This window comes from Gossypium hirsutum, chromosome A03 (genome assembly GCF_007990345.1).
Source record: "Gossypium hirsutum isolate 1008001.06 chromosome A03, Gossypium_hirsutum_v2.1, whole genome shotgun sequence".
In the NCBI taxonomy this organism is placed as follows: domain Eukaryota; kingdom Viridiplantae; phylum Streptophyta; class Magnoliopsida; order Malvales; family Malvaceae; genus Gossypium; species Gossypium hirsutum.
This window is the reverse complement of record NC_053426.1, coordinates 4,714,171-4,786,259: the sequence shown is the minus strand read 5'-3', so window position 1 is coordinate 4,786,259 and position 72,089 is coordinate 4,714,171. Positions and strand designations below refer to the sequence as shown.

The 72,089-nt window shown below is 33.3% G+C and overlaps 4 protein-coding genes across 5 annotated transcripts; 1 reads left to right on the top strand and 3 right to left on the bottom strand.

Annotated features, from left to right (window-relative positions):
• Positions 1 to 17,574: 17,574 nt before the first annotated feature.
• LOC107935075 (protein TIC110, chloroplastic) lies at positions 17,575 to 24,200 on the top strand. The gene is made up of 15 exons (XM_016867624.2): positions 17,575 to 18,346; positions 18,463 to 18,522; positions 18,613 to 18,736; positions 18,819 to 18,887; positions 18,992 to 19,090; positions 19,282 to 19,348; positions 19,496 to 19,560; positions 19,647 to 19,741; positions 19,939 to 20,066; positions 20,313 to 20,413; positions 21,483 to 21,699; positions 21,828 to 21,982; positions 22,374 to 22,499; positions 22,608 to 23,579; positions 23,690 to 24,200. The coding sequence occupies exons 1-15, from the start codon at positions 17,850 to 17,852 to the stop codon at positions 23,930 to 23,932; spliced, it is 3,018 nt and encodes a 1,005-aa protein (XP_016723113.1). The 5' UTR covers positions 17,575 to 17,849; the 3' UTR covers positions 23,933 to 24,200.
• A 470-nt stretch (positions 24,201 to 24,670) lies between these two features.
• On the bottom strand, positions 24,671 to 26,568 carry LOC107935052 (biogenesis of lysosome-related organelles complex 1 subunit 1). 2 transcript variants are annotated; one of them, XM_016867595.2, is made up of 4 exons: positions 26,327 to 26,568; positions 26,047 to 26,252; positions 25,862 to 25,964; positions 24,671 to 24,948 (listed from the first exon to the last, which is right to left on the bottom strand). In XM_016867595.2, exons 1-3 carry the CDS (start codon positions 26,481 to 26,483, stop codon positions 25,875 to 25,877), a joined length of 453 nt encoding a protein of 150 aa, XP_016723084.1. In that variant the 5' UTR covers positions 26,484 to 26,568; the 3' UTR covers positions 24,671 to 24,948; positions 25,862 to 25,874. The 2 variants fall into 2 exon arrangements, with proteins under 2 accessions (XP_016723084.1, XP_016723085.1); XM_016867596.2 differs by having other exon boundaries at positions 24,671 to 24,944; positions 26,327 to 26,559.
• Positions 26,569 to 28,383: 1,815 nt separating this feature from the next.
• Positions 28,384 to 30,429, bottom strand: LOC107935061 (peroxidase 4). Its single transcript, XM_016867607.2, has 4 exons — positions 30,116 to 30,429; positions 29,438 to 29,629; positions 29,180 to 29,348; positions 28,384 to 29,070 (listed from the first exon to the last, which is right to left on the bottom strand). Exons 1-4 carry the CDS (start codon positions 30,323 to 30,325, stop codon positions 28,868 to 28,870), a joined length of 774 nt encoding a protein of 257 aa, XP_016723096.1. The 5' UTR covers positions 30,326 to 30,429; the 3' UTR covers positions 28,384 to 28,867.
• Positions 30,430 to 36,755: 6,326 nt separating this feature from the next.
• On the bottom strand, positions 36,756 to 39,538 carry LOC107935094 (peroxidase 4). The gene is made up of 4 exons (XM_016867654.2): positions 39,013 to 39,538; positions 37,839 to 38,030; positions 37,517 to 37,685; positions 36,756 to 37,422 (listed from the first exon to the last, which is right to left on the bottom strand). The coding sequence occupies exons 1-4, from the start codon at positions 39,328 to 39,330 to the stop codon at positions 37,031 to 37,033; spliced, it is 1,071 nt and encodes a 356-aa protein (XP_016723143.2). The 5' UTR covers positions 39,331 to 39,538; the 3' UTR covers positions 36,756 to 37,030.
• Between the last annotated feature and the right edge of the window lie 32,551 nt (positions 39,539 to 72,089).

Below are 72,089 nucleotides of genomic sequence, written 5' to 3'. Positions count from 1 at the left end.
GTGCCCTGCCAAGCTCGGTTCAAATCGAGTTCAGACAAAGACTCATTGTCTTTGGATTGTCTTGACTTAAAGCTTAGGCGAGAGTTTTTTTCCCTCGAGTTAGCACAAGTTTAAATTTAATTATAAATAATATATGAATATTAATATAAAATTAATTGTTTGGACCACTTGACTCAAGTTGAGTTTGGATTTTTTTCTAAAAAAATATATTGCAGCGTAGCTCACTTCTTAGACATCTCTGTTGAGTTATGTTTCATATTTTTTTGTTTTTCTTCATCCAGTTAAGCTCTATTTTTTAGTTTCCCACTAAAATTCTGATTAGTATAGGTTATTTTAATATTATTTGACTTACAAGTTTAGCCTATAAATAGGTCCTTTTTTCACCTTAGAAAAATAACCTAATACACATTTAGGTATTAGCTTTTATAAGCTTTCAGAAAATTTTGTGTGTTTACATTTTGAGTGTTCTTATTTCAGGTTTCGAGGTTTAGTTTTATCTCCATCTTTGTACTTTTCGTTTTTGCCGTTTTAGTGAAATTATCTTTGCCCGTGATTTTTTATCCTCTTTGGAGGGATTTTTCTACGTAAAATATTTGTGTTTGATCTTTTTAATTTTTTCTTTATTTTACTTGTTCATTGCTTAATCGTGTTTATCCCCAACAAACTGGTATCAGAGCTAGTTCGATTTCTACATTCAACTCGTTTAAAGATGACTGCAACAAGGTTTGATATTAATAAGTTCAATGCCATCACAAATTTCAATTTGTGGCAAGTTTGAATGACGACAATTTTGATTTAGGGCGATCTTGAAAATGTCATTATAGAGAAGAATCTTGCAAACATGGGTAAATTAGAATGAGATATGTTAGATAAAAAGGCTCTATCCACGATTCAATTATGTCTAACCAATAATGTGTTTTAGAAGGTTTTGATGGACAAAGCGACATTCACCTTATGGAAAATGTTAGAAACTCTTTATGCGACAAAGTCTCTAACTAACCGATTAGTGTTGAAATAGCAGTTGTACACATTCCATATGAACGAAGGTGAGCACCTTAGAGATCATATCAATTAATTTATTACTCTTTTAAATGATTTAAACAATGTTGAGGTTCATATTAACGATGAATTTCAGACTATACTATTACTGTGCTCTTTACCCCCTTCATACAAGTATTTTAGGGAAAACTTATTTATAACAGAGAAAATCTCTCATTCAAGAATGTAAAGGATCAATCTGTTGAGTAAAGAAAAACTCAACAATAAGTTTGATTCGGATAGCAAGTTAGATAAGCAAGTCTCAGTTTTGGTAGCATCAAGGAAGAGAGACAAGAGACGTTGCTATTGTAAGAAGTTATGTCACATCAAGACAGATTGCTACAAACTACGAAATAAAAAAGCTGCTGAGAGCAATAAGGAAAATTTTGCCGGTGCTAATTTGGCCAATGATAAGGATGATGATTTCTTATTTGTGTCAACAAATGAAAACTTCGAGCTTATGTCCAAGTAGATCTTGGATTCAGAGTGTTCTTTCCACATGTGTCCCAGTAAGGACTCGTTCCCCACATATAGTTCAGTTGAAGGTGGAGCTGTGCGCATGGGAAATGGTTCATCTAGTAAGGTAACTGGTAGTGGTACTCTTCAAATTAGGATGCATGATGAGACAATTAGGATACTATCAAATGTCAGGCACTCAAAGAAAAATCTAATCTCCTTGGAAATTTTGGACTCGATGGGTTGTAGAATTAACATCGAGTCAAACAACATTAATATATCCCGCGCGGCTTTCATTTTGATGAAAGGTAAAAAGATTGGCAGTTTTTATGTTTTGGAAGGATCAACAGCGACCGGTGAAACAAGACGTCTATCGTTTTGATGAGAGGTTCTCTTTTGAATGCAAGTTTTGAAAAGATAGGGCATTGCGTTAGTGGAAATTAGACCCGGGTCTGTTTTGATTTGGTAGTGCACAAGTCGAAGACTAGAAGACTTCAAGCTTCTAAAAACAACTTCGACTCAATAAATGTCCTGCATAGTTCGAGATAAGCCAGTGGTGGGTTTTGACAAAGGTGTTGTGAAAATACAAGTTAAGATGGAGATTTGTAGAGTTATGCCTCGTATTTTTCAACTTTTATTCTCCCAATTAAACTCTATTTTCAGTTTCACACTTAAACCCTAATTAGTGCAGATTATTTTAATATTATTTGACCTACAAATTTAGCCTATAAATCATTACACATTTAGGTATTAGTTTTTACAAGCTTTTAGAGAATTTTATGTTTATGTTTTGAGGGTTCTTATTTTGAGTTTTGGGATTTAGTTTTATCCCCATCTTTTGTACTCTTCGTTTTTACCGTTTTAGTGAAATTGTCTTTACCCATGATTTTTATCCTTTTTGGAGGGATTTTTCCATGTAAAATATTTATATTCGATCTTTTTAATTTATTTGTTATTTTACTTGATCGTTGTTTAACCATATTTATCCCCAACAATCACTAATGAAACATATTTAAAATATGTGGATTAATGTAAATACCCTTATATATATTGTATAGATAATTTGGATTCAATGTGTTAAAAATGATAAACAATGTCAACAAAATATAAGAGAGCTATTTCTTTTTATTTTTAATAAATAAGATCCCAACCGATCATGCAGTAAGTAAATATAATTGTACAAATATATTTATAATTTTATCAATAAATTTTAAATATATCCCATTTCAAATTTAAACTAACATTTATTTAGTAGAAAGAAACACTAGTACCTAGGGATTTTCAGAACTGAAAAAAGCTTTGACCAAATCCTCTTGTGAGTTTCATTTAGCTCTACATAAATCTCTGGTAGGGGAGTATAATGATATACTGAGGCAAAAAGAACTTTTCAAGTCCCTTAGATCTAGATTCCAATGGATTATAAATGGCGATTACAACATAAGAATTTTCCATTTTACCACTATGATTCGTAAAAACTCGAATAGAATTATGGGTTTGTTTGATGTTTTCGTGAAGAGATATTGAGAAATTAGTCCAGGATCATTTTATTAAGCTTTTCTCTACTTCTGAGGTTTTCTTAAAGGGTTTTCGAGGGGTTCTAGTTTCCACTGGCACACCTATCGGAGCCAAATATACAAATGCTTGGCATGGAAATTTCTTAGGTTGAGATAGCTAAAGCAATGTGGTTCTTTAAACCAAACAAAGCCACGAGCCCAAATGGACTGTATATTTTCTTTTACCGATGTTATTAGCCTCAGGTTAAACATAAGGTTATTGACTTGATTTTTGAAGTTTTTAAGATCTCATCTATATCAGAAGCTTTAAATAAGACCTTGGCGACCTTCATACCAAAGTCCAAGCCTCTTCCATCTCTCAATTTCTACCTATTACCTTGTGTAATACGGTCTACAAGTTTATTACTAAGATTATGATAATGAGACTTAGACCCCTTCTTCACAAATTAATTTCCCCATTTCAAGGTCGTTTTGTCTCAAGCAAAAAAACTTCAAATAATGCCATTATAGTTCAGCAACTTATGCACTCCCTTAAAGAAGATGAAAGGGAAGAAATGAGTCATGGTTATTAAGTTGGATCTCAAGAAGACTTATGACAATTAGAATAGAGTTTTGTGAGGAAAATGCTTCTTTTTTCCGGTTTCCTATTAATTGGGTTAATCTTTTCTTGAGTTATATTTCTACTACTATAACCATCCTCTTTTATGGCTCTAAACTATAAAGTTTCCATCCCTCTCGAGGCATCAGGCAAAGAGATCCCTTATCCCCTTATAAAACTATAAAGTTTCCACCCCCCTCGAGGCATCAGGCAAAGAGATCCCTTATCCCCATATATTTTTATTCTATGCATGGAATTCCTTAACCTTAAAACCATGCAGAATGTGGACTAAAAAATGTGGCTATATTGATTCGTGCCTTTAAAAACGGCCTTTGATTTCCATATCTCTTGTTTGCAGATTTTTTGGAAAAATCGATCTAAAAACCTATTTGGTTGCACAGCAGAAATTTAATTTAATTTTTCTAAAAATCAAGTTGTTGTGTTATTTATAATAATAAAATTTATCAAATTATTATATATGTTTTCGGGTTAGTGGTTTTGAACTATTCTTGGTTTTCAACCACTACAATCTTCTCTGCTATTCTCAAGCCCTTGACTTACTTAAAGAGTGGGCTCTAATTCACAAACTAATCGCACAATGGAAACTTTTTTAATTTTCCAATAGAAAAAATTAATACTTTCAATGAGAAGTAAATCTAACTCGAGCTCTCATGAAAATTAATTTTATTTGAGAAAACAAAGATCATTATTTTCTGACAAACTAACTACGCTCAATTATGTGTAATTTTTTTTACTTAGCTTATAATCCCTATTTAAAGGGAAAATTCACAGAAATTCTACTTAAACAAGAGGAGATAAAATAATAATAAATTAATAGAAAACATAAAGCCCCATTAGCTGCCCACCTTCTCTGGGTAACCCTGGGTGCTACCCATTCTTTTTAAATAGGCTTAGGGTGAGTTTGGATGGGCGGTGCGTTTAGCTGCGGTTAGTGTAAAAACAGCGATGGCGGTGAGATTAGATATTGTAGCGATACTGTAGCGTGAGACAAAAAGTAAGCTAAACGCACCTCACCGCAGTCAATTGCCCATCCAAACGAAGCCTTAGTGGGCTCATTCATGTATTGTATACAATTATACATGTTATTCAATCTTTAAACCAACTCATATAAATTATCTAAAATAGCAAATTTTTATTCTCAATATATTATTTATTTAATTAATTTAATTTAATTTAATTATTTCTCTCAATTAAATTATTTTTCCAATCCGATTCTAATTCCGTTAAAATCATGATAACGGTATGTATTGGAATCTATGAGTAGATAAATTTAATTTTCTCATTCTATAAAACTGCGATGACTAATTAATTTAATTTTCACTTTGAACTTCAATTATTTAGTTACAAACAATCAAATAATAATCCAAATAAATTAAATTAATTTCCAAGTCATCTCTTGTTCCTTGTGAGGAAATGCATTCCCTGTGAATAGTAATACATGCAATCTATTTCTCTATTCATTGTTTTCATTTATTCAATATATCAATTCTAAAGTAGTTCATAAATGGTTATGTTGAGTTAGCAGAGAGACTGATTAGACATATATATTTAGGGCTCAAAAAAATTATAATTAAGTTCTAACTATTCATTTATTAATTACAACATTATTGACTCTAACCAATCCACTAAAAGTACCATTACTGAATCCTCTCTTATTATATGTCATTATGAGAACAACATATAATTTTTATTATCTAATGACATTATCATTAGTGTGTTACTTTTATAGGATATCATTTATCTCTTTAGGTTAAATTTATTTACCCAATATAATCTTATTTTATCTCATGGTAACCATCACACATTCCTTTATGAAGAAGTCTATTACTAACACATAGTAATAAAATCATTTGTCCTAAATAAATGACTGGTTGCCATGATTTTTTCATCAACCATGTAATGCCAGTGAGGCAATATATTTTATCCTTAATTGGGCTATAAATCCTACTTTTATAAGTAAAGTTATGTCATACAAAAGTCATATACCCATCATACCAGCTTTCGACTCTATTACCAATTGAATTCAGGTTTTTAATATATCAAAGTATACAAGTTACACACATACAGACATTTACTTAGGATTGAGGTAAGTTACACCATGAACGTCACAAGTGAATAAATCCATAAAATGGTCTAGGATAAATTCATGTTAGGTCCTGTCTAATGTATTGTTAGTCTAGACAAATTGTTGAAATATGTATATATTTTAAATTTATTTAGGTAGATAAATCTTATTTGGGTAGATAAGTTTTATTCATATTCTAGAAATATTTTTATTTTATCTTTTAGTAGTTTACTAGAATAAGGGAACTATTTTCTTTTTATGTTTTAGTAGTTTATTAGAATAAGGGAACTATTTTCCCAATTAGGATTAGGACTTTTTTTCTCTATTTAAGTTCAATTCTTTAGTTAATAAGAGTAGTACAATTTTATTCAAAGCTCTCTTGAAATCTTTCATGGCATCTGAGCTAGGTTAAAATCTCTAGTAACATCATGGTTAAAACAACCTTCACTGGAGATAAGAGATCCAGCAATCAAACAGAGGAAGAAAGTTCTACAGTTGAAACAACTACCGAGAGTACAATGACTCAAGGGACAGAGGCGTCTCACCTTTCTTTTCAACTGACATCTCACAAGTTGAATGGAAAGAATTATCTGGAATGGTCGCAGTCCGTAAAATTAGCAATTGATGGGCGCGGCAAGCTAGGTCATTTAAATGGAGAAGTTGAGCAACCACAGGTGGGTGATCCAAAGATGAGCAAGTGGAGGTCAGAAAATTCTATGGTAATTGCGTGGCTTATTAATTCCATGGAAGCTTCCATAGGTAAACCTTTTCTTTTTCTCCCAACTGCTAAAGATGTTTGGGACGCTGTGAAAGACACCTATTCAGATTTAGAAAACGCTTCACAGATTTTTGAGTTAAAAATAAAACTGTGGAAAGCTAGGCAAGGGGAAAAAGAAGTTACTCTTTATTATAATGAGATGATGTCTCTTTGGCAAGAACTGGATCAGTGTTATAATGATGAATGGGAGTGTCCCGGAGATGGTGTAAAAGCTATGAAAAAAGAAGAAAATGAAAAAGCTTATTTGTTTCTGGCTGGTTTAAATAAAGAATTTGATGAAGTGAGATCTCGGATCCTAGGGAAAAAACCACTTCCAAAACTTCGTGAGATTTTTTCTGAGGTTAGAAGAGAGGAGACAAGGAGAAAAGTAATGTTAAAGCCAGGGTTTGAAGCTAATGATGATAATTCTGCTCTTGTAACTATTAAAAATAATGATGATAGTGAAAAAAAGAAAAAACCTTGGTGCGATCACTGCAAAAAATATTGGCACACTCGTGAAACGTGTTGGAAGCTCATGGGAAACCGACAAATGGAAGGAAAAAGAATGGCAATGGTCGTGGTTCACAATCAGGGGATAGCAGAGCTTTCCAAACAACTAATGGAAATTATGAGGGCCAAAGTTCTCTGGAAGGGTCTCCATTCACTAAGGAACAATTAGAGCATCTACACAAGTTTTTTCAATCACCACAATTTCTGATGAATTCTTCTATTCCTAACTCATCCAATAATCCTTTTTCCTCTTTTGCCCAATCAGGTACTGATTTTTCTGTTTTTTTCAGTGTCAAGCCTTGTAAAACAAACACATGGATCGTTGATTCTGGAGCTAGTGATCACATGACTAGCAGTCATTTTCTTTTTTCAACTTACACACCTTGCACAGGAAACAAAAAGATCAAAGTAGCAGATGGGTCCTTCTTGGTAATAGCCGGGAAAGGCACTGTTAAAATTTCATCTTCCTTGGTTTTACATGATATTTTACATGTGCCAAATCTAGCTTGTAATCTCATATCGGTCAGTAAATTATCCAGTCCTCAAATTGTCATGTTATATTTGACTCTTTTATGTGTAAGTTTCAGGACATGATCTCGGGGAGGATGATTGGCAATGCTAAAGAATTTGGTGGAATTTACTTTCTTGAAGACGACCATCTAAGTCAACCAACAACTACTTTATGTTTAAATTCTGTTTCTGATTTTGATAAGGTTATGATTTGGCATTATAGGCTTGGACATCCTAATTTTTATTATTTAAGATATTTGTTACCTAATCTATTTAAAAATAAAAGTCCTTCTTCATATCATTGTGAATTTTGTGAATTGGCTAAACATCATCGGTCATTCTTTCCACCTCAAAAATATAAAGCCTCCAAACCTTTTTCGTTAATTCATAGTGATGTTTGGGGACCTTCAAGAGTCTCGACTTTTTCAGGAAAACGTTGGTTTGTCACATTTATTGATGATCATACTCGACTTTGTTGGGCGTTTTTATTAAAAGATAAGTCCGAAGTTAAAAATGTGTTTCAGTCTTTTTATGCTATGGTGAAAACACAATTTGGTGTAAAAATAGAAGTATTTCGAACTGACAATGGTGGGGAATTTTTTAGCGACCAATTAGGTATTTTCTTAACCAAACATTGAATAGTCCACCAAAGTTCTTGTACAAATACACCACAACAAAATGGGATTGTAGAAAGAAAAAACCGACATCTTTTGGAAGTAACTAGAGCCTTGATGTTCACTAGTCAAGTACCACGTTATCTTTGGGGCGAAGCCTTGTTAACAACTACATATCTTATTAATAGAATGCCCAGTAAAATTCTAAATTATAGAACTCTTTTTAGTCTCTTTAAAGATAACTTTCCTAACACTAAATTGATTACAGATTTATCCCTCCGAGTTTTTGGGTGTAGTGTTTTTGTTCATCTTCACAACCAAGGTAAACTAGATCCTAGAGCAAAAAAATGTGTCTTTGTTGGTTATGCTTCTAATAAAAAGGGTTACAAATGTTATGATCCAATTGATAGGAATATTATAGTTACCATGGATGTCACATTTGTTGAAACACAATCTTATTTTGATTCTAATCTTCAGGGAGGGAATTATACTAAAGAAGATTCTATAATTGATCAAGAAGAGACTAGGAATATACAACATAGGGATTCTAATAATGGGGAAGGCGAATTTATAATTAACACAAAAATTAATGATGTTAATGTTAATGAAAAGGAGGATAAATGTGTAGAGTCTGATCATGAAAATAAAACAAAGGAGTTAATTGTTTACTTAAGAAGAAATCGAAATCAAGAAAGTGGAATCCATCAGATTCATCACCAAGAATCCGACCCGCAAGATCTTGTCAAAAGACCAGGTAAAGCTCATAATCCAGCCAATGAATTTTCTGATTTAGATATTCCAATTGCCAAAAGAAAAGGTGTTAGAAATATTGTCAAATATCCCATGTCTAACTTTGTATCCAATAAAGCCTTATCTTCGACATTCTCAACCTTTGTTTTATGTCTCAATACTGTCCAAATACCAAAAAATGTGAAAGATGCTTTACAGGTTCCTGAGTGGAAGGAGGCTATTTTAGAGGAGATGCGTGCTCTTGAAAAAATAGGTACATGGGAAACAATGAAATTACCTGTAGGGAAAAAAACAGTGGGCTGTAAATGGTGTTCACAACCAAATTCAAACCAGATGGATCTTTAGATAGATACAAAGCCCGGTTGGTAGCAAAAGGGTACACTCAAACATACAGGATAGATTATCTTGAAACATTTGCTCCAGTGGCCAAATTAAATTCCGTCAGAGTTCTTTTATCAATTGCTGTTAATCTTGATTGATCTTTACAGCAGCTAGATGTGAAGAATGCTTTCCTAAATGGAAAACTTGAAAAAGAAGTTTACATGGATATTCCTCCAGGTTTTGAAGAAAAATTTGGAACTCGAGTATGTAAACTCAAGAAATCTTTATACGGTCTGAAGCAGTCTCCTCGAGCTTGGTTTGAACGATTCACTCAAGTTGTTAAAAAATAAGGTTACTCACAAGGGCAAGCTGATCACACAATGTTCTATCGACATTCATAAAAAGGTAGAATAGTTGTTATTATAGTTTATGTCGATGATATCATTCTTACAGGAGATGATGTGGATGAAATAATACGTCTCAAGGAGCATCTAGCATTGGAGTTTGAGATCAAAGACTTGGGTCCTTTGAAATACTTTCTTGGAATGGAAGTTGCTCGATCAAAGAAGGGTATTGTGGTCTCTCAGAAAAAAAATATGTGATTGATTTTTTATGTAATACCCCATACCCGTACCTGAGACCGGGATAGGATACGAGGCATTACCGAAATTTTCAGAATAATTTCAATTAATTTATATTATTTAGTATTCATGTTTCATGTTTCATGTAACATCCTTTTCATATATTCAATTCAAAATATCATATAAAATACGATACAATACTTAAATTGTTATATTTACATGCTCATTCAGGGTATCCGAACCTACCTGACTAAATTGCAGAAATACCAAAATTTAGGGGCATATTGGTAATTTACCATTTTCCCAAATTTCACCCAATCTTAAATTGATAATTTCATTCAATTTATTAATTTAGATAATAAAACAATTTATTCCCTTCAATTTAGTCATTTTTGACATTTTTACAAAATTACCCCCTAAAGTTTTACTTTTATTCAATTTAGTCCATGAGCTTAAAACATGCAAATTAGCCATGCTAACTGAATATTCATATATATTTTTCCTCCTCCTCCTCTCCATTCCACATCCTTAATGTATATAACATTCTTGTCAGTACGATTTCACAATTTACTTATTAATGCTCACATCAAGCTGTTCACACGAGTCGTAGTCACTCAATTATTTATAATTTGAGCTACAGAGCTCAAAATTAAGATCCGTAAATTTTCCCTGAAACTAGACTCACATATCATTCCACCACAAAAGTTTTAGAATTTTTGATTTAGCCAATTAGTACAGTTTATTCATTTAAGTTTCCCCTGTTTCACTATCCACAGTTCTGACCTCTTTTCACTAAAAATTAAGTATATCACAGTACAAAACTCGGATAATGTTCCCATTGATTTCTATTGAAAATAGACTCATTAAGAATTCTAAGAATATAAATTTGAGACTCTAATTAATTTTATCCAATTTTTAGTGATTTTCCAAAGTCAAAACAGGAGAACCCGAATTCATTCTAACCTTTTCTCACAAAATTCATTATATCTCATAATTTACAAATCCATTGCTTACAACGTTTCTTCTATGAAAAACTAGACTCAATAAGCTTTAATTTAATATTTTATTCATCTTCTAATTCGATTTTTACAATTTATGGTGATTTTTCAAAGTTAGTCTACTGCTGCTGTCCAATATTGTTTTAGTTCAAGATGTTTATTACCATTTTTCCTCTAAATTTCACAGGTCATACAATTCAGTCCTTGCTCAATTAGCCCATCTATTAAGCTAATTTTTCTCAATTAACATTTTATTCCATCATTCTAAACTATTAAACAACCTTTGAAAATCATAATTTTAACACTAAACCTTAATTCACAACTTTTTCATAATTAGGTCCTAAAATCAATTTCTATTGAAATTACTTGATAAAATCATCAAACAACAAAATCAAAGCTTCAAATTCATTTTATTTCATCATAAACAGGTAACACTTATCAATGATAGCTTTTAATTTTGTTCATAAAATCAAAAACTAATGAATTAAACACTTGGACCTAATTGTAAAAGTCACAAAAACATAAAAATCTCAAAGAAAAGGGCAAGAATTGAACTCACATATGTCAAAGTATGAAAAACCAGCAGCTTTCAGACCTCCCATGGTGTTTTTGCTGAAGAAAAATGATGATATCTCTAGATTTTTCAAATTTGTCTTGTTTTATATGTTTAATTTGCAAAATTTCCCATTTTGCCCTTGTTTCTCCTTGTCTTTTTTGCTGATTTTCTTGCCCAACCGTCCAGCCCATACAATTTGGGTCCAATTTCCTTTTAAATCCCTCCTTTTTAATCACTTAAACTATTTAATCACAATTTAATAGATTTTGTACTATTTTCAATTTAGTCCTTTTTAATTAATTGACTAACCAAACGTTAAAATTTTCTAACGAAACTTTAATAATAACTTAATAACACTCCATAAATATTTATAAAAATATTTATGGCTCAGTTTATAAATCCGAGGTCTCGATACCTCGTTTTCAATCAAATTTACCTGATTAATTCTTTTAAAATCGCAAAATTCACTAATTAAAAATAATTCTTTTAAGTTCGCGCTTGGCCTATAATTATTATTTGTTAAAATTTCTAAACTTACTCGTCAGCTTTAGTGATCTCGAATCACTGTTTCCGACACCACTGAAAAATTTGGCTGTTACATTTTAAAAGAGGCTGGGATGAGTGGTTGCCGCCCAGCTGACACACCAATTGATCCAAATGTAAAATTTGAAAATAAAGAAGGTCGATTAGTTGATAAAGGGCAGTACCAAAGATTAGTTGGTAAGTTAATTTACTTATCACATACAATGCCAGACATAACTTTTGCAGTAAGCTTAGTGAGTCAATTTATGCACTCCCCAATGGAGGAACATGAAGAATCAGTGTTTCGAATTCTAAGATACTTGAAGAGTTCACCGGGAAAGGTCTTATTCTTCAAGAAATCCGAACAAATAGGAGTTGAAGCTTATACAGATGCAGATTGGGCAGGCTCAATAACAGACAGAAGATCTACATCAGGATACTGTACATTTGTTTGGGGAAACCTTGTGACTTGGCGAAGCAAAAAACAAACTGTTGTAGCAAGAAGTAGTGCAGAGGCTGAGTTTAGATCAATGGCTCAAGGAATTTGTGAAATGGTGTGGTTAAAAGGAATTATGGAAGAGCTGAGGAAACCAATAACTTCACCAATGCAGTTGTACTGTGATAGCAAAGCTGCCATTAGCATTGCTCACAACTGAGTCCAACATGACAGAACTAAACATGTTGAGATTGATAGACACTTTATCAAGGAGAAGATTGAAGAAGGCCAAGTGTGCATGCCGTTTGTTCCTTCAAAACAACAGATTGCTGACATACTCACCAAAGGACTCTCTAAGACAAGCTTTGATTTTCTTGTAAGCAAGTTGGGCATGATTGATATATATGCACCAACTTGAGGGAGGGTGTTGAAATATGTATATATTTTAAATTTATTTAGGTAGATAAATCTTATTTGGGTAGATAAGTTTTATTCATATTCTAGAAATATTTTTATTTTATCTTTTAGTAGTTTACTAGAATAAGGGAACTATTTTCTTTTTATGTTTTAGTAGTTTATTAGAATAAGGGAACTATTTTCCCAATTAGGATTAGGACTTTTTTTCTCTATTTAAGTTCAATTCTTTAGTTAATAAGAGTGGTACAATTTTATTAAAAGCTCTCTTGAAATCTTTCACAATTGTACTTATATCTTTATCTTTTTGGAAGTCATTCGCTCTGATACTTAAGGCAATGTATCTCTCCATTTGGATTTGATAGACAACATAATAGTTCATTCAATCAATTCGCTCAATTTTTATTATTCAAACTATGAACTATTTAAATTATCTACTAATATAAGTTACCTTCTTATATCATTATTCGACCATATGATGCGACTTGATATTAGTTAAACTTTAAATAATCAGTCAACCAATATTTGCTTATACATTTTATTTTTGAAGGAAAAATCGTTGAGGACAAATATACAAAATATAACAATCTAAAGAATGGAATTTTATTAAATAATCAGACCAAAAGGTTATAGGCATTAATGATGAAACAACTACACTAAGGTCATAAGATCCCAACAAGATGATGTAATTCTGTTTGCTAAAACAATTAGGTGTACTATTGAGGCCATTAACAAAGCCCTTCTTTTATTTATGGAAGAGCATAGACAATGCATTAATTTAGGTAAGTCGAGAATTGTTTTCTCCTTTAATTGTGCCTCTAATATTAGAGATCGTATATGTAACCCTCTTACAATAAGGGAAACTCTAGATTAAGGGAAATATTTGGGCTTCCCCATTCATTCTAAAAGAGTGATCTGCAAGGATTATGAATTCAGTATTGATAAAGTTAGAAGCAAATTGAAAGCATGGAAAGCTAAAGTTCTCTCTCCTACATGTCGGCTTTTCCTCATTCAGTTTACGATGGTTGTCATCTTAAGTTATTTTATGCAATGTCAATTACTTTTGTTTAGTGTTTTCAATTAAATTGATCTCATTAATTGAAATTTCCATTGGGGTAGAAGTGAACTGGCTATGAAACTCCACTTGGTTAATTGGGAAACTGTAACTCATCTCAAAGATAAAAATAGATTGGGTATCTGACGTGTTAAGCAGAAAAGTTAAGCCTTCCTAGTAAAATTGAGTTGGAGAATGCTCTAAGAAAAAGAAAGCCTCTAGGATAAAAATCTTATATCTAAATATTTACAAGACCCAAGGAACCCATAAGAAGTTAACACTTCGTGTTATGAAGTTTACTTTGAAAGATCAACCCGATCTTTTCTTCAAAGATCAAATGTGTAGTTCAGGATGGAAGAACAATTAATTTTTGGTATGATAATTGGTTAGGATTGGGATCAGTGAGGGAATTAATCCAAGTTCCACTTCATCTAGAAAAAGAAATTGGATGTTCAATCAAGTCAGAAATGAATGGGATGTATCCAGGCCTTAGTGTATTTCCTTTTATCCTAAAGGAGTTAGTTGACATTTTTCTGAGTATTCTCGTACTTGACCCCTCATTTAAGGGTGATATTGTGTGCCAAAGACCAACAAGTAATTGTAACACTCCTTACCTGTCCCGATTACTGGTATGAATGAGATATGTCATTAGACCACTTTCATGCCAAAATCTCGAATTTATTTAAAAATTGAATAAGAAAACATTTTTATAAAATCATAGAAAATAGATCAAATTAGTTTCAGAGTTTTGGAATCTTATTAAAATGATTTTGAATCAATTTATAAGTGTTCAGAACCAAATTCGATTTTGGAGAGATTGTTTTCGACAAAATAGTGTTGTAGCACCTACAAGGATACCTAGGCCTTAGGTACTAAACCCAAGTCTTTGTCCTATCTAATTTAACATTCTATTGATTGGGCGTGCAGTACCCTTGATAAGGGTACTGAACCTTAAGCACCTATGATGAAATTTTGGCCCCCTTTTTTGGGCTAAGAACCAATACCTATATCATGGGTACTGAACCCAAGGTGTAGGGGACCAAAATTTTGAGTTATAAACACTTAAAAATCAATCTAAAACACCTCACACCAAGAGCACCCATGATACATGCTTCAAAAAACAACCATGTACAAGTAGAATTTACATAAAATTTACTCAATTCAAACCATTATCCAACAAATAATTATGAACAATAATACCAAAACAAGGCTATCATAAAATTATTTAAAGCAAGTTAATTGGCCAAATACTCAGAGCTTAGAACAATTAGGCTATTTGCATGCATGCAAATGAGGTTTTCATGTATTCATGCAAATGGGGTTTTCATGCATTCATGAAGTATAACAAAAATAATTAAGCTTTTAACAACTACATCACAACCAATGCTTCAAGTACCAAATGACATATGAAATAAGCATATTTACACATGCAAACGCCTAGGTACATGCGAAAATAAACAAATATGTGAATTTCATACTCTTGTTGTTTTGATGATAGTGTGATGCTCCAAAAGGAGATGTTGGCTTCACGGATCCGAAAGTGTAATCTATGCACAAAAACAACGTGTAAGTATATAGTGCTTAGTAAGTTCAAATGAAATTCACTATACTTATCTTGTTCGGATTTGAGCATACTAAGTTGTTGGATTTGATGCCCTAAGTATAGTATTTTCGTCTAAGTACACTTGTAATTTTTCGAATAGGTTGGTTACTAAAATTATTCATGAATTACATTAATAATTTGTATATTATCTTCACATGGTTTTTGTACACAAAGAAAAATGGAAGCAAATATTGCTCACTGGTTGTCTAATGTGTAACTAATACTAAGCCATATTACGTAGTCAGATCGTAATACAAAAAGACAGCTTGTATTAGTAGACGAACCTAAACATGTCCTTAGCCTAATTAGAAATGAACAAATCAATTGAAAGACTAATATGTTTTCTATCAAGTCCAATTCAGGAAATGTCTTATCTTAGGCATTAGAGTGGATGACTCCCATAAAATAGAGACATAGATGTGATTGTTTAGATTGATAATACATTGGACAGGACCCAAGTAAAATAGATTTTGAATCTGTTTATGGATTTATTCACTTGTGACGTTCATAGTGTTACGTACCTAAATCCTGAGTGGATGGTAGACTATGTATGCGTAACTCATATACTTTGATGTAAGTAAAAGTTTGAGTTCAAATATATAGGGAACCGAAAGCAGGTGCGTTGGGTGTACGACTTTTGCAGTACGTAGCATCATTCACAATAGTGGAATTCATAGCCCGAGACATGGGTAAATGATATCCTCTCATTGGCATTACATGGTTAATGAAAAGTAAATGTAGCCTCGGGTTGTTCATATTTGTGATGAATGACTTGATCATTATTTAATAGTGAATTACTTTTCATGAAGAAAGAGGTAATGGTTACTATGAGAAAAAGTAGGATCATATTGGGAGATCGGATATTATCCCAAAGAGATCAATGATATCTTATGAGGGTAACACACTTATGACAAGGTCATTGGACAAGCACTAAGTAGATGTTTTCGTAATGGTATGCCGTTAGTTAGAGCTTAGTCATGATACTATAGTGGAATGACTTCATGACTACATGATTTTATAATTAATAGGCGAAAAAATTGAAACTTAATTATAAACCATTTGAGTTCTAATTACATATATCCAATCGGTCCCTCCACTAGCTCGTTGAAACCAAAAATGAATTGCGTGTTTGAATCAAAATGAACAAAATGAATAGAAATAGAGAAATAGAAAAGATTCAGAAATGATTATGGTTTTCTCCAAAATGGAGAAATGGAATCATTTAGAAATAAATGTGGTTTTCTCAAAATGGAAATGGACATGAAAATGAAAATGAGAAATCATTCATTTGCAAATGTACATAGATTACTCAGAAATGATTAGAAGAATAAGTTTATATTTTTGAGCTATTTTAAAGCCCAAAAAGAAAAACAAACTATTCGGGCATAGTAAACATGTTGAGTTGTGAAATATTATACATATTTTCTCGAAATTTTACCAGGTGTAAAATCGTCATAATTTTACAAGGAGCTTTTGGTGTTCCATTCACATTACTTCCTAGATCCCCCAATTTCTGGAATCGAGTGGGAGAATTAGCTCACTGCAATCCTTTCATCGAAAATATGGGCAATCAAACTTAAAATCCCTCGGAGTGTTCTATTTGCTTTCACCTTATGAGAGGTATGGCTTACTCACAATGGTTTAATATTTGGTCATGCCTACCTTAAAGAGCATTTCCTTGATAGGGAGATCTCTGCGGCTGGAGAGTTCTTTTCCCTCTATACTATAATGAGTAGGAGATATCTACCATCCTTTGTTTTAATTACTTGGAAATCACTTCTACTAGACTGGTATAAGCCTAACATCTATGGATCTACTATAGGTAAGCCAAGAATAGTGAGGGTCAGACTCTCATTAGGGATCACATCGGTAGTTGAGCAATTGGAGCTTATCAACATATATCAAAAGCTACTAGCGTTGAGGCAGAGCTCTAAGCCTTGAGAAATAGCTTTTTAATGGCTAGAGATTTGAAAATCACCAATCTTGAAATAGAAATTGATGCTATTATCATTATTCAGTTTATTTTTACCGATAAAGTCTCTAACATTATATTATCTCCTTAGATTGATGAGTGTAAAATGCTCATCTATTGTATGACTTTTAAATCATTCAAGCATGTTTTTCGAGAAAAAAAAGGTAAGCCCGACTTAGAAGTAACTTTCGACTTTCTTCATCACCAAATGATGATATTTGTTTTGTTTATGTAAGAGTCCACCTAGCTATATAAACTGTTTGTTAGTGTGTGATATGCAGGGATGTATTTTATATCAAACAGTACCTTAATCTTGTTTTGATACATTCTAATTCCCTTATTGAAAATTAACCCACTCATTATATCATAGTAAATATACAAAGACTGTTAATAGATGCTACAGAACGGGGCTTGAAATTTTGTCGTCTTTTATATCTTAAAAACTCTTATCTTTCTCGTCTCCCTATCCCATCCTCACTCACTCGGCCTGCTTCATCGTTCTTCTCCTCCATTTTTTCGTTAAACCCTATACCCTAAAGCCGCCGAGTTGCCACACCCCATGAATCCCTCTCTTCTCCTTTCTCCCCCTTCCTCTCACCCTCGCCCTCTTCTCTTATTCCCTTTCACCCCTAATTCCCTTCCCAGGCCCTCTCGACGTCGTTTCCGGGTCTCTTTCCCCCGCAGCTCCCTCTCTACCCATGACCAACCCGCTTCCTCATCGGAAACGGAAGCCTCCAACATTTTCGGAGGCCCCAAGGAGCTGACTGGCATCCAACCCTTGGTTCAGAATTTGTCGCCGCCAGTTAGACTAGCCACTTCTGCTGTCATCCTTGCTGGAGCTTTAGCTGCTGGGTACGGCCTCGGCCTTCGTTTCGGTGGCAATCGGAATGCCGCCTTTGGCGGAGCGGCCGTCCTCGGGGCTGCTGGCGGAGCGGCCATCTATGCGGTGAACGCCGCTGTTCCGGAAGTTGCGGCTGTTACTTTGCATAATTATGTAGCTGCCTGTGATAGCCCCGATGCTATCAAGAGAGAAGATATTGAAAATATTGCCCAAAAGTACATGTTTTAATCTTACCCAATTATTATTGTGATTAAGTTGAAAAGACTCTGGCTTTTGTTTTCACTAATTTCACTGGGAGCTAAAGTCTTTTGCAATGTTTAAAATAATTCAGATACGGAGTGAGCAAGCAGGATGAGGCATTTAACATGGAGCTTTGTGATTTGTACTGTCGGTATGTTTGGTACTAGTTAAATCAGTTCTCTTCTTATTTGGAAAAAAGGATTTAGGTGCAAGGTTTGGCTCTGAATCTTCGATGTTACAGGTTTGTATCTTCTGTCCTTTCCTCTGGAAGTGAAGATCTTAGAGGCGATGAAGTTGAAACCATAATCAGCTTCAAAAATGCATTAGGCATTGATGACCCTGATGCAGCTTCCATGCATATGGAGGTAATCTCGTGATGTTCACTCTATGTAGACGTTTTGTCTTTAATGGAAATTTCAAAATTGTTTATTGGATTCTGCTTGCTAGATTGGTAGGCGAATCTTTAGGCAAAGGCTTGAGACTGGAGATCGTGATGGTGATTTAGAGCAGCGGCGGGTCAGTCACCTGTGATTATGTACACCTGTTATAATGAATCAGGAACTTAGGAGGATGCAATCCGCATGTGGATCTTGACCATTTTTAGTTTCTTTCCAGTGCAGGCATTTCAGAGGCTGATTTATGTTTCAACTCTAGTTTTTGGGGATGCATCAACTTTTCTTTTGCCATGGAAGCGTGTTTTTAAGGTTACTGATGCACAGGTACTTATGACCATTATTTTTATGAACTTCTTTGCTCCGATTTTCTTATACTCTTCCAATCAATTATTTCAATCGCTTTACTTTTGGCATCGTGAATGCAGCCCTGTCAGTTCAACTTTTGTAAATCTGATGATAAGCTCGTACTTTTTTCAACCTGATGATAAGTCAATATATACTATTTATGCCTCCAGGTTGAGATTGCCATCCGTGATAATGCCAAACAATTGTATGCTTCCAAGTTAACTTCAGTTGGAAGAGGTAATGCGTGGATGTTCCTTCTGCAGTGTATTTTAGATTGACCATTTTAGAATTTAAGGTGGTTGTATGATTAATGTTCTTGTGCAATATCTAAAACCTGCCAAATAATGCCTTTAATGTTAATTCAATTTAAGTATTTACTTTCAGATGTTGGTGAGGAACTGCTTGTCTCCCTTAGAAAAGCACAACTGAAATACAAACTTTCTGATGAGGTAATTTCTTCACAATTTTTGGCATTGGTGTTAATGGTATAGTAGTTTTCCGATTGTTCTTAATATAGTAGTTTCCCAATTTGTAGCTTGCCAAGGATCTGTTGATGGAGCACAAAAGAAAGCTAGTTGAGGAAAATATTTCTGTGGCACTCAACATACTGAAGTCTAGGGCGAGAACTGTGTATGATTATGAATGCCTAGACTCTAATGCAGTTTATTTCTTTTCTGTCAGAAAATTTTCCTTAGTGATGATGCTTAAATGTGTTTGTATATTTTTACTTTTGCTTCTGATTCTGAATGTTCTGTCCTTACCATAAAATATTAAATTTTTTGTTCTTTGATACCATTTGCTCAACTAATCAAGTAAGGTTTTCTCAGTGGGGGAGTCAAGCAAGCCGTCGAAGAGCTTGACAAGATATTGTCATTCAATGATTTGCTTATCTCTTTGAGTAAACACCCAGATGCTGATCATTTTGCCCCTGGACTTGGTCCTGTCTCTCTTGTTGGTATGCTTCCTAGTCCTTTAATCAGATACATGGCTATTAGACCTTGTCAATTGTACCGCACGTTTTTATATTTAAGCATATGATGAAATTGGATGAACTGGGTGAAATTTTATCTGGCTTTGTTTAAAACGGGTGAGCAAACCTGTTTCTTACCAAGTTGTATTTATGCTTATTTTTTATGATAACCGAGGATTGACCATCCCTCATCCAAAACCATTAAACTAGCATTATTTATGACTGGCACAGGTGGTGAGTATGATAGTGACAGAAAGATGGATGACTTAAAGCTTCTTTATAGGGCTTATGTATCTGATTCTTTATCTGGTGGCCGCATGGAAAAGGATAAGGTAATTGAATTCCTTCTTTCTATATTCTTGTTCAGTTGCCTCATGGTTGGTCTTAATAGCTTAGAGGTCCGGAGAACATCAACAAATTCCTTTATTATAGCAGTTGTTACCTTTTCTGAAGCATTATGTCTAATTTTTGTTTTAAACTATTCCTATCGGCAGAAACATTATCACTCCTGGAGAACAATTCTTATGGGATGCTACTAGTGTTATTTTGATTATCACTCCTGGAGAAAAATTCTTAATGGAAGAAAATTGAGTGCTCATAACCTTGACTAAATGAAATGATCCATGTTATGTTATGGGAAATATTAAAAGAATATCTAGCTGGTTTTTCTTGGATAATGGTGTAAAAGAGGCTGGAAGTAAACCTGCAAAGTTATGTTATAAGTAGCTGGTGCTTCTGGCTGGTATTGTTCTTTATATGTATGTTCAAGTGTAAACACTAGAAGCTTTTCTTTTTACTAAGTTGTAGAGCTGGGAAGGTTATTGTTGTTTTCTGTAACTTCTGAACTTCCTGATTATTACTAGTTTGGAAAAGATGAAGATCCTGATAAAGTTGAAAATATCCAGGGTGTTAGTCGGAAATATTTGCTTCTCATTTTTATAGCATATGCAAGCAAAGCACCATTAGGATTCACCTATAGAATTTTTTTTTGTCGTCCTGCTAATAATCTGGTTGCCTCCCCTTGTTCTTCACTTCCCACCTCATGATAAAACCTAACAGCATCAAACTTAGGAGACTTCTCTTAATTCCCTTTATATAACTATTAATTTCATGGCTACTCAGCCTGGTATCTCCTTTTTTGTTGATTCATTTTTTAAATTGTGACTGCATGGAAACTTTAGACTTATTAGTGGATAAACTAGCTGATAAGAGTCCCATTGTTTGCTCAACAGTATCAGGGAGTGTTTTCAACAGTCAAAACAACTGCTTACTGCATTCCTTTTTTCTCTGTTCTGTCTTGGTTTACTAGTAGGTTTTGATGCATTATCTTTTTATTTTGCTGCACATTGTCTTTTTGTTGTCTAATGCTTGTTTCTTTTGTTGACTGTGTCTGAACTTCAGCTTACTGCATTGAACCAACTGAGGAACATACTTGGCTTGGGCAATAAAGAAGCAGAAGCTATCATACTTGATGTTACTTCGAAAGTGTATCAGAAACGGCTTTCAGAGGCTTTTCAGGTTGGTGACCTTGAGATGGCAGATAGCAAGGCTGCCTTCCTCCAGAATCTTTGTGAAGAATTGCACTTTGATCCACAAAAGGCTAGTCAGATTCACGAAGGTATTAGAAGCAGGGTTGGGAAAAGGAAAAGGCTGAGACTTTTTGTCTTCCCTATTAGGATATTGTTTTTTCTGTTTTCAATGTTAAAATATTGTTTGAAGTGTCTGACATATCTATTTTGTTTCAAGAGATCTACCGGAAAAAGCTTCAACAATGTGTATCTGATGGTGAGCTGGATGAAAGTGATGTTGCTGCATTGTTGAAGGTGCGAGTCATGCTCTGCATTCCTCAGCAAACTGTTGATGCAGCTCACTCAGATATCTGCGGCAGTTTGTTTGAGAAGGTAAAGTTGTGTCCCTTTGGCCTGGAAATTCATTATTCTAATACTATATCTACTCAAAATTCAGTCTGAACAGTTATTTCTTTGTTATGTTCTACACTTGAGAATAGAATAAGTAGATTCCTCGATTTAGTATTGCACTAGCACCTCATCAGCTGTACTGTATTTTAAAAGGGATATTTACTCCTGGAGGTTGGATGAAATCTGGAACTATTTGTGGCATCAGCACATCTGTAATCATTATGCACCAGTAAAATGTTTGATGTCTTTATGATACTGTCATGTTGATATGGAAAAGCTGGGAAAAATGAAAAATCTCACATGGATTATTGGAACCCAAAAATGTGGTTAGTTGTGTCTTAATTCTTCTTTTAATTATAAATGATCACTTCAGGCCGTGAAGGATGCTATTTCTGCTGGTGTTGATGGCTATGATGCTGATGTAAAGAATGCTGTGAGGAAAGCTGCACATGGTTTGCGATTAACTAGAGAAGCAGCTATGTCAATTGCGAGCAAGGCTGTGAGTGCACACTACAGTTATTTTGTGCCAATGGTTATTCATTTTGTTAAATTTGAGCTCTAGGTTTAACGTCTTTCTCTCTACTTGAATCATCATGCATGTGCTCAGGTCCGTAAGGTTTTCTTGAATTATGTGAAACGGTCTCGATCGGCGGATAATCGGACGGAATCTGCAAGAGAACTTAAAAAGTTGATTGCCTTTAACACCTTGGTTGTCACAGAATTGGTGGCAGACATCAAGGGGGAATCTTCTGATATTCCATCAGAAGAACCTGCTAAAGAGGAAGTAAAAGAAGTTGACGAGGATGATGAATGGGAATCCCTTCAGACACTTAGGAAAATAAAACCTAACAAGGAGCTTAATGCAAAGTTGGGCAAGCCAGGCCAAACAGAGATAACACTCAAAGATGACCTCTCCGAAAGAGACCGTATGGACCTCTACAAAACATACTTGTTATATTGTCTGACAGGTGAAGTCACCAGGATTCCTTTTGGTGCTCAAATAACCACGAAGAAGGATGATTCAGAGTATGTTCTACTGAACCAGCTTGGTGGGATCCTTGGTTTGACGAGTGAGGAGACAGTAGAAGTCCATCGGAGTTTGGCGGAGCAGGCTTTTAGGCAACAAGCTGAGGTGATTTTAGCTGATGGACAGTTGACCAAGGCTAGGATGGAGCAGCTCAATGAGCTGCAGAAGAATGTTGGCTTACCTGGCCCATATGCACAGAAAATAATAAAGAGCATAACAACTACCAAAATGGCAGCTGCTATTGAAACAGCTATTGGTCAAGGGAGACTCAACATTAAGCAGATAAGGGAACTCAAGGAATCAGGTGTTGATTTAGACAACATGATCTCAGAGAGCTTACGGGAAAACCTCTTCAAGAAAACTGTAGATGAGATTTTCTCATCAGGCACTGGCGAGTTTGATGAAGAAGAAGTCTATGACAAAATCCCAGCAGATCTCAAGATTAATCCTCAGAAGGCAAAAGGTGTTGTTCATGATCTCGCACGGACTAGGTTGTCCAATTCACTTATTCAAGCTGTGGCATTGCTACGGCAGAGAAACCGACAGGGAGCGGTAACGAATATTCTAGCTTGGTTTCATATAGTTCAATAGTGTTTGGTGTTAGCATACTTGTATTTGTAACAAGGTCAATTAATGCCTAAGATTCGTTGCTGGTTTTGTAGGTTTCCTCGCTTAATGATTTGCTAGCTTGTGACAAAGCTGTGCCTTCGGAGCCACTATCATGGGAGGTGCCTGAGGAGCTAGCTGATCTGTTTGGTGTATACGCACAAAGTAATCCTGTTCCTGAGAAGTTGTCCCGCTTGCAGTATCTGCTTAACATAAGTGATTCAGTGGCGGCAGCTGCCAAAGAGATGGGACATGGATCAGTATCAGTCGGAGCAGAGGAAGAAAAGTTTGTGTTTTGAATGTTTGCTTGAAATTGTGGTGTAGAGAGCCTTTTGTTTAGGAAGCTCTGTTTTGAAGGCTTTTCTTTTTTTATATGTTACTAAGTTGAAAAGGAGAATAGTAGGATCGAGGTAGGATGGCGATAATGATAAAGGTGTTTGATCTTAATTGCTGCTTTCTTCTTGCTCCATCCGTGTTTTCCTTGCACTTATTATTTTTGCTCAATGGTATTTTCCAAAACATGATATTCTCTCTTTATATATAATAATAACAACGAAAATTCTCTGACTTGTATCTTTCTTTTATCTTTTCCTTTCAGCTGAATTCAAGTTTAGTAATACTTAATTTGAATGACCTGTATTGAAATTTTCATTTTTAACATTTTTATATTATTATGTTATTGCACTTGATATATATATTATTAACCTTAAATATTGAGTTAAGCTCAAGTTTAAATATATATAAGCTTAAAATATAAGCTTAATCAAGTTAGAGTAGTTTAATTATATCTCAAGTTGAACTCCCGTCTTAAAATATAAATGTTTAATCGAGTTCAAGTCGAGTAACAAGCTTGAGTTTGCCGGGATCTGAGCTTGGGTCAAAGCTGGGGAAGACCCTCAAGTATGGGCATCAATCATGCATTTTTTTTATAACTCATTCTACGACCATTGACCATATTGATCACACGCACGCTCGTCCACCACCACTAAAAGCAGGGAAATTATTAGGAAAAACCATCAGTTAATGCAAATCAAATATGAGATAAATCAATTATTACATCTATTAATTTTTTTCTTCTATTGTGTTTTGTACATATATGCCTCCATAACTTTGCTAGCTTCTCAAAAGAAAGAGATCGACTGCCTAATAGTATAGAACAAATGAACAAGGAAATGAAATTGCAGAGGCACAACTTTGCTAGCTTCTCAAAGGAAAGAGATCAACAGCCTAATAATGGCTTCTTCTTATCAAAAGAACAAGGAAATGAAATTGCAGAGACTTGTCAGAAGAAGCAGGGACTTCAATTGGTGCCTGCCTGCATGCAAATGAATGACAACACAGTAAACAGAGAAGCAATGACTATGAATTTTCACAAACCGCATATAGTAGGTGCGATATCCTTCATTTTCTTGTAGAAGATAATAAACAACAATTTTTTAGCTATAAATATAAACCAAGTGCTTAAATGATATAATTTATTGAATTTAGAGAGTTATGAGGTTATTGATGTTATGAAGCAACTATTATTTCGCATAGAATTCATTCCAAGATATGCAACTATTAGGGCCGCAGAAGCACCAAGAATGGTTAAAGAACAAATTTCGTTAGCTCTTTTCTAATGTTAACTGGATAAAGAGCAAGTAGAAGATGAAGCACTTCCCTAGATAATCCACATAAGCCATAAACTATGTAACTTTATATGTATATATGGTTGAGGTTACCATGAGAGTCTGTTACTCTACCAGTTTTTATTTAAAAGAAAATCATGAAGAAATTAACATGTTCCAAAGAAAGGAAAGAAAAGGGAACTGGGAAAAGTTTCCTCAATGCCTGAGGTTCAAAAACATTCCCAAATAGGATATTGGCATCTAGAATAAAATAGAATTAACATTTTGGTTTTTTTCGATGCTATCACATAGACATATTAAGCGATGTTCATCCGCTCAGAGCATAGGATACTCCAAGAGAACCAGCATCAAAACATTAAACCCTATGATTCCAACTTCCAAGCTTAAGTGTTATGGTAAATGTAGTCTAAAGTTTGGTATGCCATTGAGTTCTACTCTTAGCAAATACAACTATTACTTTAGCAGGTTAATAAATTAAAATAATGAAGCCAGCAATCTCATTGGATTTCAAGGAACTTGCAGTAACAGTAGTGAGAAAGAGTACAATTGGATATGATTAGCAGTAATTTTAAAATAAATGGAGGAACCTAATAAAACTACCTGAATTCGTATGTCATTGTTGGTAGATGTTGCGGATTGCAGCGTTGATACTCTTACAATCAAAATCCATGCTCTTCATCCAGTTCTCAAAGTCTCCAATTTCCTAAAACCAACAATTCATCAAAAACCCAGTTGTAATTAATTTAAAAAAGAGAGTTAAGGATGAGATAGAAAGTGGGAAAAACCTTGACAGAGGTGTTATTGGCGTGAGAAGCGGCGAGCCATTGATCGGTCTGCTTCATGAAACGAGCAATTGTAGAAGCCAAAGCACGAATCTCCGCCTCGATTCGCTTCTCGTTTATAAACGACTCTTGCACACCTCCGTTCACCGCCTCCACCAACAAATCCGACACTCTCCCCGCTTTCTTAATCGCATCTTTCTTCGCTTTCTCTGTTCCGATCAATTCCTTTAAACTAATTAATTAATTACTTAACACACACACAAAAAAAAAAAACAGAACTGACCGGCCTGATCCCGGAGCTTGAGGGAGTTGTGGTGGTGATGGTGATAGATTTGGATTAAAGAAGATTCAAGATCTCCTCCTGACCCGGCTGGGGATTTGTTTATCTCGGATGAGGATAACACGCGCCCACGCATCTGTGGAAGCTGCGGTGAGTTCATATCTGTCTCAGTTAGCTATGCCAACGAGTTTCGAGTTCGCTTTCCTTTCGGTTTGTTTGTGTTTGTGTTGTTAGTTAAGTCAACTGCTTTAACAGTAACACATTCGCCAAATCTTTGTCTCTACTTCTTTGGGCCCAGGCCTCGCATAAAAGTACCTAAGCCCACCTAAGAAAAAAAAAAGTTGTATAGACACATGATAAGTGCATCTTTTCATGAAATATCCTTTCATAATATTATGTTGTTTAATAAGATAATTTTACATAAAATTATATCTTTATAAGATAATTTTACGTACAAAAATTACGTCTTTATAATACAACTACTTAATCAATAATTATAATTTATTAGACCTTTTTATATACTGAAATATTATTATACTAACATTATAAACTATTAATAATCCACTTAATTTAAAATGTTGGTAACTTACTTTATAGCCTTTCACACAAACACATATTATGCATACAAAATAGTATCTCTTGATTTAGACTATCAATTAGCAGATGTATTTTTATAATTCTAATGAAGTTAGTGTTCGAAGATTAAACCGCAACTCCTAATATTAGAAGTTAAAATAAACTGCACATAATATTCATTTATATTTTCGTCATAGGTTGTTCACTTTTAGCACTAATACGACCATATGCTTATTTTGTTCATAATAAACATTTACAAGAGAGATTTCATCTCTACTTGTTGAAGTGGCACCACTTCTGCTATTTATATAGGTAGAGTTCCTATAATGTCTCTATTGCTTTAAACATTTAAACAATAACTGTGAAATTCATTAAGAGTATTCAAACTCGTTCCCTATAAGCAATGAACCACACTAATTTTCATTAAACTTGTTTTTAGAATGAATTTTACTAGTGTATTACCTACACATAACGATAAGTTGTTTTTTCCCATTTAAGTGTGAAGGTTACTAATTACGAGGGTGTTACAACCATAGGCTTTCCGTTCTATTTCTTGTCTCATCCTCATTATCAAAGACAATTAGGAATTGGTTACCCCCAGTCTATTGATATTCACTTCAAATACTCCACCCATCTTGAAGTTTTCTTTGAGAGTCATGGTCTCATAAAAGCATCGAGCGGTACCCACCACACACTTCTTCAACAACTTGACCATTTCTTCATTCACCTCCCCTGTGATCATCTTCATACTATTAATCCCCTTCCCAATCCTTTCAGAATCCCACCGCTCCTTCGAGGATGACATTTCATTCCGATTAGATTCCACTGCCGAACAGAATCCATCACCTTATTGCGTTATTCCTCTACCTCGTTCAGACCACATCTCCAACACGATGCACCTTAGGCTTCACCTTCCTCCAATATGAGGTTCTTCCTTTAAACGGGTTAAGGACACAGGAACCCATATCTCCTACTACGACGACTTCTCTTACGAGGAATGAAAGTATCCAGCAATTGTCGCAGGCATCTCCAATGCATCCTATCTAGAAGATAGTCAACAAACAAAGTCTCGTATCTCCTCCTGTTTGTTTTCAAGCACTCCATGGACTTATCCAAAAAAAAATATAAATGTTTGATGTTATAATTAGATGGTTGGGCCCTACTAATGAAAGGTTTTATTTAGAGTAAAGCAAACATCTCAATCAATAGCTAAGCTACCATTAATATGTACTGATTGACTGGTCTATTTTAACTAAACGAATTATCTAGTATGCATATACCATGGATAATATATTATAATGTACAAATATGAAAAAAAATCAAAGCATTTAATGGATAAGAAATGATCAAACCAGTGGCTCTCAGCCTCTGACCAGTGACCGTCTCAAACTTAAAAAGCTAATGGTATCTAATTAAAGAAATATATAATATAGTAACAAAAAGAGCAATAATTTACAGGCAACCTGTGAATCACTATGCTTAAGAAGAAAGAAAAATGATTCATTAATATGCTTCAAAATACACAAACAACATTGTCCTTCTTGGAACTCGATCAAACATTAACATGCAAGCTGCTTATCGTTTAAGCATGCTTTATTTTTCTTCATTCTTAATTCTATTTTGGTGGAATCACTTTTCTTTCTTTTGTTGGATTCATAACAAACGATAAGTAATATTTTTTATTCGTAAACTGTTTTACCTCATACGACGATATAAACATAGAAGTAAATCCTGGGTAGTCCTCATTAATTATAAGGCCAAAGCAACGGAGGAGCTATATTAATTAGGCTTCCCGCAATTCTTCCTGATTTCACCTTTTGATCCGGTGAGTGGCTTAATATCTCCCATCTTTATTATTGCAGCAACAAAGTCTGAATAGAATTTCTTCACGTTGCTGCTGTATGTTTTGACCAATGAATCGGTGGATCCACCATTGAAGAGTTCTTGGTCTGAGTGGAGTAGACCCTTTTAGTTTAAGAGGTTTTTGAAGTATTTGGAGTCAAAAGAATTTGGGGTTGCCAGGTCTATGGGTGCAAGGTTGTTGTCTCCTGATCCGCTGGTTCTTGGGCAGCTACTTCGCCTTGTCTTTGCAAATGAAGTATCGATGTTTGTCTCGTTGTATATGCGATTTCTGAAAACCAAGCACCTTGCCTTCCCAATTGTGCGAGCCCCTGGCTCAGCAACATAAAGCAATTTGGCTTAGAAGAGATCTATAGATATAATAAAGTAGTACAGACTGCAGTGCAGGAGAGGAAAGAATGTTATATACTTGTATTATACCAGATAATGCAACCATGTCCCTGGTAGAAAGACCTTGCGCTTGGAATAAGCTGATGAGTTGGCTAAGATTGGCACTACCCAGTGGGAGGACACCACTATTTGCATCAGAAAAGCTGGCGGTCTTTGAATCCCTTCTTCCAAGCTTAACATCCCAGTCGGGCCCTCCAAGCTGCACCAATCAAACTCAATTTTCTATATTCATTTGGTGACATACTAATATGCAGTATGTACGTTGGACTGTTCATTTCAAGTGCTTACAATAACAACGGAGTCCCGAGCTGCAATGGCTAAGATATCAGCACATGAGACTACACCAGGACACACTTTCTCCACCTTGGCCTTGATCTCATCAACAACTTCGAAACCTCTCAAGGACCCATTATTGGGAGTAGCAGTTTGCTCCTCGGTGAAAGAAGAAGTGTCGTCTAGGAGTACTGACCCATCACAACCCTGTCATAATTAGATATGATAAATACAGGACGTACTTAATTAATAACCATATATATATACACATATATACTAACTGACTAAGTATTTCATTAGTCATTCACTTGCTCCATATGCAATCCTTTCCCCTTTTTGAGTGGTTAAGATTAATATGAGCCAAGGTGCAAAGGCATTTCATCATCATACATCAGTACTTATATTGGCTCCACAAATGGAATTTCTTTAAGTCCGCAGGGAAAAAACACATGCATGCATGCATGCATGGTTGGAAAGGTATTCTGGATTGAGTTTTATATTGATTACACCAAATATATATACATGAGATTAAACATTTGACGGCGGTTTTCAACATGAAACTCCAATATATTATTAAATTGAAAGGAATGAAAAAAAAATTACTCAAGTTCCGTTGACCAAGAACACTGAATACGCTTATGTGACCATGTGTATATATAGTAAGAAGATAGAAAGAGAAAGAGTGGAAATTACATTGACAAAACAGTCATGGAAGAACAAGCGGAGGAGAGAAGCACCCAAGCGCTGCTCTTTTGACACAGCTGTTTTAACTACTAACTCAACCGTAGACAACACCTTTGGACATGATTTAGAGTAGAACTTAGTGGAGAGCTGAGCATAACTACTGCTCCCCATCATCATCCAAACCACTACAACAAACAAGACACCAAATGAAGAAGCCATACTCTCAACTCTGAAGATGCTTATATATTATTATACTTGACAAATTATAAGAAGAAGACAAAAAAGTGCAGAGGTGTTTAGATGAATGGATGGTGGTACCATTAGCCATTAGGGATAATATATATAGGCATGTGGCACCGTGACACCGGCAAGTCACTAAGGCATGTGTAGAGAACAAGATTATTAATGAAAGTATATCTATAAAAATCAAATTAGTAATTAATCCATGACAGCAATTCATCAACCGATTGAATTTTCAAACTCATTGGGGTCCATGATTCCTTAATGCCTTTTGAGTATTCTCTTACGTTGAAGACGACACTGCCATAGCTAGAGGCTAGGGGGACTGAATTTTGATTCACTCAGTCACCTTTTAAAAAGTTATCACCTCTGCTAAATCACTTGTTTGTTGATTTTGTTTTTATGTATTGCACCATCAGGGTCTGGGCCGGGTTAACTAAAATTTAGGCCTATTTATTAAGTTTGGATTTGGCCCAACTTGAAAAATGGGCTTAAATTTTTTTTAAGTTCAGCCCGGATAAAAATGTTAAAATTTGGGCCTGACCTGACCCACCTGTATTAAAATTTTTATATTATTTTTATATAAATTTTAAATATATATAATATATCAAAAATAATAAAACCATCAAAATAAATATTTCCTGACAAATTGAAAATAAATTTTAAAAAATATGTAAACTTAAATAACACTAAGATAAATACAACATAACAAGCAAATGCCTCTAAAATAATAACAAAATTAACAAGTGCCTTTAAAATAATAACAAAATTAACAAATACTTTTAAAATAATAACAAAATTAATAATAAAATAAGTTTTATATAATATCCAAATAATAACAATAAAATAGTAGCAACATAATAGTAAAATGGTAGCAAAATAGGGGGAAAACAACATGAAAATAACATTCAAAAGAAAAAAAAGTAATTTTTTTATTTTTTAGTGAATTCGGGCCAGGCCCAGGCTAAAATGCCTTACCTGTGGCCCGACTCTTTTTTTAAACAAGCCTTATTTTTTTGTACAAGTCTATTTTTCGGGCCTATATTTTTACTCAAACTCTCTCACATTTCGGGAGAGCCTTCGAGCTGGGCCAGGTGACTCGACCTATGATCAGGTCTAGTTCAAAGTGCTACAAAAGATTATCGTCATCCAATAACAATATGTATCATATGCTATGTTTTTTATTAAAAACTTTACTTTCAGATAAAATAAATTAAAATGAAAATGATAGTTGATATACAAAATTAAAAAAGCTAATCTAGTTTAGGAGCTATATCATGAATTAAACTTTCCATCTTTAAAAGTGGAATAAAAAAAGTCTAAAAAAGAAAAGAGAAAGTAATCATGCTTAATCACCTCCTAATTTACTCCTATTCTCAATCATATAAGAATGGTGAGTGAACTTCAATTATACTAAATTTTGTAATAGTTACCTAAATATTACATTGGTAATTATATTCATATCAAATTATCAAGTGAAGTGCTTACGAATTACTAATTTAGGTTTGTTTATTCCACGGAAAATAATTTATTAAAAATGGTATTTTATATTTTCTCGTGTTTGTTTCATGAAAAATAACTCGACCAATGAAGAGTCAACAGAAAATAAATCCTGTACCTCATTTTTCGAAAACAAAAAGAGCTTGATAACTTGATTTTTATATAAAAATTAATTTGAATTAAGTATAATATTATTAATAAATTTTAATTTTTAAAAATATAATATCAAATGTTATATTTTTTTATATTATTAAACATGCATATTTTATTATTTATATTTAATAATATAATAACTTATTAATATTATTTCTTATTTTAATAAATTATTTAATATTGCAGTTTCATTTTAATAATATATTTTAACATTAGTAATAATTTTAAATTTTAAATAATATTCTTAATATTTTATCGAAAAATATTTATATATTACAATTTAGAATATTTAATAGTGTAAAAATTTGAATATTTTAATAATACAAGTATAACTATTTATTTAAATCATGCTTAGGTTCATTTATCCTTTCAAACTTTAATGTGTTACTATCCACTCGCATATATGTCATACACATAACTTCAAATTAAGTTTTAATTAGGTATTATTTATTATTAAGTTTATATAAAATATAATTATAATAAATGAACTTCGGTTACTAAAAGAAAATACTTTTATAATATTTCATAACAAATATAATGTTATATTATGTTTATTTCACTAAGAACAACTTTTAAAAATGAATATTCTAGTAAAAATTTTCAAATAACGCAAAATATTGTACATATAATCATCCAAACATAACAGAAATTAACACATGTTTTAGAAAACGATTATCAATAAAATAACTTTCCAAACACACCCTTAGATAATTTTTTATCAATTGATTATCATACTTATCTAATCTAATCTCCAACATTATCAATTTAAACTTTTGTGGTTGCTTTCTCCTTATTGTTACCTTTTTACTATTAAGATTATTACCAGTTTCACTTTTCAAAAGGAAAAAAAAGGAAATTTTACTTTTCTTGTGTTTCTATGATCTTCAATTATGCAATAAAATGTTTCTACTCAAAGAACCAACATTAAAAATGTTTAATTTCTATTTTCATCATATATAAATCACCTATAAATTTATTTATTTATTTTAATTAATTAATTAGTTAATTTTTTCCTCACCTTAACTAGTTAAGTTTAAATTGAGTTATTCAAAAGGTTTTTTTTTCTTTCAATTTGATACTTGAATTTAATTTTAATATTCATTTCGGTACTTAAAGTTTTTTTTAATCTCAATTAAATACCTGAACTTGAGCTTTTTTGGTCCTAATTAAGTACTTAAGTTTTTTTTACTAGAGCAGATGTGTCAATCATTCATTAGGTTTTTTTGTCTAAATATCAAATTGAACATTAAAATTAAATTTATGTACCAAATTAAAAAAAAAGAGACTCAAATATATATAATATAATATAACAAAGTACGAAAGCATGATATTGGACAGGTATTGCATCTTATTATTATTATTATTATTATTATTATTATTATTTAAATTTCTATATTTTTTATTTTTATCTACTTAAAAATTTTAAATAATTTAAGTAAAATTAAAATATAAGTACAATTTACGTATAATTTTTTTTTGTATATTATCCATTTGATTATAAAATATTTATTTAATTAAATAAGAAATTAAATATAATAATTTGGATAATTATTATATTTAATAATTAAATTTTATTAAAATTTTAATTAGATAATCAGAATCTTTAGATTTTAGATAAATATTTAATTAAATAAAAAAATTAATTAGATAATTAACCATTTGATTTAACTTAAATATTTATTTATATATATTATCTATTTTAAATTTTAATTTAAACAATTTAAAAAAATTAATTATCAAATTTGGATAATTTAAGTAAAATTAAAAATGTAAGTAATTACATTTCAAAATTTATATATATTTCCCATTTGATTATAAAAATATTTATTTAATTTAAAAATTAAATATAATAATTTCAATAATAAATATATTTTAATGATTAAATAAAATCAAAATAATTAATTATATGGCATAATTATTTTTTAAGGCAAGCCAATGTCGCAATAATATATTAGATAGCCATTCCTTCAATGTTGATGGTCTTAAATTTAATATTAGATTATTGTACTATCAAATATTTATTCATAAAAATTAAGAAATCTTTCGAATAAATTGATTCTAAAAGATAAGCCTTTATATTCTAATAAATCCTTTGATCATTGATGGATTTAGAAATACGATTTAAGAGACAATTTATGAGTTCGAGTGCGTTTGAAGCGTATTTATCCTTTTATTTAAGGTTGGAGTGAAGTTAAAAAAATACTTATTTGGTAGTAATATAATTAAAAAAAATGACTTAGTGAACTTGAATTTCTAAAAATAAATTACATGGACTAAATTTCAGATCTATATTACTAAGAACTACCCATAACTCCTCTCTAATTCATAAATAGGAGGATTATGTGTTTTAACATACTCGAATCTACATCTTCCTACATTGATAATAATATTAATACGAATCGAATTAAAATTCAATCGACAAGCTTATCACATGTAGGGATGGTTAGCTAGCGGTCGGTTGTTTAGGTGTCTAATCTTGCACCGCTTGCCTATTCATATGGTACATATGGACCCCTTAGCTTCGAAATTTCCACGTCCATAACTACTCTATATTAATATTGTTTGATACTTTAGACTAATTAAACATTATATAAATCTATTTATTTTTGTTGAGCAATCAATCCTTATCTTTGTTCATTGCTGAACCGTGCCCTCAGTTGAAGGCTACTTGGATTTGATACGTACAATATTAACATGTTTTTTTTTTACTAATTTTAGTAAAATCGAGATATAATTATTACTAATTTAGTAAATTATATTGATTTTTAAAAAGTGTAATAATGTCACAAAAATATTAAGATTTGGATCCAATTTCTCTAGTTGATGCATGAACGATGATTGACAAAGGCGTGGGAATAATACGGTAGGTGTGTTGCTGGAAGATTTTGGACAAAACGTGGATCACATTAATAATCATAGAATTATTTTGAGATAAAGCAATTGTTTTGTATTTAATGATTTAGGATTTTCTTTGAATGTTAGATATTATATTTAATGATTTTGTCATTTTGAGATTTTATTTTATTTTTTATATTATTTTTAAGGTAAATTATAAAAATAGTTACTTTTATTTGTTTCAGATTACATTTTAAGTACTTATGTTTGACATGTTACGTTTTAGTTACTTACGTTATCGTTAGTTACGAAGTGGTCACTCTACCGTTAAACTCCATTACCTTTCTAACGACAGTACAAATGAGTTTTAAATGCCAACTTGGATATCCAGTTGTTGGGATGAAAATAGGTTTTTAATTAGATAAATTTAATTTGGACGGTCACGTAGGACATCCAAGTTAGCATTTAAAACCTATTTGGGTTGCCATGTAAGACCGCCGTTAGGAAAGTAACGGAGTTTAACGGTAGAGTGACCACTTTGTAACAAAGCGATAACGAAAACATAGCATTTCAAAACAAAAGTGAATAAAATATAATATAAAACAAACAAAATTGACTTGTGTAGTTTACCTTATTTTTATTATTTTGTGGAGAAAGTTAGGGTAAAATTCCTTTTTAGTCCTTATAAATAAAGAACTCGGCATCTCCCAAGGTGGGAGGAGGCTTTGTAATATATTTCTTTGGTTAATATTGTTTTGGCATTTACAAAAATTATGAGTAATTAATTTCCATTTATCTAGCCAAAGTTAATTTTTTTCTAGAATTGTAAGAATATTCTTTTATTTAATTTATATTTTTTCAGTCTCCATTTAATGGGATGGTTGGTGCCATCTCTTATTACTATTATAATAGTTTCAAGTAGAATTTTGTAACATCTTATACTGGATATAGAAAATTAAATCGAATAAAGAGTGTTACTTGTCGAAGCAACAATGATAAATCATTCAAATATCTAAAAAGTATTTAAACGGAAGTTTTAATTATGCAAATAATCTATCCAATATCTATAAAACATTACGAACGAAGAATGAGCTCAAAAGGACCTTAAAACGTTATGGACACATATGTATAATGTATAATGCTATTATAAAGTGTGATATAAAATTAAGTGACCAATTATGTTAAAAGTGTCACATGTATTAAAGTGTCATGGAAATAATATGTAAATACCATAAGTTGTATTTATTATTCGATGAGGGGCCAAATTATAAATACTAAAATAGATTTAATAATAAGTTATTTAAAAAGAGGTAGTGGTATCCAAGAAATAGATATATATTTCGTATTTGTTTTCATCTCCTTTAGAGGGTTAAACAATGAGATAAACTATTTTCGCATATAATTTTGTTCTTGATTTATTTTTAATGATGTGACATGACAGATTTTAATTTATTAAAGCTATATATCAGATCTTGTTTTACTATTCTAAAATTAGAAACTCAAATTTTAAAAACTAGAGCCAATTCTTTATACTTGGGCCAATGTATCAATGAGACACAAAGACCATGTCTCAAGACTAATCTCCCCTGAAACTAATTTAGTTGATGACTTCAAATGTCTCGACTTGCTTATCATGTCTTAAGACATCATCCTATATTGAGACATGTTTGTCTTGTCTCAAGACTCATGCCTACTTAGAATTGCAGAAAAATAAGACTCAAATGCAACCTGACATGCTCCAAAATGCATTCTAATATATTAGACACAAAGCCATTACCGACATATTTGCCATATCATAACAAGTTCGAAACATGCAAATCTTGATCATCTTTGTTGTTGCTTGTATCAGTTGATCCGTGTGTGTGGGATTGTTTGAATATCTAAGAAAAATGTATCATTGTGCTTAATAGCTGGCTAGGGCTAAGAGAAAACACAAAATTCATTAATTTGCATCAAAACAGACACATCATTGTTCCTTCTGGAACTCAACAAGCATTAACATGCTTTCTCTTTTCCCCTTGATTTTATTTTGTTGGAATCAATTATCTTTCTTTTGTTGTTAGATTCATAACGAACGGCAAGTACAGTTTTTTCTTCGTAACTGTCCGACCTCCTACGACCATATAAATAAAGAAGCAAACTGTGTAGACTAGACAAGTCCTCAGATATTGGGGCAAAGCAATGGAGGAAGAGCCATTAATTAGGCTTCCTGCAATTCTTCCTGATTTCACCATTTGATCCGGTGAGTGGGGTAATATCTCCCATCTTTATCATTGCAGTAACGAAGTCTGAATAGAACTTCTTGGTGTTGCTGCTGTATGTTTTAACCAATGAATCGGTGGATCCGCCATTGAAGAGTATTTGGTCCGAGTGGAGCAAACCCTTTTTGTTTAAGAGGTTATTGAAGTATTTTAAGTCAAAAGAATTTGGGGTTGCCACGTCTAGGGGTGCTAGATTGTTGTCCCCTGATCCGCTTGTTCTTGGGCAGCTACTTTGCCTTGCCTTCGCAAATGAAGCATCGATGTTTGTCTCGTTGTATATGCGATCTCTGAAAAGCACGCACCTTGCCTTCCCAATTGTGTGAGCCCCTGGGTCGGCACCATAAAGCAATTTAGCTTAGAAGAGATGTATAGATATAATAAAGTAGTGCAGTGCAGGAGAGGAAAGAATGGTCTATTATACCAGATAAAGCAACCATGTCCTTGGCAGAAAGACCTCGCGCTTGGAATCTATTGATGAGTTGACTAAGGGTGGCGGTCGGAGGTGGGATGACACCACTATTCGCAGCAGCAAAGCTGGCGGTCTTTGAATCCCTTCTTCCAAGCTTAACATCCCAGCCGGGCCCTCCAAGCTGTACCAATCAAATTCAACTTTTTTCTTGTGAATATCGTTATCTTTTCAGAGTACAGCAGATTTTCTGTGATTAGTTGATTACTAATACGCAATAATAATAGAAAAAGGAGCACATACATGTATATATGTACTTTTCGTTTCATTTACTTACAATAACAACGGAGTCCCGAGCTGCAAGGGCTAAGATATCAGCACAAGAGACTACACCGGGGCAAGCTTTCTCCACCTTGGCCTTAATGTCATCAACAACATTGAAACCTCTCACGGAATTATTATTGGGAGCCGCAGTTTTCTCCCCCCTGAAAGAAGAAGTGTCGTCTAGGAGTATTGACCCATCACAACCCTGTCATAATTAGACATGATAAATATATACATACTTACCAACCATATATATGAACACAGCTATGTATATTCTAACTAATTAAGATGGTTGGTATTTCCTTAGTCATTTACTTGCTCAATCTGCAATCCTTTCTCTTTTTGAGGGGTTTAGCTTAATAGCTAATGAGCCAATGGCATTTGATAATCATACATGAATACTTTTTGTTACTTGGGTCCACGAATGAAGCAGGAAAAAAGCATGCATTCATGGTTGGAAAGATATTTGGACCAGCAGCCAATGCTTACCAAGCAAGTGAAATGAATTTAAATCATGTTATTGCAGTTGAGAGTTTTTGTAAATCTGGCTATTAATTCAAATGTTAAATACCAGTTTGAGTATAATATAGAGCATATTTAAAACATATGGACCAAATGGTAAACATGTATACTTACAGTATGGATAATTTGTATATGGTGCACTGAAAAACAAATAATATTATTAAAATAATTTTTTATTCTTTTAATATGTCAAATCCAAATTATTCATGTAATAAGTTTACACGTATTTGGAATTTGATTCATCAATTTTAAATATGTTTCATATTGTATTTAAGTTAAATATTTGAGTTAGTATTTAACGCTCTAACTAATGAAAGAATCTAACTAAATGATATTGATAGGTTGAGGTTTCATTTAGAACACTTTGAACTTGGACACTACTTTAAAATCTGAATTATATAGCTTGTGAATGTTTCGTGGGTTATATATATATATATATGCGTGTGTGTGGATACCATTCAACGTGAAACTCCATTTTTAAATTGAAAGGGGAAAAAACCTTTAATTCAGTTGACCAAGAATAATGAATATGTATGTAGGCATGTAATGCAACAAAAATATTAGTGTATCGAGAAAAGAAGGGAGGCTGCAGCAGGTGTATGCGTATGTGTGTATAGAAGAGAAGGGCTTAGCAAGAAGAAGGAAAGAGAAAGAGAGGAAATTACTTTGACAAAGCAGTCATGGAAGAACAAGCGGACGATAGAAGCACCCATGCGCTTCTCTTTTGACACTGCGGATTTAACTACTGACTCAACTGTAGACAACACCTTTGGACATGATTTAGAGTAGAAACTAGTGGAGAGCTGAGCATAGCTACTGCTCCCCGCCATCATCCAAACCACCACAACAAACATGACACTAAATGAAGAAGAAAAAGCCATTCTCTCTAGTCTCGATATGTATAATATTATACTTGACAAATTATAAAAGAAGATAAAAGTGCAGAGGTGTTTAGATGAAGGGATGGTGTTAGCATTAGCCATTAGAGGTAATATATAGAGGCGTTTGGCACCATGAAACCGGCAGGTCACCTAATCTTTAAGACCAAGGCATGAATGACTTTGTATTTTCGATGTCTAGCTAGTAATTAAGATGAAGATAATATATCTATAAAAAGCATATTAGTAATTGATTGATGAGAGGAATTCATCAACGAGTTGGTGGGGTGAGCATCCAATTATCAAACTCATTGGGGTCCATGATTCCTAAACGCATTTAAATATTCCCTGTCGTTGAAGACGACACGCAATGCAAGACTATAGAACAAAACTACCTAGAGGCTAGAGGGCAGTGAATTTGACAAATTCACTCACTATTTGAAAAGTTCTCTGCTAGGCACACTACAGCTAATCACTTGTTTATTGATTTTGTTTCTATCTGTTTTTCTTGGTCATATAAAGTTAAAAGTTTAACTCGAGTTGCATACTTCAATCTAGCATTTAGGGCAAATTACCCTCGTTATAAAAGATTGAATAGTTTTTCGGTGTAATTAAACAGTCAAAAAACAACGATTAAAAATCTGTAAGTTATTACAGTAAAAGTCTGCAATCTTCGTCATGTGATCAGCAACTTATGATCTCTTGGAGTACTTTGAACTTGCACTTTCTAATTGCGACACAATATTTGATGGGACCTGAATATTTAATAGTAATGTGTATACAGCAAACTGAACCAATTGGTTCAAATTTTGTTTTTATTTCTTGCTCTTGGACCAACACGGTTGATAATTTATAGAAATTGGATTCGTTAACCAACGGTTTTTACTAACAATATTGAAACCTTAAATAGTTATTTTCCGTCTCAGTTTGGTGGCGATTCACTTTAGCGCCAATATTCAACTCCCCTCATGTATATTTCTAATGATTAATTGAACTGTTCCTCAATCCTATTCTGCTCACCAAACTTAAACCTAATCAAATGAGTTGACAAATTAAGCTTACTCTTCTCACTTTCTCAATAATTAAGTAGAGTCAAGGAAACAATCGTACTCAGAAATTAATAGGAAGCAACTAGCAAAAGACTCGTCGTAGTTACAAATTAATGATGATAACAAAAACCAAAAATTTTCAATAATTTCATTTAATTTGAAGCAGCAAAAGACTCGTAATCTCAAATAATTTTTTCATCAGTTGATAATCATACTTATCTAATCTTCCACTTCAGCTGTTTTTGCCCATTTTTAGTCATTCAATTTGATACTTGCAAAGCCTAACAATTCAATTTTACTGCTACCATCAATCACCAAGAAAACTAACAACAAACTAATTCTCTCCTTACGCATTTGGGATTTCTCTCAACGTTTGGTGGAGTTTTCTTGTCTTGCTACTGATTTCTGTTTCCTTTTCAGGCTATTTAGGATTGGTTTGCAAGTTTTAGAGTATTTGAAAAAGTGAAACAAGGAGAAAAAATACATTAATAAATAGATTTTATTTCACAATTCGTACGATTCAACTATCGACTATTCTTAAATTGATAAATATTTGCTAACTCCAATATTAAACTCAAATTATTACAAATCACTTTATTCAAATACCTTACAATAAAATATTTGAATAAAATAGAAAAAGGAAAAAGTCAAAGACACGAAAAAACTGTCCACCAATATATAGGCCATGAATAGCACAACCTCCCACCACAAGATAAGACTGTTAAAATTATCTGCACAAATTCTCTAATAAACAATATCATTAACCCCATCATTATCAAGTTTTACAGCAACCTCAAATCACTTTAAGAGATAAGAAGGATAAGGATAAATTTCTTTAACATTTTAATCTTCTTCCTTCCTCTCCAAGGCTGATTAAATGGATGATGATTATATCTTAATTTATTGTGAAAGTCTCTCCTTGTTTGTTGTTTAGGGTTTTATAGTAACACTAAAATAATTGATTGCTCCAAATAATTTGTTCTAACATTTGTTCAAACATGAAATGGGACAAGGCAAACAAAGTTGCCAGCAATTTCTCTCTTTTTAACATTTTTTACAAAACCCTACAGTCAGGGGAGAAGCTAGAGCAATTTTTTAGGGGGAGCCGGATGAAATTTTAGTTTTTTATAATCTATATCTTTATAATTTGTAAAAGATTAAATTGAATTTTTATAAGTTTAGGGGGGTCAAAATATAATTTTACCTTTACTAATTTAAAATTTTTAAAAAATTTTAAGACCCTAAATTACAATTTTATATTTTAAGGGGGCCGAGACCTATGCCAGCCCCCTAGCTTCGCCCCTGCCTGCAGCAAATAATTAACACACAATTCAAACAAATTAAATATGAAAGGAACTAGAATATTTCCCCCCCTAAGAAGTAGAATGATCCTCAAACAACTACTCTTTATATCAACAACCAAACTTGTTCATCACAAAATCAACCAAGCATGCATCAAAAACTCAAAGATAAAATCAAGGGATATATAACATAGGATATAAAATGAATTTATATCAATCTATAAAAATTAAAAGTAACAAACCATTATTGAATCAACAAAGTCTTTAAAAATTCTTCTTCATTTCCCCTTTTGACAAAGCGAAATGCAATAACCATCAAAATAGACCATAAACCATCAGATTAAAATCATAAATCAACCAAATCAAAACCATAAATCAACCATCATATCAAAACCATTAACTGTAGCCAGATTATCAACATATTTAACAAATCAATATGAACATTCCATTTGCTGCTACCATTTTCTTCTCGTTTTTGGCAAAAATGCCAAAAGTGCTCCCCCTAACTAAAAGGTTTTTTTTAGCAAACTTGGACTTTTAGCCCCCAACCTTTGAATATGAGTATTAAATAAATTCATATTAGTCCTCAATAACCCTAACACTTGAGCTTTTTAGGTAGCCAAAACAAGAGTCTATTGTATTTTTAGTTTAAACAAAAGATGAAACAGTGACAAATTACATACCAGCTCAACAACATTTTCTTTTTTAGCCACCAATCTCTTCAATTTGATGATCAAACCACATTGTATCTTTAGAAAAAGAACATCCTAAAATCAACAATAATATACAATAACAACAACCAACAATATCAGTTTAGATGCATCAATTCAAACTACAGAAATATTGAAATCAACCATAAGTAAAATCAGTAGTATTGCTCTCCCCTTACTCTATTCATTCCTAATCAGATTACTTCATGTTGTTTAGATGGGATGAGATTAAATGCCACCTCAACAATAATAGGGATCGTAGTTCGTGGAACAATAGAGAAATTTTCCATGAAATCTAGATGGAGTACATGTAATCTTCGATATATGTTCAATATAATCAACATGAGTTGCAACCTCATGTTTCATATGAGCATCAACCAAACATTGATATTTATAACTCAAATGTGCTCAATCATTTCTCACCCAAATCTACTTTGTTTTAGTCTCCTTATTCCATTCGATGTTCTAACAAGTTGTGCACTAGATCTGAACTTCTTCTAATCTTGTATCATTTTAAAACAATAAAGGTTTGATATGTCCTTTGTTCCCACAATAAAAGTATATGAGTTTTCCTTTCATCTTGTTAACTTTGTGCTGCTGTCTAGGTATTGTTATATTAAACATTGCAACAATCTTTGCATTTCTCCTTCGATCATTTATCAACTTGTAACAAAAAGATCTAATATGCATAACCTTTCCACAATGATAATTGTTGAGGATATGCCTTAGACTTGCTTAATAATAAGTCTGTAGACCAAGACTTTAGTGATTTAAAATTTTTTTACATGATTTTAGGAGTAAGTTAAGTGTTTGTGGCATGTTTTTTAGGAGTAAGTTTTGCAGGTTTTTGTTATTTTTTTGCTATATAATATGAACAATACAACAGATTATAGTGTGCTTCCAATATATCTTTCTTTGATATTTTCTATGTTTTATATTGTTGCTAAAATACCAACAATTGGTATTTGAGCTTTTATCGTAAGGGGTCTATAAGTTGAGAGAAACACATAAGCTTTAGACATGGAAGTTGACACAACGTTTTCTCATATTGTTCCACCAATTTTTTATGGTGGTAACAATCAAGCTTGGGCTATTAGAATGACAATTTATCTTGATGCAATGGATATTTAGGAAGCAGTAGAAGAAGACTATGATGTTTTGTCTTTGCCAGCAAATCCAATGATGAATCAACTAAAGACTTACAAAGAGAAGAAGACAAGGAAGTCCAGAGCTAAAGCATGACTTTTCTCTACTGTTTCAAGCAAAATATTTACAAGAGTCGTGAATTTGGGGCCAGCAAAAGAAATTTGGAACTACCTCAAGAAAAAATATCAGGGTAATGAAAAAACAAAAAATATGCAAGTGCTCAATCTGACCAGAGAGTTTGAAATGATGAAAATGAAGGAGACAAAAACCATTAAAGACTATTCTGACAAGTTGGAGGGCATAGTAAACAAGGTAAGATTATTGGGTAAAGATTTTTCTGATGATCGAATAGTGCAAAAAATTCTTGTCACTTTGCCTGAAAAATATGAGTCTAAAATTTCTTCATTAGAGGAATCTAAGGATTTGTCAAGTATATCGCTGGCAGAATTAGTGAATGCATTGCAGGCTCTAGAACAAAGGAGAAAGATAAGACAAGAAGCATCAGTAGATGGTGATTTTCGAGCAAAGTTTGAAAATTCTGGAGGCAAAAATAAGAAAATTAAAGATGATACCAACAATAATAACAACAAGGAGACATATCCACCATGTCCACATTATAAGAACACAAATCACTTGCCAAAAAAATATTGGTGGAGGCCTGATATCAGATGCAGAAAATGTGGTAGTATTGGGCCCATAAAGCGAGTCTGTAAGTCTCAACAAAGTAAAGAGACAAAAGCATTTATTGGAAACAAGAAGATGAGTTCCTTTTTGTGGCGACATGTTTCTCCCATGATTCTTGGTTGATCGATAGCGGTTGCAGAAATCACATGACTAATTATCATTTCCAAAATAAAAATTAAAAATGATGATGAGTTCCAGTTAAGGGAAAATGACAGTAGTTATTGAAAGTTTAATAGGTTTGAAACATATAATTGATGTTCTATATGTGCCTAACATTGACCAAAATCTTCTAAGTGCTAGGCAGTTGATTGAAAAAGGATTCAAAATTATATTTAAAGACAAATGGTGCTTGATCAAAGACTCAAAAGGTAGAGATGTATTAAAAGTAAGAATGAAAGCGAAATTTTTTTCTCCAAATCTAATGGAGGAGAAGTCAACAATGAATCAATTGCTAGAGACTCCTCAGTACATTGATGACAACATCGATGATGTTCCAATTCGTGACACAAGATCTTTATCTAAAATTTATGAAAGGAGCAATGTTGTTGTATTTTAGTCTGCCGAGTTTAAAGAAGTTGAGAAGGATGACAAATGGATTGAAGCAATGAGAGAAAAGCAACTCGAGGCATTCCAAGTCAAGGGACAGAAGGAGAAAGTCTACATGTTAAATAAGGCCTCATGTGGTCTTAAACAAACTTTTAGGGCCTGGTACAATAAGATTGATGGATATCATCTGAAAAAATAACAAAAGATTGGTGAAATCAAGTCTATTTTTTGCAAGACTGAAGATTAAATTGCAAATATGTTAACCAAGGCTCTTTCAAAAGTTAAATTTAAAGTTTTAAGAAATAAATTAGGCCTTTTCAATTACTAAAGCAAGGAGGAGTGTTGAGGATGTACCTTAAACTTGCTTAGGTCTGTAGACCAAGTCTTTAGGGATTTAAATTTTTGTTGATTTTAGGAGTAAGTTAAGTGTTCGTGGCATGTTTTTTAGGAGTAAGTTTTGTAGGTTTTTATTTTTTTTTGTTTTTTTGCTATATAAAATGAACAATACAACATTAATGTGCTTCTAATATATCTTTCTTTCATATTTTTTGTGTTTTATATTGTTGTTAAAATACCAACAATAAAAAACATGCTTTTGATTATTCCTTTTTAAGTCTCAAGAGAAGAATAATCCACTTCTTTAGCTCTAATAGAAATAGTAGGAGTAATAGGTTCTTTACTAGAATTGATGTAACCAAGTCCTTTATGCCCAAGTTCAAATATTCTTAAAGCCAAAATTTCATCAAACTTCTCACGTCGGCCTCTAGACTTTTTCAAGAAAACCTTTTAATCAGCTAGATCCTTCTTGATGGATTTTAAAGTATCATCCTTTTCTTAAGCCACAATTTTAATGGATTTTAAAGCAGATGGGATGGAAGTAGATGGATTGGAGGCCAATAGAATGTTGAGTGCTTCTATAAATTGTGTGAGGGATGGTAGAAGGATGGATGTTGACTGTAAAGACTGGTTTAATGCCTGAGTTGATAGAGAATTCTAAGTAGTATTTAGCCTAGAAGATGATCCAAGGTTGGTTAGACTGGTAGAGTTTGTTAGAGTAAAAGAATTAGCTAGGTTGGTAGGGCTAGCAAGGTCAAGGAAAGCTTTAGTTTGTGGTAGAGTTGTGTGAACCAAATTCTTGTTAAAAAAATACAAGTGACAAGATAGGGGGATCTACGAGAGCGAAGGCTGAGGGTCGCGATACGGTATAGACTGTACAAGTAAAATCCGTATAGAAGTTTATTTCCTCTATTTGATGATGATTAGAATAAGGTGTTTTAATCTTACTGCATTACTTCTATTTAACTTTGATTAGAATAATATTTTTAAACCTTTAAATAGACGTAATTGTCTCTCCTCTTGTATCATTTGAATTTGACATAGTAAATTTTCTTCTACTCTGCTTGTGGTTTTTCCCTGAAAAGGGTTTCCATGTAAAATTCTGTGTGTCCTATTTTCTCTCTTTCTTAGCGGTTCATTGTCATTGTCGATGTTTAATTTTCACAGTTTGAGATTGAGATGCCATGATGCCTACGCTCACTTCACCAATTTTTAATGTTGGGTATCAATAAGGGGGAGACACAGTGGAGGGAGTGGCGATGGTGGTGAAGGCCAGTTGTGTAACACCCCAAACCCGGCCTAGACGTTATGACCGGATCTGATGCGTCACATCGAAACGTTCAAAACATTCCGTATTACTTAGTTTGGAAAAACTTAGTTGGTGTTGCAAAAGACACTTTTAAAAGTAGGTTAAAGTGAACGGAAGCTGTGCACCAGGTAGGAAACCAGGAAGAAGAGGAGGTGAGTCCGTCGAACTGCTTAAGTACCAAGCTCCCTTCGGATCCAATCCTAGACATGCACACCACCGTTACCACACTTAAAGTAGGTTATGTGTCTACGAACATTAAAACAAGTTTAAGTCTACTTATTATATTTATTTCTTTGGAAAAAAAATTTACTTTGCGGAAACCTTGTGCGTCATCGTGATCTTTAAAAATAAGTAGTTTTTATAAAACGAACCCTAGTGCTAATCAGTTTAATAATCCCTAAAATAAAATTAATTAAAAAGAGCGGCCTTATTACAACTTTAAGCATAATAAAAATAATCTAAAATAAATGCTAAACTTATTTAAAACCGGCAATCAATCCTCATGGCCACTCTGAATCCCGCCCAGCTCCAAGTCCACCAACTAGGGCTCACCTGCAAGGATGGAAGAGGAAGGGGTGAGTTTGGGAAACTCAGTGTATACAGAAACCCATCCAAAGCCCAAATCAGCTCGAGGCCATTGGGCCTAAGCCCTATCCAGATAACAGTACACAGTGGACCGAAGCCCTTTTCAGAATACAGTAGCAAGGCCTTAGCCCCATTTCACATAACAGTGTGGCCCATTGGCCCAGTTCAGTAACATAGGTGACAATAGTAGTAATGCATGCAAACCCATCTGGGAAGACTACTCAACCCACCAACCGCTACACTGGCCCGTACCAGCCCTACACTCCATGTGGAGAATATCTCAACCCACCCAGCCCTACACTCCACAGCTGCAGCAACGCTGCTCAAATATCAGTGAGTTGAGGCAAAGCCTCCAGTACGTGGATAAACCACTTTCAATACTTCCTTCATCAATACCCCAATCCCATGCAACAGATATTAATAAAAGCATATCATGCAAAATACAGTATCAATCAGTCATGTAGTTTAGCCAATTTAAACCCTAGGGTATTTCGGTAATTATGCTCTTTAGGGGTAGTTTCGTAACTTTACGCAACTACACAAGCTACTTCAGTAATTTTTATCAGTTTTATGCAATTTGGTTCCACCATCTAATTAACAGGCTAATTTGCCCATATCTTACCCATATTGGTCCGTAAGCCCATTGGGCCCAGTTTTGGCCCATCTGGCCCCTTTTTCCGAAGTACGCTAAAATGTCACACGAACTTACTTACCACTTTGCGGTGCTAGATCTAGCAATTACTCTATGTCTTGAGAGCATTCGCATACTCACAAGCCTATGAAATGCCAGAATTTCGGCATTTCGGCTTTTGTCGAATTGAACTAAGGAAGGGTGTTCGGTACACACCTGATTCGCGACGACTGCTACCGAGATCCCTTTCGATGTCCTACAATTGATTAGTACAGTTCTTATTTACAAACCGTAATCACTAAACCCAAAACTTGCTCAACCAAAGTTGAACCATGTTCCTAAAAAGCCTTTGAACCCTTACCTTTTGCCAAAATCGATAGCTAGCTCCGAATCCGATTGTTCCAATGATTCACGCTTTTGATCCAACGCTTAAAAAGACTCTAATCACCGAAAGAAAACATCAGTTAAAAACCCTTAAAGCCTTATGCTCAAATCGACAGCCTCCCTAATTTTTAGGGATTTCGGCTTTTCCTAACCTCGTAAAATAAGAAAAGATCTGAGATGATAAGTACTTACCCCTTACTCCTACTTGATTTCCACGCAATCCGGTGTAGATTTATCCTTAGAATAATGGTAAAACTTGAATCCAATGGTTGAAGAAGTTTCGGCTATAAGCCCCTAAACCAATAGTACTTTCGGCTTTTGGGTGGTGAAGGAGATGACGTTATGAGGCTATGACCTTGAAGTAGAATTGCCTTCAGGTATCTAGGATTAAGAAAAGATAATCGTAGATTTAATAAAAATAAAAGAACATAGAAGGACCTGGCTTTGAAGAAAACGGCACAAGCAGTGATCACAGGATTTCGACTTTTGCGACTTCGGCAAAGGTGCTGATGAATAGCAGGTTTGATGGACGGATTTGGAGAAGGAAGTAGAGAAAGAAGAATAGGATAGGTGAAAGTTTCGGCTAGAGAGGAAAAGAGAGAAAAAGAAAACCCTTGTGGTGCCTGAGCAGAAGAAAACGGCACCTCACAAAGCCCTAGGTGCCGAAATATTAGCCTAAACCCTCTGCCGAATTTTCCCTCTTCAATTCCCTAAATTCGGCCAACTCTCAGTCCCTCACCCAATCCCTTAAATCTTTCCCCTTATCACTCCTTAATTCAAGCGTTTGGACTGATTCAAACTTTCCTTTAGCAGAATCCACTTAGACTCCAACACTTACCCCTCCTGCACTTAAAAAATAAATGCATCTATTTTTCAACACAGGGAATCGATGCCATGCCTTCCCCAATGCTCCACACGCCACCTTTTTAGGAGCCTAGTGGGGTCACCCTTGCCACTTTACTAAGGCTCTTTTGGTGATGCAATTTACCCATCACTCCACTTTAGGGCCACTTAGCCAGAACCCCTAACTTTTAAGTCCAAAATTCAAAAATTCAACCGGGTTTTGGCCAACACATAGGCCTTCTATAAGCCCATTTACCTACTCAAAATATTAATTTCACATCCAAATATGAAATTTTAAAAAACTTTACAAAATATTGAAAACAGCGAATAAATCCAAAAATCAAGATGTTACAAGTTGACCCAATTTGGGCGGAGAGTTGCACCAATTGTTGGTGTTGGGTATATAAAAAGGGAGATATGCGAAGGAAGGAGTGATGTGATGGTGCTAGTGAACGCCTGTTCACCTAGTTTGGGTAACGAGTCGGACCAATTATTGATGTTAGGTATCAATAAGAAGGGAGACACGAAGGAGGGAGTGGTGATGCTGGTGATGGCCAATTCACCTTTTCTAGATAGAAAGCCGTAGATGGTAACTGAGCAAAGAGACTAAGGTTGCTAAGGAGTATACTAGAGACACTAAGGAGGCTTAAATGCTTTTGGATCCATCCCTTCTTCATCGCGTCGAGGGTTATTTATAGAGGAGGTTCTGTGATTGGTGGCGCTGACATGGTGAACTTACTATCAAGTTATCACTGTAGGACACATGGGGAGGATGTCTGTGATGGGATGGATTCTTTCATTCCTTTTGAACAATGGTGTAGAGTGGTTAAGCCCACATAGGGTTCGGTGGCCTAAAGAGTCACGTTATGAACAAAAGAGTGGGTGTTGAGTGAAGACTTTTCATAGAAAATGGGTAACTAGTTTTTAAGAATGGTTGGTTAGGGTCCTTCAGAGGGAGACAGAAGGTTAGATGGTTTTAAGCCTTTTGGGCTATTGGTCTTCTGGTGACAAGCGAAGGGGCTTCTTTTTGGTGGCTTGTTATGCTATCGCGTGTCTTAGGTTGGAGGGGGTATAGCACTATTATTATTGTTAAGTATGCTCAAGGGATATAAAATTATTATTTTTCTCCACTGTAAGTGTTGAGTTGCTCATTAATTGTACATTAAGTTACAACTAACGAAAAAGATAAAGAAAAAGTAAAAATAAGATATAGGCAAACAAATTGGTTATGTAGTTTGGAACCCTTTAATAATTCTTCAGGGCCTTGCTTAAAGAGTAATATACTATCAATTACTTATACAAGATGTTATTTAAGTTCAACTCACTCATCAAGTTGCAATCCCATGCTTGTACATTAACTAAGATCAACCTTCCCACTAAGACTTTTCCCTTGAAAGCTGTTAGAATTAAGTGACCCGAATTCTTATTTAAATAAAATACGATGGAAAATAAAATAAAAGTAAAATCCATATCGAACTAGACTTCTTTTATTTTATTTTAGAATAAGGTTTTTTAAACCTTATTAAACTCCATCTATTTTATATTGATAAGAATAAGGTGTTTCAATCCTACGAGAATATGGCTTTACAAGCCTATAAATAGGCATAGTCTATTCCTCTTGTATTGATTCAAATTTTCAACATAGTGAATTTTCTTCTCCTCTGCCCTTGGTTTTTTCCCGAAAGGGTTTCCATGTAAAATTTGTGTGTTTTTTATTTTATTTTTCACAAATTGGTATCCGAGCTTCCGGGTTGTTCATCTCAATCACAGTAATGGCATCTTTGAAGTATGAAACTCCGCTGTTGGATTGCAACACTAGATTTGTATTGTGGCAGATTAAGATGCAAGCAGTTCTTGCGCAGATAGATCTAGAGGATGCTCTGCTAGGGATAGATAAGATGCCTTTGACATTAACAAATGAAGAGAAGAAGCGTAAGGATCGAAAGGCGTTAACACAATTACATCTGCATTTGTCCAACGAAATTTTGCAGGATGTGATGAAAGAGAAGACTGCCGCTGCATTATGGAAGAGGCTAGAACAAATATGTATGTCGAAAACTCTAACAAGAAAGTTGTATATGAAGCAGCGTCTTTATGCTCATCGTTTGGAGGAAGGTGCGTCTGTACACAAACACTTAATAGTGTTTAAAGAAATTCTCTCAAAGTTGGAGGCCATGGAGGTTCAGTATGATAAGGAAGATCTAGGGTTGATTCTACTTTATTCATTGCCCTCGTCTTATTCAACCTTTAGAGACACGATTTTATATAGCCGCGAGCCTCTCACAGTTGATGAGGTTTATGATTCTTTAACCTCGTATGATAAGATGAAGCATCTTGTGGTTAAACCCGACTCTCAGGGAGAGGATTTCTTTATTCGTGGGAGACAAGATCGGAATGTTAATAATGATCGTGGTAGGACACAAGAATGGAATCCTCGTGGTAAATCTAAAGGTAGATCGAAGTCTTCAAATAGAGATAAAACTTGTAACTTCTGTAAGAAGAAAGGGCACATTAAATCTGAGTGCTATAAGCTACAAAATAAAATTAAAAGGGAGGCTGCGAATCAAAAGGGAAAACAACTAAAAAATTTCGGTGAAGCTGATGTTGTAGAAGACTACAGTGATGGTGAACTTCTAGTCGCTTCTGTCAATGATTCTAAAGTAAGCGAGGAGTGGATACTTGATTCAGGCTGCACCTGCCACATGAGTCCCAATCGGGATTGGTTTACAACTTACGAAACAGTGTCTGAAGGTGTTGTTTTGATGGGAAATAATGCTTCGTGTAAAATCGCAGGTGTTGAAATAATTAAAGTTAAAATGTTTGATGAAGTTGTCAGAACACTTAGTGACGTACGGCATGTTCCAGAATTGAAAAGAAATTTAATTTTGTTGAGTACTCTTGATTCAAAAGGGTACAGATACACAGCTGAAAGTAGGGTTTTAAATATTTCCAAAGGGTCCTTTGTTGTGATGAAAGGGCAGAGAAAGATTGCCAAGTTATATGTTTTGCAGGGTTCTACTATTGCTGGTGATGCAGCTGTCACTTCCTCTTCCTTGTCAGATGATGATATTACTAAACTTTGGCATATATGCCTAGGGCATATGAGTGAGAATGGCATGGCAGAATTGAGCAAAAGAGGACTTCTTGATGGGTAAGAAATTTGCAAATTGAATTTCTATGAGCACTGTGTTTTTGGGAAACAAAAGAGAGTTCAATTCACTAGAAGAATCCATAACACGAAGGGAACGTTGGAGTATATTCATTCTGATCTGTGGGGACCATCCAGAGTGCTTTCGAGAGGTGGAGCTAATTATATGCTAACCTTTATTGATGATTTTTCCAGAAAAGTTTGGGCGTTCTTCCTGAAGTAGAAAAGCGATGTGTTTTCTGCATTTAAGTCTTGGAAAATTATGATTGAAAAATAGACGGGAAAATAGATAAAATACTTCCGCACAGACAATGGCTTAGAGTTCTATTTTGATGAGTTTAATAGATTGTGCAAGTTAGAAGGGATCATGAGACACTTGACAGTTCGTCATACTCCACAGCAAAACGACGTTGCAGAATGAATAAACAAAACGATCATGGAGAAGGTTCGATGTATGTTGTCAAACGCCAACTTACCGAAGTCATTTGGGGCAGAAGCAGCCTCTACTGCATGTTTTTTGATCAACCAATCTCCATCCGTTGCCATTGAGAAAAAAACTCCACAAGAGGTATGGTCTGGTAATCCTGTTAATTATTCTGATTTAAAGATTTTTAGGTGTCCTGCGTATGCTCATGTTGATAATGAAAAATTAGAACCGAGATCCATTAAATGGGTTTTTCTTGGTTATAAAGCTGGTGTAAAAGGGTATAAGTTATGGTGTTTGGAAAATAGAAAAGTTGTGATTAGCAGAGATGTTGTTTTTTATGAAACTGCTATGCTACCTAACTTATCTCTTAAAGACTCTTCCAATAAAGAAAATCAAAAGCAGGTGGAGCATCAGATTAATACAGAGTCAACTCCTCAAGCCAGAACAAAAATTGAGAATAGAGTTGGTTCTCCACCACAATACTCTATCGCTAAAAACAGAACTAGAAGAGAAATTAAACCTCCAAAGAAGTATTCCGAGGCTGATCTAGTTACTTATGCTTTAAATGTGGCTGAAGATATAGATGCCAATCAAGAGTCATCTAATTATTCTGAGGTGGTTAGCTGTGAAGACTCAGAAAAGTGGATGTTTGTTATGCAAGAAGAGATGGAATCACTCCACAAAAACAGAACATGGAACCTTGTGAAACTTCGTAAAGGTAAAAATGTTGTTCGTTGTAAATGGGTGTTTAAAAAGAAAGAAGGGACTCTAGGAGTTGAAGAACCCATATATAAAGCAAGGCTTGTTGCAAAGGGTTATGTCAAATTCCAAGAGTGGACTTCACAGATGTGTTCTCTCCAGTTGTTAAGCATAGTTCGATTCGAGCTTTGCTTGGTATTGTGGCCATGCATGATTTGGAGCTTGAGCAGTTAGATGTAAAAACTGCATTTCTGCATGGAGAACTTGAGGAGGATATTTACATGCAACAACCAGAGTGTGACAACCCTATTTTAACCCTAGTCGAAAAATGGTTTCGGGACCATAAAATCGAGTCGCGAAAATAATTGCATGTTATATTCTATGTTTATTATTTGTGAAATATCATATGTGAAAATATCGTGTTTTGATTTCTGTCATTTGGATGTGGAATTAGTTAAAAAGGATGTGTTTAAGAAACCTTGAAAATGGGATAGGCAAATGTGTAGTGGCCAAACATTTTATGTTTTAGTATTATGGGGGACTTGCATGTAAAATAGACCAACTTTGAATATAAATGGCCGGTCAACATGCATGTAATCATGTGTTCTATTGTCTTTATTTTAATTGGTGGGAATTATATATATAATTAATATAGAAATAAGTATTTTATTATAAAATGACTTTTATATTGTGAAATAATAAATTTATAATAGTAAATGGTGATAAAAACAAAGTTCCATCATCCTTTCTTTCATTTTGCCGAAACCATAAGAAAAGAAAAGAAAAAGGGGGCTAGGACATTCGGCTATGGTTAATGTATAGATTAAGGTATGATATCATGTAATTCTTTTGGAATTTTTGTGAAGTTGAGTTTGTTTTAATGCTCATAACGTGACCCATGAGTTAATTTTTGAGTTTGTGATGCATGAAACATTCGATTATGTTCTTATATGTTAAATTGATGATGTTTTGTAGTATGTGATTAGAAATAGTTATAGATGAGTATGAACTAAGTAAAAAAAAATTCTATAAATGATTAAAAAAAAATTCTATAAATGATTAAAATGGACAAAAATCTTATTTGGCTATTGTGGAGTAAGGTGAAGTTATGTTTAGCTTTTATTTTAACTTAATTGTTAGTAAGTGTTTTATGGATGCCGAATGTGGACTTGAATTGGGAGGTTGATAATTGGTTGTTATTGAGTTATATATATACATTTATATTCGGTCACTGAGGACTTGAGATGAAATTAATTATTGTTTTAGTTAAATAATAAGATTGACATGGACAAACCCAATTAGGTAAATTTTAAAGTCTTAGATTTAATTGGGAGAATTGAAATATTCTAAGGAGTATTCGGTTAAGGTATGGGAAATGGAATGTGGAGGTAGGTCGGTTTGTGTCATTGCTGAATGCACTTGATATTAAAACATTGTTTAGTTAAATGTAATTGACATGAAAGGAAATTGAGTTGTCATGTATGTAATAGTGGTAAGAGAAAGTAAATTTTGCTTTACTAAAATTAGATGAATGTTCCATTGTTAATATGAAAATGTTATGATAAACTAGTTGAATTTAAGAACTAGGTGCAGTCAGTCATGTTATGTGTATAATTCACCAATGATGAAAGTGTCGTATGATATATGTGTTTAAAATAAATAGAATTTGAGTTATGATGAATTGATAAGAAAATTTAAAATAGTTTAATTGTTTAAATTAAGCTCAAAATCAAAGAGGACCAAGTACGGATAAGGAGAAAGCGAAGGTCGTTGAGTAGCTGATCGGAGCTGTTCGTTCGACAATAAGGTAAGTTCTAGGCAATTATGATTTAGATTACTATGTATGCCTAGAGTACACATAGCTTATGAAATGAAATTTTTTTTATATGTGAAGAAAGGTTGAATTGATAATGTGGTATTGAGCTGATGGCATTGAATAAATGTACTTTGGGTATGTATATGTACGAATAAAAAAAATGGGGCACTATGTGTGCGAATGGGGCAGCATTATATGTGGGTGTGAAAAAGCTAGTATTGTGTGTGGATTAATATATGTACTATGTGTGCGAAATTATTAATCGAGCACTATGTATGCTAGATCGGGTGTAAGGCAATATGTGTGCGAAATTATTAACCGAGCACTATGTGTGTGAGATCGGGTGTAAGGCACTGTGTGTGTGCGAAATTATTTAGGGAATATGATCGTAGCATGGTGTGAAATAGAATACTGGTTTCTATCATAGGTAATTAAGAAGATGAAATGTGTATGGAATATATATATATGTATGTATATTTGTCTAAAGATTATGATATAAGTCTTGGAAGAAGAAATAAGAGTATGGGGTTATATGGTAATCATGAATGAACAAGGTAGACAAATTAGATTTAAACGAAGTTCGATTGTTAATTATTTATTAAATTGCTTATGTTTTACTGAGTATTATCTCATTTGAAATTGTTGTTCATTTTTATTTAGATTTTGGATCCGTTGTGCGCTCGGAACTACTACTGAAGTCATCACACTTATCGTCATCTTTTTGGTATCTTTAAAGAAGATTTAAGTTTTAAATGTGGCATGTATAGGATAGAAAAAACTAATAAAATGAGTTTTGTATTTTTGAGTAATGTAATTATCTTTTTGATGAACCATACGAAAATGGCACACAATCTAGTTTTGTGATCTTATAATGTTAAACATTTTGATAACTAGCATGCGTAATATGAATCAATAATATCTACTTTTTATAAAAGCATTGTGTTTAAATTATTGTGTATTTAGATTTGGTTTCATATGACTTATTGACGAGATAGAAGGAAAATTTAGGTATAATTATAATAGTCATGAAATGTTTATGTATTGATGCTTGAAAATGGTTTAAATAGATGCGGTTATATGCGTATACTTTGATATGATAAAAGATGTTTATTTTTGGCCTTGTTTAATGCAGGTTTAGGTGTATATAAATATATATATATATCTCTATTATGTCGTGTGGTTGTTTTAGCTTAGAGTAATATGCATAACATGTAAATTTATCAAATCATGAAATGGTATGTTTTATCACATGCATAAGTTTTTGTTAATTGCTAATACATGTTTGATTATGTCTAAGTTTTAAAAGATAAATTTTGTTATGGGATTGAGTTACGAAGTATGAAATGTAAGGAATATTATTTTGAGTTGTGTTATGTTAGAAAATGCCTCGTAACCCTATTTCGGCGACGGATACGGGTTAGGGGTGTTACACAGAGGGTTTTATAGTCTTAGAAAAAGAGGACTATGTTTGCTTGCTGAGAAAGTCCCTTTACGGTTTGAAACAATCACCAAGACAGTGGTACAAGAGGTTTGATTCCTTTATGACTTCTCATGATTTCAAAAGAAGTAGTTTAGACAGTTGTGTTTACTTTAAGAAAAACAATGATGGTTCTTTTGTGTATCTACTTCTTTATGTTGATGACATGTTGATAGCAGCAAAAGATAAATGGGAGATAAGAAAGGTCAAAGTCCAACTAAGTAAAGAATTTGAGATGAAAGATTTAGGACTAGAAAAGAAGATACTTGGTATGGAGATTCTCAGAGATAGAAAGGCAAGTAAATTGTACCTAAGTCAGAAGGGGTACATTGAGAAAGTTCTTTGCAGGTTTAATATGCAGAGTGCTAAGCCTGTTAGTACTTCTTTAGTAGCCCATTTCAGACTTTCATCGGCTTTGTCTCCACAATCAGATGATGAGATTGAGTACATGTCACATGTTCCATACTCTAGTGCAGTGGGATCTCTCATGTATGCTATGGTTTGTTCACGTCCAGATTTATCATATGCATCAGTGCAGTTAGCAGATACATGGCAAATCCCGGTAAAGAACATTAGAAAGCAGTTCAGTAGATTTTAAAATACTTACGAGGCACTACTGATGTTTGCTTACAGTTTGGAAGAACTAAAGATGGAGTCCTAGGGTATGTTGATGCTGATTTTGCTGAAGACCTTGATAGAAAAAGATCTCTCACAGGTTACGTCTTTACAATTGGAGGTTGTGCAGTTAGTTGGAAAGCCACTTTGCAAACTACAGTCGCTTTGTCTACCACTAAAGCTGACTACATGGCGATTACTGAGGCTTGTAAAGAAGCTATTTGGTTGAAGGGACTATTTAGTGAACTCAATGAAGACCTTCAAATCAGTACAGTATTTTGTGACAGTCAGAGTGTCATCTTCCTTACAAAAGATCAAATGTTTCATGAGAGAACAAAATATATTGATGTTCGGTATCATTTTGTTCGTGATATTATTACTCGTGGTGATATTGTTGTGAGCAAAATTAGTACTCATGAAAATCCTGCAGATATAATGACTAAATCACTTCCTATAACCAAGTTTGAGCATTGCTTAGACTTGGTTGGTGTTCATTGTTGAAGTTAAACCCTTAAGGGGTTTTATGGAAGAGGTGGAGAACTTGTTCATTAAAAGTTCGCGATGAAGAACTTGTTCATTGAGAATTTGTGTCAAGGTGGAGATTGTTAGAATTAAGTGACCCGAATTCTTATTTAAGTAAAATACGATGGAAAATAAAATAAAAGTAAAATCCATATAGAACTAGACTTCTTTTATTTTATTTTAGAATAAGCTTTTTTAAACCTTATTAAACTGCATCTATTTTATATTGATTAGGATAAGGTGTTTCAATCCTACTAGAATATGGCTTTACAAGCCTATAAATAGATATAGTCTATTCCTCTTGTATTGATTCAAATTTTCGACATAGTGAATTTTCTTCTCCTCTGCCCGTGGTTTTTTCTCGAAAAGGTTTTCACGTAAAATTTGTGTGTTCTTTATTTTATTTTATTTTTTATTTTATTTTTCACAAAAACTTAATTACAAATTGATCATGAAATAAATTGTTTATAATATATTTGCACTAAAATAAGTTCCTCTAAGAAACAATTTAAATTCTCTCTAATTTGTACCTAATAAAAAATACAAGCCTTCTTTAAGTAGGCAATTGTAGGCTTGTAAATCTCCTACTAATTATCGAGGTATGCATTGGAATTATTCTTCAATTAAACTTTATGGCATCAAAATAAGTAGAGATCTTGATTTGAACTTCCATATGCAAAAATTGTATCTCCTTAAATATGGTAACTTGATTACATACAAACCCTCCACATAAAGTTGCTTGACCTTAATTCAACATGGGTAGAGTTAAAATCCTTAAGATATACTCACACAATTTATGTCAAATATGCCAACACAAAATGATAGGTTGCACACGCGTCCAAATTGCAACTGGTATATGCAAATGGCACTAAAATCTACAATATTGTACAGACTCCTATTTTACCAATGCGTAATTGTGTGAAATCAATGCAGATGGAGCTTTCAATTTAGGCCACAAGAAAAGGGTGTCAGCTTGGTGGCATGGGATAATGAAGGGTTTGTCATCTTTGTATAGCCAATGGTGAGAATGCTAGTATAGTTAGAGCACATGCAATCACTCTTGCACTGAAGTTTGGCCAAGAACGTGGTTTAATGGATATCATTTTGGAAAGTGATGCGTATGCAGTGAATTCAAGGATGAGGAAAGACGATATAAAGGGACTAATTCTTAGTAGAAAGACTAGATTAATACATTTAACAGTAAAGGACTAAATTGATAAGATCTCTATAATAAAAGGAACTGTTAAATATTTTTGCCCTAAATTATGTATATCAGTATCACGCAGTACCAACGGAGTCAAACTTGTCTGTCTGCTTTCTACTATTGTTATTATTATTATTCTTTTCAGTTGTCACAAAAGTAAGCTAAATTATATTGCTGAGTTAACATTTGAAAAATAAAAAAGAAATTTTGCTTTTTTAGTATTGTCTTCTTGAGGGTGCTGAAGATGTGACACGATACTAACTAACAGCAGAGTCAATTGGACAACAAATTTTAAAAAAAAAAAGTTTATAAAGAGAAAATGAATTGGAATTTTGCTTTCTTTTGTAATAATTGAAGGTTATATGTCAGATTAATTTTTTATTGATTTAATAATTTTAAGATATTGATTATTAATCTTTTGATTGGATAATTATATTTAGAAATTGGAAAACAATTTATAAGCTAAATATTAAAGTAGTTTTATGTACTTTGATATTTGAATGATTCAATCATTAAATCTATTAATTTGTCATACATGTAAATTTTTTAATTAATTTGATATTTTTATCATGTCGTTTTAAAATATTCTATATATTAATAAATATTCAACGGTTGAAATTTTTTACAAAAAAATAAATAGTTAGAAGTTTTAAATTTACATCAAATTTGACATGCATAATCTATATGAATAGACCATAAAATATAACGATTGAGTCGTTAAAATATTAATCATATAAATAATTACGGAAGTATGCAAAATTACTTTAGTTTTTACATTGTGTGAATGAATCCCTCCCTTTAAATTTTAATTAATGCAAATCTTTAAAAAAATTAAAACTGATTGTCTTTATAATCTTGAGTTTATTAAATGTTGATTAGAAATTTACCATTTTTGTTTATAAATTATCATTGTTATTGTGATTATTATAAATCTTGTATTTGTATTTGACATATTACATTTTTAAAACACCAAAAAAAAAACAATAATTGCTAATAAGCTTTGACATAGTTGGTAAAAATGAAGGTATTGAGTAATTGAATACTTAAGCTCAAGATTTATCATATGCAATTCTCGTATATAGTTCTTCAGTTCTATCACGTATTGTTATATGTGAGTTTTAATTTAATAGATAGATTTTAGTCTAAATTATTTTAATTTTTTTATCGATTTGTATTAACTTTAATTTAATTCTATTTTGTAATTGTTTTATAATTATACCGTACTTATATACTCTAAAACAATTAATTAATATTTTAATTTATATAAAATAATAGTTAAAATTCTTATGAAATAGACGAATTTGTTATCTCATCTCTGCTCTCGATATTACAATAAAAAACTAATAAATAATCAAGTCAACGAAACAAATTGGAATGCAAATTTAAATCTTATTATATTTATGCATGTGATAAAGTGGAGGTTAATTATTACAAGACCACTTTTTTCTTTTCCTTTTGCTTCTTTATTACTGTTAATGTCTGACACATCAATTTCACTGTTATAGCTTATCCCTTTCTACTTGTTAGCAGTGAACCATAAATTTTGATGCACTTGCACCTTATTTTGTTTTCTGTCACCTTGTTCCTTTTATTAATAATAAAGAATTTTGCAGAGAAATTATCAAATTATTTTTTCAAATATTTTAACATAATTTTTAATCATTTATATTAATTTTAAGATTTTTTTCATTTTTTAAATTATTATTAAGAATTTTTAAAAAAAACTTAAAATGATATTGTAGCTATAAATGAGGGACTAAATTAGTAATAACCATTTAAATCAACGTTCTACATTATCATTTAATAGAAAAAAATTTAACAAAATGATTAATTTGTATATTTTAAAATGTATAAGAACTCATTTATATTTTTTTAATAAAATGTCAAAATACAATCTACCTCTAAATATGGCTTTTTTTAAATAAAAATGACCCAAAATTTTGCATTATTTACAAAAATAATCCACTTTGAAAATTATGTACATGGCATGTTTTGAACAGTGAACATCGGTGATGCCATTGCCATTAGCATCACCACCTTTGGTTTTTAAAAAATATTTATTTTTGGGTGCTACCGTTGCTGTTGCCATTGACAGTATCAAACTGAACTGTGATTATATAAAACATTAAGGGACCTGACGAAGCAATTATCCTTTTAGATTGAATGAAAAAAGTGGTCACGCCAATTGTCTCCAATTTTAAATGCTTTTAATCTTTTGGTCTATTTGTATGTTAGATCTCTTTCCTTTTGAAATTAAATTTAAATGGCCCTTAAAAAATATAAGACTAAACAAAAGTAAACCTTTTTAAATTTTTATTATTTTTAAAAATAATAAACTTAAAAAGCTATATAAAATTCTTATTTAAATTATCCAAATGTATCCCTAAAATTTTTTCTCAAGTTTTAAATAAGAATTTTTGACTTGAGAAAAATTCTTGAGGGATATATTTGGGTAATTTAAATAAGAATTTTATATAATTTTTCAAGTTTACTGTTTTTAGAAAAATAATAAAAATTGAAAAGGGTTTTTTTGGTTATTCTTTTTTATTTTTTTAAGGTTATTTAAATTTAATTTCAAAAGGAGTCACTTTTTTTATCAAATCTAAAAGGTAATTACTTCATCAGGTCTCTGAATGTTTTATATAATCACATATCAGTCTAAAGCCGCCAACGGTAATGGCGTCACTGACATTTATCGTTCAAAACAGGTCATTTAGGTACATAATTTTCAAAATGAATTATTTTTGTAAATAATGCAAATTTTTGGGTTATTTCTGAAAAAACCTCTAAATACAGAGGCTTACCTTATACTTTCACCAATTTTTTGCCTTTTCCTTCTTTAGTACGTTTAATGTCTGACGCATCAATTTCACTATGATTTCCATGCCAATAGTACAAGGTACGACTAAGACCTTTTTAGTGCCTAAAAATTTAGGGTTTAAACTTTGATATTTTCATAGCCTCTCGATTTAATTGTATAAGTGTTTGCAAACTATACATTAAATTTTAAATTTATATTTAAATTTGAAGAAACTATGTTGGATAAATTGTTGAAAAAAATTAAATCAATTAAAAATTATTATTTTTAATATTTTAATAATTTGAACATATTTGATAATTTAAAATTAATATTAGAATATTTTTAATTAATTAATTCAATTTTATTTTATTCTATAAAAATTTTACATTTAAAATTTAGTTATTCTTTAGAATAAAGGAAATGTTTAAAAATTAAAGATAGAATGTGAAATATATATTATTATAATTAAAAATTATATTTATCAAACAATCTAATTATATTCTATAATTAATATTAAGTAATATATAAAAAAAGTATAACTTAAATTCAGTACTTAAATTGTCCATGTTTAATTATTCAACACTTAATTTTTTAGCACTTAATTTTTCAATTTACCAAATAACACCTAAAGGGTATTTGGTTCTGCGAATGTTACATTTGTAGCCCGTAATGTTACAGTCCGGAATAATATTACTGTGTTTGGATTGTTAACATTTTGGCCATCCTATAATATCACATTATGGAACAGTGTTAAGATGTTGTAATATATACGGTGTAATTGTTGGAAAAACTTGTTATGAAAACAATTTACTTTTACAACGAAAGTTTAAAAATTTTCAAAACTGACTTGATTTGTGATATTTATAGCAATAAATATTCTATCGAAAAGTACATGTATTTTGTGCGAGATGAACCTAAAACGTTCCCAGTGTAACACCCATCGCTCGACTCGATCATCGGGTCCGAACGTCAGAATGCTACATACGTTGTCGGAGCAACTACAGTCAATCAGATATTATACAATCATTTATACATGTAATCTAACGCCAATCATATTCAAATAATGTTATTCAACCAATTCCGAATCTTAATCGAGCTTACGAAAGTTCTTTTAAAACCTGAGTACGAAATAAAACCAATTTGCAAAGTTTTAAAAGTGTATGGATCGACGTAGTGACTTCATCTAGTGCTCGTCACGATGTGGCCATCTCCATATGTCGTGTCGAGACGACAAGCCTTAGTTCATCATGACGTCACAACGTCACTCATTGTAATGGCAACATTGTGACGTATGTAGCCCCTGTTTTTGCTAAAAATGAACCATTTGGTACCTATTTCATATTCTCCAATCAAACCTATCAATTTGTGCATCAAATACCAATTTCATTTGAATCAAAACATATAAAAACAAGTCATTTATTCATTTCAAAACAAACTAATTCAATATAAGTTCAACCTATTACCAAGCTAATCATTTCTATACAATCAATAAAATGCCATTTAAACAAATTATTTTAACTCTTCAACTACCAATCTTACCTATGCTATAATGCATTGAAACCTACCATTTTATACACATGTGAACATTATCTACCTTAATGATTTAAAGGCATTAAACTTGAACCAAATCAACCAATACATATCTCAAATATATAAACCAAACTTACCATTTCAAATGGGCATCATTTTGGCCATTCTTGTAATAGCCTAATTTTCAGTGATTCGAGATCACTATATAGCGACGTAAAAATTTTTCTTTTCGGTCTCTAATTGAGGCGATTTATTGAAAATTTGAAAACCAACTTACGATTTTACTAAAAAGGGGAGTCGCCACCGATCTTTTTTCTTAGGTGTGATCGGACACCTAATGAATCCTCTTTTTCAAAGAAAAAATTATTTTTGGATAACAAAAAGACCGAGTTTAGGTCTACATCAAAATTCAAAGAAAAATTAGGGTTCGGGAGTCGGTTACGCACAAGGAAGGTATTAGCACCCTCGTAACGCCCAAAACTGGTATCTTATTAAATATGTGTTGCTTCAAATTTCAAAAATACGAGTTCAATGTAGCATTTAATCGTGATCCGATTAAAACACGAGAGATTTTAATTTTTTTAGTTTTTTGAGAAGGACATACCGTTTTAACACGAGTCGATTGATGTTCACCCAACATAGCAATGAAATCGATGACTTAATGTTAAATCGGTATGTTGCCTTGCTTATTGAAATTGATTTAAAACATGAATAAGAATATTTTTTAAAAAAAAAATAGAAACTTATAACAATTTTGTAATAAAATGCAATTCACGAATATATAAAGCAGATGATAAAATAATAATTATAAAGTATTCACGATGCATTTGATATTATGCATGATAATAATAACATTAAACACGAAATAAAACAATGGATTGTATATATATACATATAATATATAATAGTATGTAAGGTGACGGAAAATGTAATATTAAAAATACTAATAATACTACATATACATATACGTATATATATTAAAGATATGTACATAATAATAGTATTGAAATATGCATATAATATATATAAATAGTGTTTAAAATATATACATAGCATAGCATTCAAAATATATACATAAGATAGTAAAAATATATAACTACTAATGTTAAAATGTATACATAATATATACATATATATAATAAATGTCGAAAAATGTATGTACATAACATATATGAAGAATATATATACATAATATATTAAAATAAAATAATAAGTGATAATAGTGAAAATAATAGGTATAATAATAAATATAATGATGTATGGAAACAATACTATATATAAAAGTATATATATACACTCATATAATAAAATGTATGTACTAGTATTAACAATAAATATAATAGGGATAAAAATAGATATAATAATAATATGTACATAATATGGTATTAAAAATTTATATTATATATATAACATAGTAGTTGTATACGTACATAAGATGACATAAAAAAATATATACATGGAATAGTATAATAAACATATACAACTAATAACATTAAAGACATATACATAATAATATACATAATATAGTATTAAAATATTTACATAGTATATACATGTTAGAAATAATAACAATGTTAGAAACACCTATTAGTAATGCTACATAAATATATATACATATATAATGAAACTTATACTACTATTAATCGTAATAATAAGAATAATATAAATAATAGTAAATATAATAATATTAAATAATATTAAAAGTGACTAATTTAATAATAAAGAAATGAAAATAAACCAAAAGGACTAAAATTGAATGAAGGACAAAATTTTGGGGCAGATTTAAAACAGAAATAAAGAGGAAGGGGCTTATTAGAACGCGCACAAAACTGTAGAGGACCAAAGGCGCAATATTCCCAAGTCCTTAAAACTACATCGTATCGACGAGGATTCATTTGAATTCCAAATGAAATTATGGGGTCGATTTTAAAAATTACAGGAACTTAATTGCAAAATAATGAAAAAGCGGAAGGGCCGAAAGCGCAAATAGCCCTTCCGTACAAAAACACGCGGATCCTGGCGGGCAAGGTCGGGTCGGCCCGATCCATGATGAAACGACGCCGTTTCGGTGCTTAAGTGCAAGGCCTAAAACGACGCCGTTCCAAACCCCTATAAAAGTTTAAAAAATTTTAAAAACTCAATCATTTATGCATGTTGAGGGGAAAAAAAAAGGGGAGAGAGGCCTATTTTCTCTGGACCAAGTCCAGAATCTGGCCCGAAAGGCCATCGTCGTTGTCGCATCTCCGTCGCCATCGGCCACGCCGGCCACCGTAAACGGTGGCCGAAAATCGCAAAGGTAAGATTTTTTTTTAAATCTTCTTTTTTATTTTTATAATATATGTATATGTATAAATATAAGTAGAAAAGAAGAAAAAAAATAAGAAAAAAAAGAATGAGACCGATTCAAAATAAACTAAAAAGTCACCTTTGATTTTTTATTTTGATTTCCGCTTTTGGGATATCTGTTTTGGTGTTGTTCTTGTATTTTTCTTCCTTCAAATCACTGCTTGTGTATATATTGAAATTATTTCTTGTATTAATTCAACGATCCAACCTTTTACAATGAAAAATTCGATTGGCTTTATAGCCACTACATTGTTATTTTCTATTGTTTTCTGTCTTGTCTTCTTTATTGGTTGCAGGTGCTGAGGATAGATGGTGGACGTGACCTTGGGCGGTGGCTGTAGAGTTAGAGGCGTCAGAGGGCAGATGGCTAGTGGTCAGTGGAGTTGGTTCGGTGCCGCAGTCAGTGCAAGTGGCTAGGGTTAGGTATTTTTTTCTGTTTTGGGTTTGGGGTTTCAATTGGGTTTGGGCTAGTGTTGGGTTTTAAGTGTTTAGGTTAGTTTAGGCCTTAGTTGGGCTAATAGGGTATTGGGTTGGCTGATGGGCTGTTAGTTGATGGGTTTGGGTTGTGGGTTATGCTGGGGTTTAATGCAAACGGGTTTTAGTGGGTTTGTTGGGCTGTGGTCTATTTAGTTTGGTTAGGTATTGGGTAGTGGTTAGGTGGGCTGAAATTTTGGGCTTCGGGTTTGGTGATGTGGGCCAAAATTGGCCTGTAATAGCTGCCCCTCTTTGCCCATTGTCGTGTAACAGGAATAGAGCAAAGACACACAGAAAGGCCAATTTTGCCCGGTCTTGCCAAGTGTTGACTTCTTTGATGCTCTTCTTGTTCAGGTAGTCTCCTTCCTGTCCACCGCATCTTGTAGCTTTGGTTCAATCCACTGCATATTCTGACATATGCCTTGTAGCTTCGATCTACTCTAATGTGACTTTAATTATATGAGACTTGTGGCTTCGATCTACTTCACTGTAACTTCAGAAAGATAAGATCTACAACTTCAATCTTTATTCTTTACTCGGTATGTGATCCTGAGCTCAACTCATTTCTCGCAATATGAATTGAATCTTTAAAAACAAACATTAAAAATAGAAATTGAAAATAGCTCAGCACGTGAGCCAAGGCTCAACTCACTTCTTGCAATATGAGTTGACTTTTGACAACAGAATTTGAAAAATAGATTTTGAAAATACCTCAACATGTAACCTAAGGCTCAACTCACCTCTCGTAATATGAGTTGATTTTTGAAAAGCATAAACTGAAAAAACATCAATTGAAAATACCTCAGCATGTGAGCCGAGGCTCAACTCACCTCTTGCAATATGAGTTAATTTTTAGAAGAAACAGAAATTGAAAAATGGAATTTTGAAAATACCTCGGCATGTGGCCCGAGGCTCAACTCACCTCTCGCAATATGAGTTGATTTTTTTGAAAGATAGAAATTGAAAATTACCTCAGCATGTCTTGAGGCTCAACTCACCTCTCGCAATATGAGTTAATTTTTTTTTAAAGATAGAAATTGAAAATTCCTTAACGTGTCATGAGGCTCAACTCACCTCTCGTAATATGAGTTGATTTTTGAAAACAGAAATAAAACATCAAAATACCAAAAGATGTCATTTGGTGGAACTCAGGTGTCTTTTCCTTTGATTCAGTACAGCTATCATCACATCCTCCTGCTCTACTGGAGTACCTGTATATGTCATGCATGATGTTATCATGATATGCACATGTTTGTCTTAAATGCCTTTATGCCTACATGATTTTGCTATGTGCCTTAGGCATGTTTGTCGTATGTCCTTTTTTGTCACGATTTTTGTGATGATCTGCATTCATTACTTCAGCTCTTGACTTTCTCTTTAGGCCCTGTACCCATCCTCAAGTTTCACGAACAATCTGCGTTTCTCAGATATCACTCTTTTGCTCCTAGTTGAACTTTGTCCTTGCTTTGAGGCTCTTGTACTTATCAAATTCTTATTCGGGTAATGCTTAACATTTCTTTTGTTTAGAGTATGTCATTTCACTATTTATCATGTAAATAAACCACATAATTAGATGCATGAAAATGGTCAGGTAGGAACAAAAGGGATAACTCACATTTATTCATTTCAAATGTAGTAAACAAAGAAAGTTAACCAATGATAGTAAAAAAGAGTGTCATAAAGAAAAAAGGGATCGCATTCAATGAATACAAATGCTCTAAATATTCAACTCATGAACTCTTCCACGTTCCTCAATCAAAAATCTTTTCGAGCATGGCTTCTTGCGTAGAAGGTTTCGAGCTGCTAAAAAAGCTTCAAATACGGTAGTCGCTGTTTGACCCACCATTCAATCGCCTTGCTCTTTAAGCCCGAGTTTGCTTCCTTAGAACGCCCTTTCAGGTTTTTATCCTAATACCCTTTTCGGGTTTTCACCTTGATCTTTTTTATTATCAAGACGCTCTTTTCCGGTTTTCACCTTGATCTCTCTTCTCTTTTTTTTAGGCATAATATTTCTTCACAGCATCTGAATTCACTGGAATAGGTAACTACTTCCTATCCATTTCAGTGAGAATCAAAGCTCCACCCGAGAATGCATTTTTTACGACGTATGGTTCTTCCCAATTAGGTGCTCATTTTCCTCACAGGTCTTTTTGCATTGGGAAAATCTTTCTCAGCACGAGTTCTCCTTCGTGGAATTCTCTTGGCCGTACTTTCTTGTCATGGGCCGCGACCATTCTCTTTTGGTACATCTGTTCGTGACAAATTACCTTTAGACGTTTTCTTTGATGAGGTTTAACTGGTCATATCGAGCTCGAACCCATTCTGTTTCCTCTAATTTTGACTCCATTAAGACTCGTAGAGAAGGGATCTCAACTTCGATGGGTAACACAACTTTCATTCCATAGACCAGAGAGAAAGGGGTTACTCCCGTAGATGTCCGCACAAATGTGCGATATGCATACAAAGCAAATGGTAGCTTTTCGTGCTAGTCTTTATATGTCTCAGTCATTTTCCCAATAATCTTCTTAATATTCTTGTTGGCTGCTTCAACAGCTACGTTCATTTTTGGGCGATAGGGCGATGAGTTATGATGCTTTATTTGAAATTGCTCACACACTTCTTTCATAATCTTGTTGTTTAGATTCAAGGCGTTATCTAAAATGATTCTTTCAAGCAAACTATATCGACAAATGATTTCCTTTTTTAAAAACTTACAAACTGTAGTCTTCGTTACATTGGCAAACGAAGCGTCTTCTATCCATTTTGTGAAGTAATCAATGACCACAAAAATGAATCGGTGTCCATTAGAAGTTTTTGGGGAAATTGGCCCTATAACATCCATGCCCCACATAGAAAAAGGCCAACGAGAAGTCATGACATGAAGGGGCGAATGGGCTACATGAATCTTATCGCCATAAATTTGACATTTGTGGCATTTTCTTGCAAAACTAATGCAGTCGCTTTCCATCATCAACCAATAGTAACCGAGTCTCATAATCTTCCTGGCCATAGTGAAACCATTGGCATGTGTCCCACAAATTCCCTCATGGACATCTTCAAGTATTTTTCTGGCTTCAACAGCATCTACGCATCTCAATAGCACTTGATCTTTTTCTTTTTTGTACAGAATGTCTCCATCAAGAACAAATCCCGCTGCCATTCTTCTGATTGTTCTTTTGTCGTTCTCATTTACTTGTTCGGGATACCTTTGGTTATTGATATATTCTAAGACATCATGGAACCATGGCCATCCATCTGGCTCTTTTTCAATGCTGAAACAATGTGCAGGGACTTCATATATGCTCATTTGAAGAGGCATTATTTCCGTTTCTCTGTTTGCTTATAACATTGAAGCCAAAGTGGCCAGGGCATCAGCCAATTGGTTTTCCTCTCGTGGGAAGTAATTAAAAGTTATTTTTTTAAATTCTTTAATCAGTCCTGCCATTAGATCGTTATATTTGACTAATTTCGAATCTCTCACTTCTCAATCTCCACGGATTTGGTAAATCACCAATGCTGAGTCTCCGTATACCTTTAAAGCTTTAATGTTTCGTTCAATTGCTACACGAAGTCCCATGATACAAGCCTCATATTCTGCTATGTTATTGGTACAGAAGAAGTTTAATCTAGCAGTGAATGGATAATGGTTCCCTTCTGGTGATATTAAGACTGTTCCAATCCCATGCCCCAATGCGTTCGATACACCATCAAAGCTCATCTTCCATGACTTCTCTTTTGATGACTCGTACTCTTTTTCTATCATGCACATCAAGTCTTCATCTGAAAAATCAAATCTCAATGGCTCGTATTCATCCATTGTTCGAGTTGCTAAGAAATCAGGTATTGCGCTTCCTTTTATCGACTTTTGGCTCACATAGACAATGTCGTATTCTGATAGCAGGATCTACCATCGTGTCATTCTTCTTGAGAGTGCATGTGATTCTATCATGTACTTTATTGGATCCAACTTTGAAATTAACCATGTCGTATGATACAACATATATTGACTGAGTCTCCGAGCTACCCAAACCACAGCGCAACAGTATTTTTCAATGGACGAATACTTTGCCTCATATTCAGTGAACTTTTTGCTGAGGTAGTAGATCGCCTTTTTTTTCTTTCCTGACTCGTCGTATTGCCCCAGTACGCAACCCATTAAATTTTCGAACACAGACAAATACAATATCAATGGTCTTCCCGGAGTTGGCGGTACTAGCACTGGAGGACTAGACAAATATTGTTTTATCTTATCAAAGGCCATCTGGCATTCCTCATTCCATTCTCCCGAGTTATGTTTTCAAAGAAGCCGAAAGGTTGGGTCGCATTGGTTGGTAAGTTGAGCAATGAATCGGGCGATGTAGTTTAACCTCCCTAAAAATCCTCTGACTTCCTTTTGCGTGCGCGGAGGTGGTAACTTTTGAATGGCTTTTATTTTATCTAGATCAACCTCTATACCTCTTTCACTGACAATGAAGCCTAGCAACTTTCCTGAGGTTGCCTCAAACGTACACTTGGCTGGATTAAGCTTCAGCTGGAACTTCCTCAGTCTCTCGAACAACTTCCTGAGGTTCTCAACATGCTCTATTTCCCCTTTTGATTTGGAGATCATATCATCGACGTAGACTTCTATTTCTTTGCACATCATGTCATGAAACAACATCACCATGGCCCTCTGATATGTTGCCCCAACATTTTTTAATCCGAACGGCATCACTTTATAACAGAATGTTCCCCACATCATTACGAAAGTGGTTTTCTCCATATCCTCAGGAGCCATCTTTATCTGGTTATAACCCGAGAATCCATCCATGAATGAAAACAATAAATGTTTGGCTGTGTTATCCACCAATGTATTGATGTGTGGAAAAGGAAAATTATCCTTAGGACTTGCTCAATTCAAATCGCGATAATCCACACACATTCGTACCTTGCCGTCTTTCTTCGGTACTGGGACTATGCTAACTACCCATTGTGGGTACTTGGAGACTTGTAGGAAGCCAGCATCAAATTGTTTCTTGACTTCTTCTTTTATCTTTAACAGCATTTCAAGTCTCATTCATTTTAGTTTCTGTTGAATGGGTTTGCATTCTGGTTTCAGTGGGAGTTTATGGACCACTACATCCTCATCCAATCCTGGCATATCCTGATATGACCATGAAAATACATCTTTGTACTCATGAAGCAAAGAGATTAAATTATGTCTGGTGTCATCTGAAATGGAGGTCCCAATCTTCACTTCTTGCCTCTTTTCTTCATTTCCCAAGTTTACTATCTCGACAGATTCTTAATGAGGTAGAATCTGTTTATCTTCTTGTTCTACCATTCTTAGTAAGTCAGGAGACGAGACATAATCTTCAACATTTTCCTCGGTTTCGAACTCTCCTAAAAAAATAGCATTCTCGAAATCTATTTCAAGATTTGAAATGGGTTTGTTCATATTGTTGATATCTGAGCACCTGAAAATTGAATGGAAAAGAAAACTATAGAAGAGCATCAAAGTATTGGGACCAACAAGCATAATGGCATGATATGAATATATAGAATGACAGACTGTGAGAAGAGGGAAAAAGTATGAAGTTAATGAGAATGAAAAGACCATGACAAAATGTATCTCCATTAATGTTCATTTAAATGATAAAGAGCAAATCATAAGCTCTTACAAAAGAATACCTCTATTACTTAAAGACACACAAAAAGAAGAGTGTTAACATTGAGCATTACTCTGGAGAAGACTTAGAAACTACAAGGAGCTCCACAGCAGTCCAATTGTTCAAAACAAATCCAAGAAGACAAGGGCGTATCGTTGAAACATCTTTAATTGCATCACTTCCTTTGTCAATGACATTTATACTGACATTCTGAAGACCCCTTTCAATTAATAACAGCGTGCTTCGTGAGTTATCTTGCCCTGGGTATATCATTCCTGCAGATGTAAATGTTTTTGACAAAAGAGGGTACGTTATGGGCTCCAATTCTAATTCTCGGCATAAGGTTCTTGCGATCCTTCTTTCTTGATCTTTCTTCCATTGTTTTCTTCTTTGACGCATGTCTAGATGGAACCCCAAACTGTATCGGGCCTTGTGGTGCACTGGCTTTAGAGCCCTGACTATTCCTTGCAAATACCTTCCCAAACCTTTCTTTGCTCGGGCTCTTTTTCCCACAGTCATCTTAACGCCCAATCTGGTATTCCTTGACAGTTTTGGCACCGAAATTCTATTTCCCTCAGCGAAAAAAGTGGCATTGACAAATTCAAAGGATCGGAAGGAACATTCTATTGCATCT

Bases quoted from the DNA above. Each gene is read 5' to 3' on its own strand.
- LOC107935094 (XM_016867654.2), bottom strand. From the start codon at position 39,330: ATGGCTAATGCTAACACCATCCCTTCATCTAAACACCTCTGCACTTTT. The intron at 38,031-39,012 runs GTAATTTCCTCT...TAATTATGACAG, and splicing joins TCCATGACTGCTTTGTCAAA to GGTTGTGATGGGTCAATACT. The intron at 37,423-37,516 runs GTATAATAGACC...GTGCCGACCCAG, and splicing joins GGACATGGTTGCTTTATCTG to GGGCTCACACAATTGGGAAG.
- LOC107935061 (XM_016867607.2), bottom strand. From the start codon at position 30,325: ATGGCTTCTTCATTTGGTGTCTTGTTTGTTGTAGTGGTTTGGATGATG. The intron at 29,630-30,115 runs GTAATTTCCACT...TAATTATGACAG, and splicing joins TCCATGACTGTTTTGTCAAT to GGTTGTGATGGGTCAGTACT. The intron at 29,349-29,437 runs GTAAGCACTTGA...TGATTGGTGCAG, and splicing joins CTCGGGACTCCGTTGTTATT to CTTGGAGGGCCCGACTGGGA.
- LOC107935052 (XM_016867595.2), bottom strand. From the start codon at position 26,483: ATGAACTCACCGCAGCTTCCACAGATGCGTGGGCGCGTGTTATCCTCA. The intron at 26,253-26,326 runs GTCAGTTCTGTT...TGATCGGAACAG, and splicing joins CAAGCTCCGGGATCAGGCCG to AGAAAGCGAAGAAAGATGCG. The intron at 25,965-26,046 runs GTTTTTCCCACT...TGTTGGTTTTAG, and splicing joins CCAATAACACCTCTGTCAAG to GAAATTGGAGACTTTGAGAA.
- LOC107935075 (XM_016867624.2), top strand. From the start codon at position 17,850: ATGAATCCCTCTCTTCTCCTTTCTCCCCCTTCCTCTCACCCTCGCCCT. The intron at 18,888-18,991 runs GTCAGTCACCTG...TTTCCAGTGCAG, and splicing joins GTGATTTAGAGCAGCGGCGG to GCATTTCAGAGGCTGATTTA. The intron at 20,067-20,312 runs GTATGCTTCCTA...TGACTGGCACAG, and splicing joins TGGTCCTGTCTCTCTTGTTG to GTGGTGAGTATGATAGTGAC.